This window comes from Amborella trichopoda, chromosome 1, assembly GCF_054954075.1.
Source record: "Amborella trichopoda isolate Santa Cruz 75 chromosome 1, AtrichopodaSantaCruz75HAP2 v2.0, whole genome shotgun sequence".
NCBI classification, from domain to species: Eukaryota; Viridiplantae; Streptophyta; class Magnoliopsida; order Amborellales; family Amborellaceae; genus Amborella; species Amborella trichopoda.
Genome location: NC_142336.1, coordinates 46,003,914 through 46,076,002, shown reverse-complemented (window position 1 = coordinate 46,076,002; position 72,089 = coordinate 46,003,914). Strand labels below are relative to the sequence as shown.

Genomic DNA, 72,089 nt, shown 5'->3' with positions numbered 1-72,089 from the left:
TGTGAGGAAAATATGGGTATGGGGATTAATTGCCGCGTTTGCTTATTTTGGCCAAAAGAGAGAGAAAAGTGGTGATGTCAAGACATGAGGGAATTTTTTAGGGTTGTGTTGGGTAAGAGAGAGAGAGAGGTTGAGCTTTATGTTGGAATAAAGCCAAGGGGGTATACGGGAGAGAGATGGGTATGGGTGGTGCTAGAGAGAGAAGAAAAGAGTGACAATTGGACCATTGTGTATGATGAATAAAGTAGGATTGAAGAGAGAGAGAGAGGGGTGTAGAGTTTTTGTTGGAAGAGAGGGGAAAGAGAGAGCAAGATTTTCTAACCATTCACATAAGGACCATAAAATTTTATGTAAAATGTGAAATATTTTATTTATATGAATAAATTACAGAAGAAGGTCGAGCAATTGATATTTTTTTATTTTTATCAAGATTGTTTCTAAGTTAATTTATATTTTGATTTTTTTTTATCAGTAGCGCAATGCTGTAAACTTTAAGGCACTACATTACTAACAAAAAAAATAAAATTCAGGTTTACCCAGAGGTAATTTTGAAAAAAATGATAATTCAATATGCGATGACTTTTGGGTTTCAATAGATGTGCTTGTATATGTGGGAGAGAAAGGAGAAGAGAGAGAAAGAAGGGGATGGTGTTGTATTGTAGGGTGGTGATTTGGCTTGGGGTTGGGTTGGTTGGTGCAGCAGGGTCAGTATGATCCTCAACTCCCCATGCGGGGAGAGTAAAGAGAGGGAGTAAATGAGGGGGAGTACGTGGTGTCGGTGCGATTCCGACATGCGATGCCTCAGCGCACCTCGTGCATGCGCTCCCCAATCAATGCCTCAATTATTCAAATCCGCTTTGTCTACCTCTGCCCCCACCCCCATTTCTCTCTCTCTCCGTTTCACCTAGCTACCCCAACTTTTACTGTAATTGTCTCCCACCCCCTTCTCTCTCCTACCATCATCTGCTCTTTCTCTCTCTAACCTCTCTATCTCTCCCTCCCTCCCTCCCCTTCTCTCTTCTCCATCGTCACTTTTTTCTTTCTCTAACTTTCTCTCTCTTACGCCTTTTCTACTTCATCACTTTTTTCTCTCTCTAGCTCTCTCTCCTACAATCATCACTTATTTCTCTCTCTAGCCCTCTCTCTCACCTACAATTATCACTTCTTTCTCTTTCTAGCCCACCCTTTGCTAGAATTCTCTCTCTCTTGCAAGAATTTGTCTCCCTCATCTCTTATAACCCATTGGACCAAATTTTTTGTTCATTGAGCATGGGGTGATAATGTGACTGTATAAGTACAGATCCATGCATCTTATTACGTGCATCATGCGGGAGGATGGTCACTCCTTTTCTTTCTTTGATTTGGTTATTGTGGGGTTTAAGTTCTAAAAAGAAGTCAAATTATAAAGTATTATGTCTTGAAAAAATATAAAATGAGATTATTTATCTTTTGTACAATATGGTTATAATTAATTTTAACTTTTGGATGTGAAGTTGGGTGGTTGCATTTATTCAATTGACGAAGTATAAAGTTCAAAATAAATTTTTTCTAACTTTATGATACACTCAAGTTATTAAATTTCATATTTGATGGTTACAAGCAATTGTGACCTCTTTATACAGGTAAATGGTCTCATTGTGTACAATCCTTTATGCCGTTAAGGGTCTTAAGACTTCTTACCTATAACCAAAATTTCACTACTAGAGCTTTACCTTGGCTAAAAGTTTGACCTGCAGTGCCCAAAATGCAAAAAATCTATAAATTGAGGCGAATGTGTTTGTCAAACAATAAGCAAAACAATGACACTTAACTATGACAACAACCAATGAGTCTTGGAAAAAGGGTTGGGGTTGTGGCTGTAGCACCCCCGTACACTAATCACCATATTGTGGTTTCTATTCTCACTGACAACATCTCACTTTCAAAAAATAAATTTCCCACTAAATTACCCAAAAAAACAACTAATGAGTTATCCGTTTAAAAGTTATCAATGTGAGTATAACATGCCTTAAATTCTAATGCATTTTGCACTGCCAAGCTTCAAGGGCACATTACTCATAGGTTGTGAAATAAAAGGATGCTCTTATAAACTCCCGGCGAGTTGAATTTAGTAACCATTATGAGAAATGATATTCTTAACCACAACAAGGGCAATAACTCTGTTTAGAAACCATGGTAAGAAATGATATTCTTAACCACAACAAGGGCAATAACTCTGTCTCTAAAGCAGGCAATGTGCCAGGTGGCCTAGGCCGGATCTAAAAACCTCGGCCTAGGCCACAAAGTTGGTTTAAGGATTGGACCTATGTCAGGGCCCATGATCCTACTTGGTCTAGCCTAGTACATTTTTAATAATTCTATATTTTTTGGTCAAATTATATGAGGTCAGGTTCAACAATTGGGATAGGGCTGTGGGGAAGTACCGCCTAGTCAAGGCTCCACGCCTCAACGAGGTCCCCTTCATCGTTGTTCAGTCAGGTATGGGCTAGGGCTGCGTCTCTAGTCACGGGAGTTGGGCCCAAGCCAGGGCTGGTTTGGCATGGCCCTCTAGTCACTAGGGCTGGGCCCATGCCACGGCTGGCTTGGCTTGGCTTGGCCCTCCCCATTGCCATCACATCCATGGCGGAGGAAATGGAAGCATAGTGATAAAATCAATAATGCAACTTCTACTCATATATGCACAAATCGATTGTAGCAACCATGGGAAGACTAAACTTAGCGTCACTGGGAATAAAACAGCAAACAATGGGGCCTTCAAACTCTTGACCTTCAAAAACAGTTTTGAATGTGTTTAGATTGAGGACCCAAAAGCACATGTTGCCCTCGCTATTTTCGATATATTACTTGTTTCGGACATAGTAACTCGGATACAGTTAATTTCCAGATAAGGATACAATCGAGCCAAGAACAACTTGTTAACGCCTTTTCGGTGTTTCTTTGAGAAGTTTCTAGAGAATGTTAGGAGTCAAACTGATTTGCCTTTTGCTTGATTTTGAGTTACGACTCCATTTTCAAATTCAGGGATGAAGGATTTTGTAAAAATCATTGAAATTATAGAGAAATCACTTACTTTCAATAATTGTGTGACGCAGTTAAAAATCAAGGAAAATATCTCTCTCTACATACTCAAAGTTTCAAAATATATCTTGCGGCATAGAGACCCGTGTATTATATTTTCTAATCCATTGAAGAACTTTATCTCATTTAACCACATTTTTTTAGCCCAAACAAAAATTTAAAAAACATTAGTTTTTCTATTCTTTTCTAACTCCATTCTCCCTCTTCGGTCCTATGTTTGTCTTCAAACCTCTTTCCTCTTTCCTCTTTTTTCAAAATTAAGAAACGATAATGTTTCAATAATTGTTTTTTTTAAAAAAAGAAAGAGGATTGAGAAGAAACTTAAGAAGAGATAAAGAAGCGGGGGTTTAGTAAGAAATAGAAAAAATGATGTTTTTGAAACTTTTATTTGAGCTAAAAAGATGGGTCAAATGCGTAAAGTTGGTCCACCGGATTAGATATAATACATACGATCTATATACTATGAGATATATTTTAAAACATTAGATCTGTTTAGAAATGAAACCTAAAAAAAGAGTGTACAAAAATATTTTTTTAAAAAATTAAGGCCATCAATATCTAGCGAATACAACTTCATTTTAAAGAGAAACAAAAAAGATATAAGAAATAAGTAAGCCCAAGCACGAGCGCGGGGAGTCTAGACCTCCTCATGCGTCATCAAAAGTAATAAGAGACGCGTCTCTTATTTCTCTCTCTACAAAATAACCCCTCTTTTTTTTCATTAAAATCAAAATCCATAAAAAAACATAGCCTCATTTAAAATTGACACATATCCTTTTATTACTCTCGCTCATCAGCTTGGCACGTCAACATTTTAGAAGATAAGCATATGCACCCTATCTATTAAAGCAAACTCTCTTCGTCCCTTAAAGATAGCCTTCCTTCATGTCAACATTATATTAAAATGCTTTTTATCTATGAGGAAACCTTCCCATAACCGAGGCTTAAAGAAACGGACCTAACCTTTCTGAAACGGAGTGTATTTTCAATATACTTATCTTTGCACCCAATTTAATTATCTTGCTAAACCTTATACAAGAAAACCCATACTTATCATATTTCTAAAATTAAACCCTAACAAAAAAATAACTATACACATCACTAAAAATAAAATTAAAGTTATGTAGCAATAAGAAAAATTATGTAGCAATCAGATCTTGATATGCATCATTCTCCCCTAGTTGGAGAAAACTTGTCCTCGAGTTTTGAAATGTGTTAAGAAAATTATTTCAATAGCCTCGCAACCTTCTTCAATTCAAAGGAGAAAACTTGTCCTGAAGGTTTGAAATGTGTTAAGATAATTATTTCGATAGCCCCGCAACTTCTTCAATTCGAAGGTTGTAAATACGACCATCAGATTTATGGGTAATTGCACTAATCATAACACAACGATCAAGCATAAAAAGTGACAAGCCCTCGAGGAAAGGGTCATTGTATATCGATAGAGTCTGTTCAGCCACATAAACTTGTGAAAATTGCCCAAACATAACCTTAGGGCACACCACACATGAAATTGCCTAAACTTAACCTTAGGGTACACTATGTATGCATCTTTGAGAATAACACTAGATTCAACAGTTGAACCAATTTAACTTCTTGAATCTCCTTTGAGAGATTCTTTCTTCTTCTTTTTTTTCCATCAAAAATTGGTTTAACTTCGTAATCTTGAGCATCGTCATAGATTGGATCTCCTACAAGATCTTGATCTACATCTAAGTACACATAAAAAATTGGTGGTAGATCACAATCTACAACCTATTGATTTTCGATACGATACAACGTCAAAATCAACCTTGTTTTCTTTCAAATCATGTAGATCAACTAAATTTCATGATTTATTTTCCCTAACATGGAGCTCCCAATGAGGAGTGTTCACATAGAACAAGACAACATCTAACTCACTACCGTCATCATAGTGTACCAAGTACTGGGTCAGCTCCTCAACTTGCCTTCTCAGATTTCCTATCTCAATATCTCGAAGGTCTTGCTCTTGCTGGATGGGTTTACTCTTGATACTTGTTTGCCGAGCATCTCCACGAGCCATGATGCCTTGTCGATGAGCACCGCGATCTACAAGAACTGACTGACGCACTGATACCACTTGACGCAGTTAAAGATTATTGGATATTAGCCGAGCACGTTCACCAGCCATGATGCCTTATCGATAAGCACCATGATCCATAAGAATTAACTGACGCACTGATACCACTTGACATAGTTGAAAATTATTAGCTACTAATATCCAGCAAATACAACCTTGTTTTAGAGAAATAAACAAAAAACTAAGAAAAAATCAACAAGAGGAAATATGAACCCTATCCAGACCTCCTCACGCACCACCAATAGTAAATGCTAGAGGCAACATTTCTTTCTCTCTTTACAAAATAAATTTTTTGTTTCATTCAACCAAAAAAACAACCTCCTTGACAATTGAAGTCACATCCTTTTATTACTCTCCCTCATCAGCTAGTCCCGTCAACCATTTACAAGATAAGCATATGCACCCTATCCAGTAAGGGAAAGGTTTCTATACTTCTCTTATGGAAGATCTATGTTTCCCCTACCATCTAGCCGTCTAATTTTGATCAAGTGAGCCACTCATTGTTTGATCTTAGATTCGATGCTTCAGAGTATTAATATGAAATTTGATATGTGCCATCTTCTCATTAGAGTGCACCTACAAAAATATTAAAAATAACTTTTAGATAAAATATTAAAATTATTGGGCCAAACACAATGTCATATCTCTACACTAATTTATTTTTAATGTTTTTTATAAATTATTTTGATACCAAATTTTGGGTGTCCAATCCTTTATTAAACTCACACTTGTAAAAAATATAAAAAAATATTCTCAATAAAATATAATGACTAAAATACCCCTTAAACCTTTCAGAGGTATTTTAGTTTTTTTTTTATTGAAAATATTTTTTACAAGTGAGTTTAATAGAGGATTGGACACCCAAAATTTGTTGTCAAAATAATTTATAAAAAAAATTACAAATAAAATAGTGTAGAGATATAATGTGCTTGGGCCAATCTTAGTTCTCCATTCAGAATGGATGATTGGATAAGCGGAAGTACATAAGTTTTATGTTATAAAGGAAGCGTAGAAAGCTTGCTCATCTATTAAAGCAAACTCTCTTCTCCCTTAAAGATAAACTTCCCTTTACGCCAAGCTTATAAGAAAACCCTTCCTGTAAACAAGGGTTAAAAAAACGGACCTATCCTTTCTAAAACGGAGTGTATACTTATCTTCATACTTAATTTAATCATCTTATTAAACCTTCCAAAAAATACGAATTTTAACTTTCTTAAAAAAAAACTTTATCTAAACAAAAAAAACCATACTTATCATATTTCTAAAATCAACTCTAGTAAATAAAAATAAAAAGTCTATCCACATCTCTAAAAATAAAATTAGAATTTTGTAGCAACCAAATCTTGATCTACATCAATGTGACATTTGTTAGACATTGTTTAGATGGTGTGATATTCGTTGGCATTGTTTAGATGGATTTTGTACTTTGGTATATTCTCATACTATTATTGGTTGCACTATGGTGGAGTTGAGCACGGTTCAGTGTGTCTTATAGTGTACTTGGATAGTGTGATCTAAGCTATTAGAATTCATAAATGAATTGAATTTAGAAGGAAGTCTTCATAATGACATATATGGTAATAGCCAATGTTTCAAAACCTAAATCGGTGGGGTGGATCGTCGACCTCAAAAATAACGTTGGGGATTGTTAATTTTGACCATTATTTTTATTTTCTGCACCTACATTGTTTACTTTAGTAAAATAAGATGCAAATTGCAATCTCATTAATATATAGCTTAAATTTAACTATATATGGCATATGAACTTGTCAAACCATTGGTATGCATTTGACTCTTAATCTGGAATCACATGTTTTTAATGTGAAATGATTTAGAATAACATACTGTTATTATGATAAGTTATTATTATTATTATTATTTTGTGTAATCATTGCAAGCATTTCTCTATATAATTTCTAGTTAGTTTGTATGGCTAACATTTAAAAACTAGAAGTTAAAAGATTAGTTTGTTTAGCGAAGAAATTTTGGTGATTGCATTGGATGAAAAAATATGTTCAGGTATTAAGAGGTGACTAAATATTATAATTTTCTATTTAATAATCTCATTAATTATGTTCAATGGACTATATAAAGCTCAAATTTTTTATGAAAAAAACCTTTGAGGCTCGTTAGTTCTATATAAAGCTCTCATTTATGAATAAAAATTTATATAAAGCTCTCATTTATGAATAAAAATTTATATAAAGCTCTCATTTATGAAGAAAAACTTTGGAGGCTCAATGGCTCCATGCTGAGTTAGTTGAATCATCAATGAACAAAATTACAGAGAAATGACCGGGACTACAAAAATAAAGAACCACGACTATAAAACTTAATAAAGATCTACGGGTTTCACCCTAGACCACAAAGTCCAGTTATTGAAGTACGATAGAGTTTAGGCAAAACAATGCAAAGAACTGAAGCGAATAAAATGACACTTGAAATAACTCAGTTACTAACTATCGTTAAGGACTACAAAAATAAAAATGTACAAATTAGGAATAAAGATGCATAAAACCAAAATATTGCGGAATAATGCAAAGAACCAAGATGTTTACATGGAAATCTTAAAACACATAACCACGAATATCCTAGTGTTAGATAATGCAAAGAACTACGACAAATAAAATGGTACGTTAAAAAACCTGGCCATGAATATCTTTTTGGCTTAAAAATTTAAAAAAGAATGCCAACTAAACAATAAAACTATAGATAATTTCAAATCAAAAAAGGAAAATCGATAAGAAAAATGACCAGTTAATGGGGATCTACAAATTTCACCCATGCTCCGAACTTCAACTCAATAAATTGAAACATAAGTGATTCTATACAAAACACATAACCATAAAAGATCAACGAATACCTTAAAAAACCACACTAATGAATATCTTCAGGCTTAAAAACTAAACAAAAACTATAAACTATAAAATAAAAATGTACCAATTAGGCCAGTAAAATTACGTATAGTTTCGAATCAAACTACTAAAAAAGGAAATAAAATGAAAAACTAAATGAGGATATACGAAATTCACCACTGACCTCAAAATCTATTTATTGAATTAAGACCTTGTTACAGTCGATAATACAAAGAATCAAAACATAAACAATGATATACAAAAAACCTAGTTATGCAAACTCTTAGGTTTAAAAATTACATAGGAACACCAATCCAATAAGTTGGCAAAATTATGATGAATTTAAAATGAAACAAATAAAGTTGGAAGGAAAATTGACGGATATTTGGGGATCGAAATATTTCACCCCTTGCCCCAAAGTCTAGTCATTGAGTTAAAACCGAAATATTTCCAAATAATGCAGAAATCCACGATGCATAAACGAAAATCCTAAAACACATAACCACGAATATCCTAGTGCCAGATAATGCAAAGAACTACGACAAATAATATGATATGTTAAAATATTCGGCCATGAATATCTTTTTGGTTTAAAAATTATAAAACGAATACCAACAAAAGTATTAATGGTGATCTACAGATTCCACCCCTGCCCTCAAATTCTAGTCAATAAATTAAAATATAAGTTATTCTAGATAACAAACGCAAACAATAAAGTTAAACGAATGCATTAAAAAACCACAGTAATGGATATCCTTAGGCAGAAAAACTAAATAATGAATATCAACTATAAAAATAAAAAAGTACCATTTAGGCCAATAACAATGTACCAATTTTTTAGGATCGTAAAAAAAAAAAAAAAGTACCAATTTGGGCAATAAAATTATGTATCGTTTCAAATCAAATAACCAAAAGATGAAATAAAATCAACTACTAAATTGGGATATACGGATTTCACCACTGACTCAAAAATATAGTAATTGAATTAAGACCTCGTTATAACATATAATACAAAGAATCAAGATGGAAACAATGATACATAATAAACTTAGTTATACAAACTCTTAAGTTAAAAGATTGAAAAGAAACACCAATCAATTAAATCAACAACATTATGAGGAAATTAAATTGAAACAAAGAAATCGGGAGGAAAATTGATAGATCTTTGAGGATCGACAGATTTCACCCCTTGCCCCAAAGTTTAGTCATTGAGTTAAAACCGAAATATTGCCAAAAAACGCAGAGAACCAAGATGCATAAACGGAAATTTTAAAATACATAACTACGAATATCCTAGTACCAGAACATACAAGGAACCACAGCAAATAAAATACTACGTTAAAAAAATTAGCCATGAATATCTTTTTGGCTTAAAAACTTAAAAATGGGTAACCAAATAAAGATTAAACTATGGATAATTTCAATTCAAAAAAAGAAAATCATTAGAAAAAATGATTGGCTAACGGGGATCTACAGATTTCTCCCCTGCCCCTAAATTCTAGTCAATAAATTAAACCATAAGTTATTTTAGACAAAACACGTAACCAAGAAAGATAAACAAATACCTTAAAGGACCACAATAATGAATGTCCTTTAGACGTAAACCTAAACAAAGAATTGGATTTTGAGACATTAATTGTCGCATAGGGAGAGACAACATTCCTTAAAGAACCACAGTAATGAATAACTTAAGCTTTAGTTTCAGGTGTCCTTTTATTCACCCATGTCACTTTCAATGTTGAGCATAAGAGATATCTCAACTTAATAATTGAGTTTTGGGATCAGAGGTGAAACTCGTAGATCCTTCATTAATTTGGCTTTTCTTACTAGTCTTTTTGTTGTTTGATTAGTAAAATTATCAATACTTTGTTGACATTACGAGTTATTGTTTCTTTTATTTTTGTAAATCAAAGGATTTTCATGGCTAAGTTTTTTAAGATATTATTTTATTTGCCTTGGTGCTTTACGTTAGTTCTTATTAATTATATTTCATTTTAATTACATTACTTCGTGGTCAGGGGTGAAACCCCTAGATCGTTATTTATTAGTCAATTTGCTTTTTGACATTTTTTTGTTTCAGTTGAAATTATTCATAATTTTGTCTAATATTTTTGTTGATATTCTTTGTTTAATTTTTAAGCCTTAGAATATTCATTACTGAGGTTTTTTAAGGAATCCTTTTCTCTTTCTTGGTTACATGCATTGTCTAGTATAATTTATTTTCAGTTCAATGACTAGCCTTTGGGGACATAGGTGAAATTTGTAGATCCTATTAACTGATCAATTTTTCTTACCGATTTTCTTTGTTTGATTTGAAATTACCCATTGTGTTTTTAGTCTTTTAGTTGGTATTCCTTTTTAATTGGTATTCATCTTTTAGTTGGTATTCCTCTTTTAGTTGAGAATAATACACATCTAAAATTTCAAGTGATTTAGATCTGTAGAAAAATAAATAAAATTCAAACACTATCGGACATTTGTGATCGTCAGATCGGCCCAGATTCATTCTAGGCCATTGGGCTCCTATGTTCATATGAGCAAGTGGGCTAATCCCATATTTTTCCTATATATATATATAGAGCAATAATATCATGCAACCGTTGTATAGTAATATAATGCAACAACGTTAAAAACCATCTTATGGCCATTTGTTTGATCCAAATTTTGAAATATACACTCTTTTCATTCTAATGAACAATCACAAAAAAAAAAAAAATTGAAAACACAACTTAGAAAGTATTTTTTTAGCCCAATTAACATAGGCCGTTCATTTTGGTGAGATGATTAGATCTAAGCCTTAGAAAGATTTTTTCATTTTCAATTTTTTTGGATGGCTTTATTATCTTTAGATGAACAATGTTAAAAAAGAAAACAATGATTTTGAGTTTATAAAGGCTAAGATCTTGAAATTTACAAAATGAATGGTCTAGATTCGTTTTTGGAGATGACTCATTTTGACCATATCTAGGGTTCAAATTGAAGTTTGTTTTTTTGGGGGATTGATTATTGATTGGTTTCTAGAAGTGTCGTCGCATTATACTATGATACAACCATTGCATTGGATCATTGCGCATATATATATATATATATATATATATATATAAAGTTACCTCAAGGATTTCACTTTGTGACTTTGCGTTGCATATTATGGCTCTGTTAAGCCCCATTCTCCCTCATATTCTGTTAATTCAACTAATAACAGTTATCTTGTGTTTTATTATTATGGGAAATTATACTATAATATGGTTCAAGTCCACTAAGGGCATCAACGTCCAATCAAATGACGGAAAGTGGTGGAAGGTGCGGGGCCCACCATTAAGGTCATGTTTTGTTTTGAGAGGCCCCACTCTCTCTCCATAATCATCCATAATTTTATTGGTGACAATCCCAGTTATTTTTCATTATTCAAGTTGATTCGAGTATACTTAAATATTATATTAGAGTTTGTATTGGTACTAAGTTTCCACTATTGACTTTTCAGGTTCTTACGAAGGAGGAATAAGATGCTCTTGCAGCAACTCCTGCTTATCTCGTTGGCTTGTATGGTGAGTCAATCGATCAATGAACATCTTCCCAACATGTAGTAGAGTTTTATTGCTTCTTCCTCTGTCACTGAATTGTTACCTGATAGGGAGATGGGATTTGGACTGAAAATTTACTGAAGAGAACTATCAAACTTTAAAATTTTACGTTGGACGCTTTAGTACCATATTTGACTTTGAGCTAATATTGTTTGGAAAATGATGACACTTTACCCTCATCTCTACTTAAATGTTAAACAAAGAGTTTTTTTCCTCTGTTGTGGTATTTTGCCAATAGTTTCTGATTTCCTCACCTGAATTAATCTTGATATCAGCTTTGTATGCCAGTTTTCTAGCGCGCAATTTGGTGGAACAGATATGGAACTTTGCTTGGCCCTCTATTGTTGCACTCTTACATCCAAGCCTTTAGCTTGTGGCGGTTGTAAGTTTCTTCACAAAGGTACGTAACAAGTCTATTGTCTTTATATTGGTCTTTATGAGACGAGTTTGAATCCTTGTATTTTGAAAGGCTCATTCCTGGGGCTTTTCTGGCTTTCTGGTAAAAACCTTGTATATGTCTTGGTGAATGGCCAAAAGTCTAAGTTTCCATCAAATTTATTCCAATATTTGGATTCAATATTGGATGTACTTTACCAATTCTGGTGACATATAGGAAACTAATTCCAGTTTTCAGATGTTTTTGGCTCTATCTTTTAGACCATAGTCCTGGGACGAAAACCCAATTAAATTAAGTGAAATTTAGTCTTTGAATCATTAGATTAGCTTGTATCGTGGCATCTTGAGGGGAGTTTATTTGTTTAATATATTGTATATGTCATAGGTTGAATGAATGGAAATAACTGATAGAAAAAAAATGAAATGCAGCTTGCAATATTTGTTGGAGGCCCCTTGTTTGGCAATTTCATGCATTCCTTTCCTAGATTACTTGTATTCAATTATTTGAGTTTATTGCAGGTAAGGCTCACAACCTTACGGTATTTCAAACAAGCTGTTTTTCCATGCCCTTTCATTTGGCACACAACCCGTTTATTAAGGTGTCTAGAGAAAGAAGGATAAACTAGTTGAAATGGTTTTATCCAATGGTTTAAAAAACGGATCGGTGACCCGGATCGGGCTTCCAAAAAACCGATCCAGATCGGCGAATCGGCGATCCGGATCGAGAATCGGGTGAATCGGTCAGAATAAAGTTTAAAAAAAATTCGAAAAAATTATTAAAATTCATTATAAATATTGTTTTTTAGGAATTCAATAAAAAATGAGGGTACTCCATTAAGAATTTTCATGTTTTTGAATGAATATGTGAATATTGATATGTTCTTTCCCTGCATGAACTGCCATTCAGCATTTAATTTACAGTATTTCGTGCTCATCCCTACACTGTTGCTGTTGGGACTCGATATGTGAATAATATGGCTGGGATAGGGTGGCCTCAGAATCATCATCTCTCTCATTTTCTCTTTGAATAATATGGATTAAAAAAAAAAAATAACAAATTTTCAAAAAAATCGATCATGGATTAAAAAAAAAATCACAAATTTTCAAAAAATTCTATCATGGATTACAAAAAAAAATTCGATCATGGATTAAAAAAAAAAAATCACAAATTTTCAAAAAATTCAATCATGGATTACATAAAATTCGATCATGGATTACATAAAATTCGATCATGGATTACAAAAAAAAACAAACAAAAAAAAACAAAAAATTCAATCGTGGATTACAAAAAAAGAAAAAAACAGTTTGATCATGGATTACAAAAAATTCAATCATGGATTATAAAAAACTCTATCATGGGTTACAAAAAAAGCAAAAAACAAAAAATTCAATCATGGATTACAAAAAAAAAAACAAACATTTCGATCATGGATTACAAAAAAAAAACAAACATTTCGATCATGTATTACAAAACATTCGATCATGGATTACAAAAAATTCTATCATGGGTTACAAAAAAAAAAAAAAAACAAAAAAGCGATCATGGATTACAAGAAAAGAAAACAAACATTTCGATCATGGATTACAAAAAATTCTATTATGGGTTACAAAAAACCAAAAAATTCGATCATAGATTACAAAAAAACAAAAACAATTCGATCATGGATTACAAAAAAATCGATCAAGCATTACAAAAAAATCTATCATGGATTACATAAAAATAAATAAAAAATAAATAAATAAATAAATAAAAAAAAAATCCGTACGACTCGCCGATTCACTGTTCGGACTCGCCGATTCCGTACAGTGAATCGGCGAGTCACTGTGCGGAATCGTCCGGTTCTCTCTAGAACCGGACGATTTCCGATTTTTCAACCGATCCGGTCCCTTTTCGCGAATTCCGAGTCGAACCGGGCGAGTCCGGTTCGACTCGGCGTTTTTTAAAACGCTGGTTTTATCAAATTTCTAGCTGGGTAATTTTTGACATACGTATGGTGGGGAGCTTTTCGATGCCTATGTTGCTGTCAGACAGCTGCTCAATTGTTATCAGCAGCCATGATCATTTATGCCCTCAATACTGCCATGCCTGTACCCTCTGCTACACCTTTACTTTTGCAACCTTTGGTTCATTGTACTGGTATTAGCAGGCACTATCAAGAGGCTTACTGGTCTGGCAACTGGGATAGCCTTTGAACGAGATTGGGTGGTACTGGTAATTGAAGTTTTCCCTGTTAATGTTTGTTTTCTAAGGGAATTAATTTTCTTCTCTGTTCTAAATTTTGTTATGTGTATTATATTGCATTTGGCGGGAACAAATAGGCCAATTGCTTTGGCCCAAGCAAACACAATGCTCAGTCAAATTGATCTTCTTTGCGAGGTGAAGGTCTATTGCACCATGGACTCTATACATATGTGTTTTTATTTATTTATTTGGAATTTGCACATTACATGCCATGATCAGTGATATTTATAGTTATTAAATTTTGTTGTATAGCTTTTCTTCACCGCATAGTTAAACAAGGGAGAATATGCTATGGTGCAGTAGACTATGAAACAAATGGTCTTAGTGGGATTTGTGTTCCTAATTGTCCAGTGAAATGATGGAAGGTGCTGGAGAGAGGGGACCCACAGCTGGGATCATGTCTTATTCTTGTAGATCACTTCCATCACTCCCCTCAGTTTATCAAATGGTTATGATCCCAAAGGGCCATGGTTTTCTATAGTTGTTGGACTACAGGATACTTTCCTGTTAAACAAAAGCAGAATAATTTGTCCCTTATTTTCTTTGATTAGTTAGGGTAATGGATGATTATTTTTCTTGTGTAGTTGCTTCTTGTCTGCGTAACTAACAGACTCTCGAGGGGAGTACTCAATCGCCAAGTTCGCTTGTACCTGTGGCAAATTGTGCAGACCAAGGGAATTTCTTGCTGCTGGAAATCTAGGAGAAACTGCTGTTCTACCTGTTATATTATTCTCCTTAGGTATGTATTTTCTGTTGTTAATTTCATTGGGTATGTCAGAGGAGTTTTATGCTGTCTTTTCTGAATTGCATCGTGGAAAGGGACAAAGGGTTATGGATTCCATCAAGCATGGATGGTTTGAATATAGGCAGCAGCCTGTTCTCCCTGCAAACCTTGCATATGTGTTACTTTACTTCAATGTTGTCGGGAGGCCTGATGACCTTGTTCTTAACACAGCAGGTTGAGTTTAGTTCTCTGCTACCCGATACAAATTTTCCATTATAGTGCTGTTGGTATGTAAACTGTTAGATCTCTAATGTTGTATTTATCTGGAGCATATAAACAGCTAGCCTTATTTGAATGATCCTTGGACCTGAACTTTTGGAATTAAAATGTATCCTTGTCTTTCTGAGATTGATTAATAATTCCCTGGTCTTTTAGAATTGTTTAACATTAAAAAAATTGCTTGTTCTTTTAGAATTTTTTAACATTAAAAAGTTTATTTCTGATTGGTAAACCATTAAAAAATAAACTTTTTAAAAAATCAGTGCATATTTTCTTTATCCTCTAGTGGTTTACATACTTGAGTTGAAGTAACTCGGTCCGGTGACGGAGCTCATTTTGCAATTTGTCAAATTGGCAACTATGTTCAATATTACAGGTATTTCTTAATGGGTGCACACCCTAATGTGGGGCATACAGCCACTTAAAATGGAAATTCTGGTTACTTTCATATCTTATCATAGTGTTCTGGGAATTCAATTCTGATGGGCAACAGATCTGATGGGCATACAGTGGGTCAAAAAAGAAACCCTTGCTTTTCTTTTTGTGTTTAATAGTTAGCAAACCCCTCACTTACTCAATGGTTCATGGTTCATTTCGGTGTAAAACCCTTGCTGTTCTTTTTGTGTTTAATAGTTAGCAAACCCCTCTCTTACTCAATGGTTCATGGTTCATTTCAGTGTAAAACCCTTGCTTTTCCTTTTTTCTATGCTAATTTTTGCATGTAATGGCTCTTTTCTAAAAATATTTGCCTCTTCTATGTGTGCCTTTGTTACAGGAGAATCACTACATTAAATTTTTTGTGATACTAGATTGATTGAATTTTGGGGAACATTTGGTTAGTGTGAAAATATTACTCTTTGCCTTAACAATGTTTGGTAGGGAAAGAAAGCATATGAAAATAAAATCAATGATAAAACATTTATCATCAAATGATCGAGTTTGCTTGTAAACAAAACCATGCCTCTAACTCATGGAGAAGCATTTCTCGGGTTTTATTTTCACATGCAGACTCGCTATTTATAATTCATTATTCATTATTTACAATATAATATATATGATATAATATTTTATTTATATATTGAATAGTATATTTAATATAATTTAATATATAAATAATATATTTGTTTATATTATACTATATTATATAATGTCATATAATATATAATAGTATAATATATATGTAGGGAAAGTAATATGGTGTTGTAGGCATCCACCGTCGAAATGGTTTCCCTAACAGTCCCGCAACACATGAGGGGCTTGGGTTGTCCATTGAGCTGGATTCAAAATTATGCTTGAGATTCCCAATCAGAGAGGCTTGCGCCATGAGACAATGGTTAGACTTTGGGGCAAGGGATGAAATCTTTTGATCTCCAAAGATCTGGCAATTTTTCCATAAATTTTTTTTGTTTCATTTTAAATTTCTCATAATTTTGATGACTTAGTGGATGGGTGTTTCTTTAAGACTTTTAAGCCTATAAATTTGCATAACTAGGCTTTTTATGTATTATTGTTTCCGTCTTGATTCATATTATTAGTTATAAAGAGGTCTTAATTCAATGACTAGATTTTGGGGTTAGGGGTGATATCCTTTTTTATTAGCTGATATTTTTTCTTCTTTTGGTTGTTTAATTCAAAATAATACATAATTATATTGGCCTAATAGGTACATTTTTATTTTTATAGTCGTAAAATATTAGTACATTTTTATATTTATAGTTGATATTTTTTTGTTTAGTTTTTAAGCCAAAGGATGTTCATTACTGTGGTTTTTTAAGGTATTTGTTTATCTTTTTTGGTTACTTGTTTTGTTTCGAACTGTTAATGTTTTAATTTATCGACTAGAATTTATTGTTTCTATCTTGTTTCTTCATATTATTAGTTATAAATAGGTCTTAATTCAATGACTAGATTTTGGGGTCAGGGGTGATATCTTTTTTTATTAGTTGATATTTTTTCTTCTTTTGGTTGTTTAATTTGAAATAATACATAATTATATTGGCTTAATTGGTACTTTTTTATTTTTATAGTCGTAAAATATTAGTACATTTTTATTTTTATAGTTGATATTTCTTTGTTTAGTTTTTAAGCCAAAGGATATTCATTACTATAGTTTTTTAAGGTATTTGTTTATCTTTTTTGGTTACTTGTTTTGTTTCGAACTGTTAATGTTTTAATTTACTGACTAGAATTTGGGGGCAGGGGTGAAATCTGTAGATCCTTATTAACTGGTTATTTTTCCTATTGATTCTTTTTTTTTTTTAGAAAATTTTCATTGTTTATTTAACATGCTATTTTATTTGTTGTGGTTTTTTGTATTATTTGGCACTAGAATATTCGTGGTTATGTATTTTAATTTTTTTTATGCATATTGCTTCTCTGCATTATTTGTGGTTGTGTTTTAAGATTTTCGTTAAGACGTTTTCATTCTCTGTATTATTTGGCAATATTTCGATTTTAACTCTTTGACTTGATTTGGGGTAAGGGGTGAAATCTGTCGATCCCTAATAATCTGCCGATTTTTCAGACTTTCTTTGTTTCATTTTAAATTCCTTATAATTTTGCTAACTTAATGGATTTGTGTTTTTTTTCAATTTTTAAGCCTAAGAGTTTGCATAACTAGGTTTTTTAGGCATCATTTTGTTCGTCTCGATTCATTTTAACATATGTTATAATGATGTCTTAATTCAATGACTAGATTTTAGGGTCGGATGAAATCCGTATATCTCCATTTAAAGCTTAATTCATTACTCTGGTTTTTTAAGGTATTCATTTATTATTCTTGATTACGTGTTTTGTCTACAATGACTTATATTTTTATTGGTTGATTAGTATTTGTGGGCAGAGGTGAAATCTATAGATTTCCATTAACTAGTCATTTTTACTACAAATTGTTTTTATAATAAATTATCTGTAGTTTGTTTATGCTTTTAGTTGGTTTTTTTTTAAAAAAATTTAATCCAAAAAGATTTTCGTGCTCAAGTTTTTTAACGTACTTATTTTATTTGTCGTGGTTCTTTGCATTATCTGGCATTAGGATATTCGTAGTTATGCGTTTTAAAATTTCCGTTTATGCATATTTGTTCTCTGCAATATTTGGCATAATTTCGATTTTAACTCGATGACAAGACTTTGGGACAAAAGGTGAAATCTGTTGATCCCCAAATATCTGTGAGGAATGAGATCCGTATAACCTCATTTAGTAGTTGATTTTATTTTCTCTTTTGGTTGTTTGATTCTAAACGATAAATAATTTTATTAGCCTAAATTGTACTGTTTTATTTTCAATCTTTTAAAAAAATGGTACACTTCTGTTGGCCTAATTGGTATATTTTTATTTTATTTTTGATATTTCTTGTTTAATTTTTAAGCCTATGAATATTCATTACTGTGTTTTTTATGGTATTCATTTGTCTTTCTTGGTTACAGTTTTAATTTATTGATTAGAATTTTGAGGCAGGGGTGAAACATGTAGATCCCATTAACTGGTCATTTTTCCTATCGATTTTCATATTTTTATTTGAAATTTGTCCATAGTTTGTTAAAACTTCTAGTTCGTAATCCTTTTACAATTTTGAAGCCAAGTAAATATTCACGACCAAGTTTTTTAACATACCATTTTATTTGTTGTGGCGCTTTGTATTTTCTAGCACTACGATATTCGTAGTTATGTGTTTTAAATTTTCCGTTTATGCTTCTTGGTTCTCTGCATTATTTGGCAATATTTCGATTTTAATTTAATGATTAGACTTTAGGACAAGGGGTGAAATCTGTTGATCGCCAAAGATCTGTTAAATTTTCTACAGACTTTTTTTATTTCATTGTAAATTTCTCATAATTTTTGTTGACTTAATGGATTGGTGTTTTTTTAAGACTTTTAAGCCTATGAATTTACATAAGTAGATTTTTTATGCATTAACATTTCCACCTTGATTCTTCGTATTATTAGTTAGAACGAGATCTTAATTCAGTGACTAAATTTTTGGTCAGGGATGAAATCCATAGATCCCTATTTAATAGTTGATATTATTTCCTCTTTTGGTTGATTAATTCGAAGCAATACATAATTATATTGGCCTAATTGATATGTTTTTATTTTTATAGTAGTAAAAAATTAGTACATTTTTATTTTTCTAGTTGATATTTTTATTTTTTAGTTTTTAAGCCAAAGGATATTCATTACTGTTTTTTTTTACGGTATTTGTTTACTTTTCTATTACTTGTTTTGTCTAGAGCTATTAATGTTTTAATATATTGACTATAATTTGGGGGCAAGGGTGAAATCTGTAGATCCTATTGAACGGGTTATTTTTCTTACCCAATTTTTTTTTTTATTTGAAATTTTCCATTGCTTTTTTAATATCATTTTATTTGTCTTGGTTCTTTACATTATTTAGCACTAGATTATTCATGGATATGTTTTAATTTTTTTTGTTTATGCATCTTGCTTCGCTGCATTATTTGACAATATTTCAGTTTTAATTAAATGACTAGGCTTTGAGGCCAAGGGTGAAATCTGTCGATCCTCAAAGTTCTGTCAATTTTCTTGTAGACTTTCTTTATTTCATTTGGAATTCCTTATAATTTTGTTGACTTAATGGATTGATGTTTCTTTAAGATTTTTAAGTCTAAAATTTGCATAACTAGGTTTTTTATGTTTCATTGTTTTTGTCGTTGATTCTTCATATTATCTGTTATAACGAGGTCTTTGTTCAATGACTAGATTTTGGGGTCAGGGGTGAAATCCGTATATCCCCATTTAGTAGTTGTTTTTATTTTTAATTTTGGTTTGATTTGAAACATTGCATAATATTACTAGCCTAATTTGTTTATTTTTTTTAATATATTTTGCGTTTAGTTTTAAGCCAAAGGATATTCATTATTGTGGTGTTTTAAAGTATTTGTTTATCTTTTTTGGTTACGTGTTATTTCTAAAACTGCTAATGTTTTCATTTATTGACTAGAATGTGGGGGCAGGGGTGAAATCTATAGATCTCTATTAATTGGTTATTTTTAACACTGGTTTTTTTTTTTTTTGAAAATTCTCACTGTTTGTTTAATCTTTTAGCCAGTAATCTTTTTTAAATTTTTAAGCAAAAAAGATATTCATGGTCGAGTTTTCAACGTATCATTTTATTTGTCGTGGCTCTTTGTATTATCTGATGTTAGGATATTCTTGGTTATGTATTTAAAAATTTCTGTTTTTGTGTCTTAGTTCTCGACATTATTTGACAATATTTCGATTTTAACTCAATTACTAGAGTTTTGGGTAAACGGTGAAATCTTTCCTCATACTTTTATGTATTTATTAGATTGATGTTTCAATTTTAAGCCAAGGAGCTTGCATATCTAAGTTTTTTTCTGTATCGTTGTTTCTGTTTTGGTTCTTTGTATTATTTGTTATAACAATGTCTTAATTCATTGAGTAGATTTTAGGGTCGGGTGAAATATATACATCCTCACTTAGTGGGTGATTTTCTTTCTTCTTTTGGTTTGATACGAAACGGTACATAATTTTATTGGCCAAATTGGTACATTTTTATTTTTATATTCCTAAAAGCTTAGTTCATTTTTGTTGGCTTAATTGGTACATTTTAATTTTAATGTTGATATTTTTTGTTTAGTTTTTTAAGGTTAAGGATATTTATTGTTGTGGGTTTTTAAGGTATTTGTTTATCTTTTTTAGTTACATGTTTTGTCTAGAATAATTTATGTTTTAATTTATTGACTAGAATTTGAGGGTAGGGGTGAAATATGTAGATCCCCATTAACTGGTCATTTTTCATACCGATTTTCTTTTTTTGATTTAAATCTATCTAAAGTTTGTTGAAACCTTTAGTTCGTAATTTTTTAAAAAAATATTATGCCAAATTGATATTCACGCACGTGTTTTTTAACATACCATTTTATATTGTCGTGATTCTTAGTATTATTTGGCATTAGGATATTTGTGGTTGTGTTTAAAATTTTTTGTTCATGCATCTTGGTTCTCTGCATGATTTAGGAATATTTTGATTTTAACTCAATGATTAGACTTTGGGGCAAGGGGTGAAATTTGTCGTTCCCTAATGATTTGTAAATTTTCCTTCATACTGTTTTTGTTTCATTTTAACTTCCTCATAATTGGTGTTTCTTTAAGAATTTTAAAGCCTAAGAGTTTGCTTTACTATGTTTTTTTTTTGTATTGTTTGTATTATATGTTATAACGAGGTCTTAATTCAATGACTAGATTTTGGGCCTCATTTTGTAGTTTACATTACTTTCTCTGTCAGTTGTTTGATTCAAAACGATACATAATTATATTGGCCTAAATGTATATTTATATATTTATAGTCATAAAAAATTGGAACATTTTTGTTGGTCTAATTGATACTTTTTTATTTCTATAGTTGATACTCTTTGTTTATTTTTAATCCTAAGGAGATTCATTACTATGTTTTCTAAAGTATTCATTTATCTTTCTTGGTTACGTGTATTGTCTTGAACAACTTGTGTTTAAATTTATTTATTAGAATTTGGGGGCAAGGGTGAAATCTATAGATCCCTTTTAACTTGTCATTTTTCCTATCAATTTATTTATTTTTAATTGAAATTATCCATAGTTTGTATTACTTCTTAGTTCTCATTTTTTAAATTGTAAGCTAAAAAGATATTCATGGCCGAGTTTTTTAACATTCCATTTTATTTGTCGTGGTACTTTCCATTATTTGGCACTAGCATATTTATGGTGGTATTTTAAGATTTTCGTCTATACGTTTGGTTCTATGCATTATTTGGCAATATTTTGGTTTTAACTCTATGTCTAGATTTGAGGTAAGGGGTGAAATCTGTCGATCCCTATTGATTTGTTAATTTTATTTTTCAGATTTTCTTCATTTCATTTTAAATTCTTCATAAGTTTGCTAACTTAATAGATTTTTGTTTATTTTCAATTTTTAGGCCTAAAATTTATATAACTAGGTTTTTTATGTATTATTTATTTGGTCTTGATTCATTGTAACATATGTTATAATGAGGTCTTAATTCAATGATTAGATTTAGGGGTCGGGTGAAATCTGTATATCTCTATTTAGTTGTGTATTGTATTTCCTTTTTTGGTTGTTTGATTTGAAAGGATACACAATTTTATTGACCTAATTGGTATATTTTTATTTTTATAAAACTAAAAACTTCGTACATTTTTGTTGGTCTAATTGGTATAATTTTATTTCTATAGTTGATAGTCTTTGTTTAGTTTTAAAGGTTAAAGATATTTATTACTCTGGATTTTTAAGGTATTCATTTATCATTCTTGGTTACGTGTTTTGTCTACAATATCCTATATTTTTATTTATTGACTAGTATTTGAGGGTAGGGTTGAAATCTGTAGATCACTATTAATTTGTCATTTTTACTACCATTTTTTTTTTTAATTAAAAATTATTTGCAGTTTGTTTAATCTTTTAGGTGGTAATTCTTTATAATTTTTAATCCAAAAAGATCATTATGGCCAAGTTTTGCAACGTATTATTTTATTTGTCGTGATTCTTTGCATTATCTAGCACTAGGATATTTGTGGTTGTGTTTAAAAATTTCCATTTATGCATATTGGGTTCTCTGCAATATTTAACAATATTTCGATTTTCACTTGATGACAAGACTTTGGGGTAAGGTGTGAAATCTGCTGATCCCTAGAGATCTATCAATTTTTTTTAAGACTTTCTTTGTTTCATTTTAAAATTCTTCAAAATTCTAATGACTTAATGAAATGGTTTTTCTTTTCAATTTTTAAGTGGTATGTGTTTGTATAACAAGGTTTTTCATGTATCTTTTTTTCGATCTTGATTCTTTGTATTTTATATTATAACGAGGTCCAAATTCAATGATTAGATTTTGGGGTCAGAGATGAGATCTGTATATCCTCATTTAGTAGTTAATTTTTCCTCTTTTAGTTGGTTGTTTTGAAACGATAAATAATTTTATTGGCCTAATTGGTACATTTTTATTTTAAATTTTCTAAAAAATTGGTACATTTAAGTTGGTCTAATGGGTGTATTTTTTTTTTTTTTTTAATATTTTTTTGCTTAGTTTTTATGCGTATGAATACTTATTACTGTGTTTTTTATGGTTTTCGTTTATCTTTCTTGGTTACATGTTTTGTCTAGAATAATTTATGTTTTAATTTATTAACTAGAATTTGGTGGCAGGGGTGAAATCTGTAGATCCCATTAACTGGTCATTTTTCCTATCGATTTTCGTTTTTTGATTTGAAATATATCCATAGTTTGTTAAACTTTTAGTTCGTAATCATTTTAAATTTTTTAAGCCAAGTAAATATTCACGACCAAGTTTTGTAGCATACCATTTTATTTGTCACGGTTTTTTGTATTTTCTAGCATTAGGATGTTCGTAGTTAAGTGTTTTAAATTTTCCATTTATACATCTTGGTTCTCTACATTATTTGGCAATATTTCGATTTTAACTCAATGTTTAGACTTTAGGGCAATGGGTGAAATCTGTTGATCCCTAAAGATCTGTCACTTTTTCTACAGACCTTTATTTCATTTTAAATTTCTCATAATTTTTGTTGGCTTAATGGATTGGTGTGTCTTTAAGACTTTTAAGCCTATGAGTTTGCATAACTAGATTTTTTATGAATTAAAGTTTCCGTCATGATTCTTCGTATTTTAGTTATAAGGAGATCTTAATTCAATGATTAAATTTTGGAGTCAGTGGTGAAATCCGTGTATCTCTTTTTAGTAGTTTATGTGTTTTCCTCTTTTGGTTGATTAATTCGAAGAAATGCATAATTGTATTGGCCTAATTGGTACATTTTTAATTTTAAAGTCGTAAAATATTTGTATATTTGTATATTTATGGTTGATATTTCTTTGTTACAAAATATTGAGGTCACGTGCGCATAAAATTTATCGCGCCTAAAATTCATGATAATAAGCAGAAATAATTATTTCATTTTATTTTTAAAAAGAATGGATTATTTTTCGAGACAATGAGGTCACTTACACACAAAACTGATAAAATAAAGATCCTAGACGGAAATATTACTATTTATTAAAAATAGACTATTTTTCAGAAAGACGATGTCACTTACCCACAATTATTTGAGAGGGAGCTTCCGATAAAAAATTTCGGTTCGAGAGAGAAGTTCACTGTGTTTCGACCAGAGAGAGATCTCAAAATTTTGTTTTAGGGTGGGAGTGCTCACATCCCCTATTTAAATTCTTATAACGTATTATTATATTATTTTCTTACGCTCTACCTCATACCTGAGGTGTCGCGTTAAAAGCAGACTTTTATCGTACGAAAATCACGTCCGCTAAAGGACGCTGCCAGCTGCAAGCAGCAGGAGGCAAAAGCGGGCAAAGGAAAAAAGTAAAGGCAAAGCAAAAGTTAATCCAAAGCAAAAGTTTTTGAAAACAGTCATGGTCCCCAAGGACCATCATACTCAAACAGAACATCACCTATTTATAAGCATATTTTCTCTTTTTTTTTTTGTTGAAATTTTAGGATTGTTATATTCTTCCCTCCTTAAAGAAATTTAGTCCTCTAATTTGTGTACCTGATTACTGAAAAAGATAGGGGTATTTTGCTCTGATACCATAATTCTCTCACCCCAAGAATTTACAATACTATTATTCCTGAGATGTGACGGACAAAACATATATACATCTATTGATAGGACAAATTTACACTGACGAATTCTTACAAAGTAACAAAAAAAAAGCTTAGACACAACTACAATATCTTCCAAAGTTGCCTTTGACTAGTACTCAAAATGAATCCGTAGTTATCCTGAAAAAAATGTTTACCATAGTTTGATGAGTTTGGCTACTCAGTAAGTGATCATCATAATCCTAAAAATAATCATGATTGAAAGATATCAATATTTTCCGAAATGAGATCTATTAACAGAAATGCATCAACAGTTTCACTTTCAATAAATGCATAATTAAGTATAATCCGAGTAATTGAAATGCTTATAACACTTTTAACGGCAGTACATAATTCAAAGGATTTCACAAAATACCCTACTGGCGTCCCAAGTAGGTCACCTATATACCCCATCAGCGTCCTGATGGGTCCACTTAATCCCTATCGGCGTCCCAGATAGGTCCACTTAATCCCTGCAGGTCTACTTATACCTCACCGGCGTACCGGATGAGTCCACTTAATCCCTACCGGCGTCCCAGATAGGTCCACTTATACCTCACCGGCGAACCGGATGAGTCCACTTGCATACTTAAATTATTTCTAAATCTCTTTAAACATTCGAAAGCAGCAATATCATGTACTCAACATATCACTAAAATCATTAATATGAATTTCACTTAAACCATTAATAACAATCACTATATATAACATTTCAAAAATAACCAATCAAATATCTTGGGCTCAAATTTAGAAAGGTAACAGTTTGTAAAGGCATTCTAGCATAATTGCCAATTTAATATGTAATAAAAAAAAACTCTTATAAAAATTCAAGAATACGGAATTATCACAATTTATGGAATATCAATTCACCAATAAACATTTCACAACAATACTATAATCAATTGCAAAAATGTCAATTTTTAAATAATAAGGCAGTCATTTGCACATGAATTTTACAATGTCTAAATATTCAAAACAGTAGAAAGAAATATCACAATTTTACTAAAAGCAGAAATATCACATTTATTTCTAACAATAGACAAGAAAAATAAATAAATTTATTTTTCTAATTTACAGCATTCAAAATTTCTAACATAGATAAAATATCACAATTTTTATTAAAAAGATTATTTTTCAAGATAATGAGGTCACGTGCGCATAAAGTTTATCGCTCCTAAAATTCATGATAATAAGCAGAAATAATTATTTCATTTTATTTTTAAAAAGAATGGATTATTTTTCGAGACAATGAGGTCACTTACACACAAAACTGATAAAATAAAGATCCTAGACGGAAATATTACTATTTATTAAAAATAGACTATTTTTCAGAAAGACGATGTCACTTACCCACAATTATTTGAGAGGGAGCTTCCGATAAAAAATTTCGGTTCGAGAGAGAAGTTCACTGTGTTTCGACCAGAGAGAGATCTCAAAATTTTGTTTTAGGGTGGGAGTGCTCACATCCCCTATTTAAATTCTTATAACGTATTATTATATTATTTTCTTACGCTCTACCTCATACCTGAGGTGTCGCGTTAAAAGCAGACTTTTATCGTACGAAAATCACGTCCGCTAAAAGACGCTGCCAGCTGCAAGCAGCAGGAGGCAAAAGCGGGCAAAGGAAAAAAGTAAAGGCAAAGCAAAAGTTAATCCAAAGCAAAAGTTTTTGAAAACAGTCATGGTCCCCAAGGACCATCATACTCAAACAGAACATCACCTATTTATAAGCATATTTTCTCTTCTTTTTTTTTTTGAAATTTTAGGATTGTTACATTCTTTCCTCCTTAAAGAAATTTAGTCCTCTAATTTGTGTACCTGATTACTGAAAAAGATAGGGGTATTTTGCTCTGATACCATAATTCTCACACCCCAAGAATTTACAATACTATTATTCCTGAGATGTGACGGACAAAACATATATACATCTATTGATAGGACAAATTTACACTGACGAATTCTTACAAAGTAACAAAAAAAAAGCTTAGACACAACTACAATATCTTCCAAAGTTGCCCTTGACTAGTACTCAAAATGAATCCATAGTTATCCTGAAAAAAATGTTTACCATAGTTTGATGAGTTTGGCTACTCAATAAGTGATCATCATAATCCTAAAAATAATCATGATTGAAAGATATCAATATTTTCCAAAATGAGATCTATTAACAGAAATGCATCAACAGTTTCACTTTCAATAAATGCATAATTAAGCATAATCCGAGTAATTGAAATGCTTATAACACTTTTAACGGCAGTACATAATTCAAAGGATTTCACAAAATACCCTACTGGCGTCCCAAGTAGGTCACCTATATACCCCATCAGCGTCATGATGGGTCCACTTAATCCCTATCGGCGTCCCAGATAGGTCCACTTAATCCCTGCAGGTCCACTTATACCTCACCGGCGTACCGGATGAGTCCACTTAATCCCTACCGGCGTCCCAGATAGGTCCACTTATACCTCACCGGCGAACCGGATGAGTCCACTTGCATACTTAAATTATTTCTAAATCTCTTTAAACATTCGAAAGCAGCAATATCATGTACTCAACATATCACTAAAATCATTAATATGAATTTCACTTAAACCATTAATAACAATCACTATATATAACATTTCAAAAATAACCAATCAAATATCTTGGGCTCAAATTTAGAAAGGTAACAGTTTGTAAAGGCATTCTAGCATAATTGCCAATTTAATATGTAATAAAAAAAACTCTTATAAAAATTCAAGAATACGGAATTATCACAATTTATGGAATATCAATTCACCAATAAACATTTCACAACAATACTATAATCAATTGCAAAAATGTCAATTTTTAAATAATAAGGCAGTCATTTGTGAATTTTACAATGTCTAAATATTCAAAACAGTAGAAAGAAATATCACAATTTTACTAAAAGCAGAAATATCACATTTATTTCTAACAATAGACAAGAAAAATAAATAAATTTATTTTTCTAATTTACAGCATTCAAAATTTCTAACATAGATAAAATATCACAATTTTTACTAAAAAGATTATTTTTCAAGATAATGAGGTCACGTACGCATAAAATTTATCGCGCCTAAAATTCATGATACTAAGCAGAAATAATTATTTCATTTTATGTTTAAAAAGAATGGATTATTTTTCGAGACAATGAGGTCACTTACACACAAAACTGATAAAATAAAGATCTTAGACGGAAATATTACTATTTATTAAAAATAGACTATTTTTCAGAAAGACGATGTCACTTACCCACAATTATTTGAGAGGGAGCTTCCGATAAAAAATTTCGGTTCGAGAGAGAAGTTCACTGTGTTTCGACCAGAGAGAGAGATCTCAAAATTTTGTTTTAGGGTGGGAGTGCTCACATCCCCTATTTAAATTCTTATAACGTATTATTATATTATTTTCTTACGCTCTACCATATACCTGAGGTGTCGCGTTAAAAGCAGACTTTTATCGTACGAAAATCACGTCCGCTAAAGGACGCTGCCAGCTGCAAGCAGCAGGAGGCAAAAGCGGGCAAAGGAAAAAAGTAAAGGCAAAGCAAAAGTTAATCCAAAGCAAAAGTTTTTGAAAACAGTGATGGTCCCCAAGGACCATCATACTCAAACAGAACATCACCTATTTATAAGCATATTTTCTCTTTTTTTTTTTTTTTTTTTTTTTGAAATTTTAGGATTGTTACATTCTTTCCTCCTTAAAGAAATTTAGTCCTCTAATTTGTGTACCTGATTACTGAAAAAGATAGGGGTATTTTGCTCTGATACCATAATTCTCACACCCCAAGAATTTACAATACTATTATTCCTGAGATGTGACGGACAAAACATATATACATCTATTGATAGGACAAATTTACACTGACGAATTCTTACAAAGTAACAAAAAAAAAGCTTAGACACAACTACAATATCTTCCAAAGTTGCCTTTGACTAGTACTCAAAATGAATCCGTAGTTATCCTGAAAAAAATGTTTACCATAGTTTGATGAGTTTGGCTACTCAGTAAGTGATCATCATAATCCTAAAAATAATCATGATTGAAAGATATCAATATTTTCCAAAATGAGATCTATTAACAGAAATGCATCAACAGTTTCACTTTCAATAAATGCATAATTAAGTATAATCCGTGTAATTGAAATGCTTATAACACTTTTAACGGCAGTACATAATTCAAAGGATTTCACAAAATACCCTACTGGCGTCCCAAGTAGGTCACCTATATACCCCATCAGCGTCCTGATGGGTCCACTTAATCCCTATCGGCGTCCCAGATAGGTCCACTTAATCCCTGCAGGTCCACTTATACCTCACCGGCGTACCGGATGAGTCCACTTAATCCCTACCGGCGTCCCAGATAGGTCCACTTATACCTCACCGGCGAACCGGATGAGTCCACTTGCATACTTAAATTATTTCTAAATCTCTTTAAACATTCGAAAGCAGCAATATCATGTACTCAACATATCACTAAAATCATTAATATGAATTTCACTTAAACCATTAATAACAATCACTATATATAACATTTCAAAAATAACCAATCAAATATCTTGGGCTCAAATTTAGAAAGGTAACAGTTTGTAAAGGCATTCTAGCATAATTGCCAATTTAATATGTAATAAAAAAAAACTCTTATAAAATATCAAGAATACGGAATTATCACAATTTATGGAATATCAATTCACCAATAAACATTTCACAACAATACTATAATCAATTGCAAAAATGTCAATTTTTAAATAATAAGGCAGTCATTTGCACATGAATTTTACAATGTCTAAATATTCAAAACAGTAGAAAGAAATATCACAATTTTACTAAAAGCAGAAATATCACATTTATTTCTAACAATAGACAAAAAAAATAAATAAATTTATTTTTCTAATTTACAGCATTCAAAATTTCTAACATAGATAAAATATCACAATTTTTATTAAAAAGATTATTTTTCAAGATAATGAGGTCACGTGCGCATAAAATTTATCGTGCCTAAAATTCATGATAATAAGTAGAAATAATTATTTCATTTTATTTTTAAAAAGAATAGATTATTTTTCGAGACAATGAGGTCACTTACACACACAACTGATAAAATAAAGATCCTAGACGGAAATATTACTATTTATTAAAAATAGACTATTTTTCAGAAAGACGATGTCACTTACCCACAATTATTTGAGAGGGAGCTTCCGATAAAAAATTTCGGTTCGAGAGAGAAGTTCACTGTGTTTCGACTAGAGAGAGAGATCTCAAAATTTTGTTTTAGGGTGAGAGTGCTCACATCCCCTATTTAAATTCTTATAACGTATTATTATATTATTTTCTTACGCTCTACCTCATACCTGAGGTGTCGCGTTAAAAGCAGACTTTTATCGTACGAAAATCACGTCCGCTAAAGGACGCTGCCAGCTGCAAGCAGCAAGAGGCAAAAGCGGGCAAAGGAAAAAAGTAAAGGCAAAGCAAAAGTTAATCCAAAGCAAAAGTTTTTGAAAACAGTGATGGTCCCCAAGGACCATCATACTCAAATAGAACATCACCTATTTATAAGCATATTTTCTCTTCTTTTTTTTTTTTTTTTTTTTGAAATTTTAGGATTGTTACATTCTTTCCTCCTTAAAGAAATTTAGTCCTCTAAATTTGTATACCTGATTACTGAAAAAGATAGGGGTATTTTGCTCTGATACCATAATTGTCACACCCCAAGAATTTACAATACTATTATTCCTGAGATGTGACGGACAAAACATATATACATCTATTGATAGGACAAATTTACACTGACGAATTCTTACAAAGTAACAAAAAAAAAACTTAGACACAACTACAATATCTTCCAAAAGTTCCCTTGACTAGTACTCAAAATGAATCCGTAGTTATCCTGAAAAAAATGTTTACCATAGTTTGATGAGTTTGGCTACTCAGTAAGTGATCATCATAATCCTAAAAATAATCATGATTGTTACAGATACTCATTAATGTGGTTTTTTAAGGTATTTATTTATTTTTTTGTTACGTGTTTTGTCTTGAACTGTTAATGTTTTAATATATTGACTAGAATTTGGGGCATTTTTTATTTTTATTTTTAATTTTCCACTGTTTTTTTAACATACTATTTTATTTGTTGTGGTTCTTTATATTATTTAAAACTAGAATATTCATGGTTATGTGTTTTAATTTTTCCGTTTAAGTATATTGCTTCTCGACATTATTTGACAATATTTCAATTTTAACTACATGACTAAGCTTTGGGGCCAGGGGTGAAATCTGTAGATCTACAAAGATCTGCCAATGTTTTTTTAAACTTTCTTTGTTTAATTTGGAAATCATCATATTTTTGTTGACTTAATGGATTGATGTTTCTTTAAGATTTTTAAGTCTGAAAATTTGCATAACTAGTTTCTTATGTCTCATTGTTTTCGTCTTGATTTTTTATATTATCTGTTACAACGAGGTCGGGTGAAATCCATATATCCCCCTTTTGTAGTTATTTTTATTTTTTCTTATGGTTGTTTGATTTGAAATGATACATAATATTGTTGGTATAATTTGTTTATTTTTATTTTTATAGTCCTAAAAAATTGGTACATTTTTTCTTTATAGTTGACATTCTTTGTATAGTTTTTATGTCAAGCAATATTCATTACTATTGTTTTTTAATGTATTTGTTTATCTTTCTTGGTTATGTGATTTTTTAAAACTGCTAATGTTGTAATTTATTGACTAGAATTTGGAGGCAAGGTTGAAATATGTAGATCATTAACAAGTTATTTTTTCCTACTTATTTTCTTTTTTTGATTTGAAACTCTCCATTGTTTGTTTAATCTTTTATCGGGTAATCCTTTTTAAAATTTTAAGCCAAAAAGATATTCATGGTCGAGTTTTTAATGTGTCATTTTGTTTGTCGTGGCATTTGTTATTATCTGGCACTAGGATATTTGTATTTATGTATTTTAAAATTTATGTTTATGCGTAGTGGTTCTCGGTATTATTTGACAATATTTGGTTTTAACTCAATTACTAGACTTTGGGGAAAGGGGTGAAATCTTTCCTCATACTTTTGCATACTAATTGGATTGGTGTTTCTTTTCAATTTTTAAGCCAAAGAATTGCATACTTAAGTTTTTTCTGTATTGTTGTTTATGTCTTGGTTCTTCGTATTATCTGTTATAACAAGGTCTTAATTCATTGACTAGATTTTGAGGTCAGGGGTGAAATCCATACATCCTCATTTAGTAGTTGATTGTCTTTCCTCTTTTGGTTTGATTCGAAACGGTATATAATTTTATTGGCCTAATTGGTACATTTTTATTTTTATAGTTCTAAAAAATTGGTACATTTCTGTTGGCTTAATTGGTATATTTTAAATTTATTATTGATATTTTTGGTTTAATATTTTAGGCTAAGGATATTTATTACTGTGGGTTTTTAAGGTATTTGTATTCCTTTTTAAAAAATTTCGCCAAATTTTTTAGCATACTATTGTATTTGTTGTGATTCTTTGCATTATTTGGCATTAAGATATTTGTGGTTTTGTTTTAAATTTTGTATTTATGCATCTTGGTTCTCTACATTATTTAGCAATATTTTGATTTTAACTCAATGATTAGACTTTGGAGCAAGGGGTGAAATCTGTCGATCCCCAACGATCTGTCAATTTTCCTTTAGACTTTTTTTTGTTTCGTTTTAAATTCCTCATAACTTTGTTGACTTAATAGATTGGTGTTTCTTTATGAATTTTAAGCCTGAGAGTTTGCTTAACTAAGTTTTTTTATATATCATTGTTTCCATCTTGATTGTTTGTACTATCTTTTATAACGAGGGCTTAATTCAATAACTAGATTTTGGGGTCAGGGGTGAAATTCGTATATCCTCATTTAGCAGTTGATATTATTTCTTGTCAGTTGTTTGATTCATAACGATACATAATTTTATTGGCTTAATTGTATTTTATATTTTTATAGTCTTAAAATTTTGGAACATTTTTGTTGGTCTAATTGGTACTTTTTTATTTCTATAGTTGATATTCTTTGTGTTGTTTTTAATCTTAATGAGATTCATTACTATGTTTTTTAAGCTATTCGTTTATCTTTATTGGTTAAGTGTATTGTCTTGAACAACTTGTGTTTAAATTTATTGATTAGAATTTAGGGGCAATGGTGAAATCTATAGGTCTCATTTAACTAGCCATTTTTCTACCAATTTACTTTTTTTGAATTGATATTATCTATAGTTTGTTTATTTCTGAGTTAGTTTCCATTTTTAAAATTTTAAGTTAAAAAGATATTCATGGCTGAGTTTTTTAACATTCAATTTTATTTGTCGTGGTACTTTCCATTATCTAGTACTAATATATTCATGGTCATTTTTTCCGTCTTGATTCATTGTAACATATGCTATAATGAGGTCTTAATTCAATGGCAAGATTTTGGGGTAGGGTGATATCTGTATATCTCCATTTAGTATTGTATTGTATTTTCTCTTTTGGTTGTTTGATTCGAAATAATACACAATTTTATTGATCTAATTTGTATATTTTATTTTTACAGACCTAAAAATTTGGTACATTTTTGTTGGCCTAATTAGCATAATTTTATTTCTATAGTTGATATTATTTGTTTCGTTTTAAAGCCTAAAGATATTCTTTACTCCGGTTTTCTAAGGTATTCATTAATCATTCTTGATTACGTATTTTGTCTACAATGATCTATATTTTTATTTATTGACTAGTACTTGGGGGCATGGGTGAATATGTAGATCCCCATTAACTGGTTATTTTTACTGCCAGTCTTTTAGATGATAATTTTTTTAAAATTTTTTATCCCAAAAGATTTTCATGGCCGTGTTTTTTAACGTACTATTTTATTTATCGTGGTTCTTTGAATTATTTGGCACAAGGATATTTGTGGTTATGTGTTTTAAAATTTCTGTTTTTGCAACTTTGTTTTCTGCAATATTTGGCAATATTTCAATTTTAACTCGATGACAAGACTTTGGGCCAAGGGGTGAAATCTGTTGGTCCTCAGAGATTTGTCAATTTTCTTTTAAGACTTTCTATGTTTCATTTTAAAATTCCTCACAATTTTGATGACTTAATGGAATGGTCTTTTCTTTTCAATTTTTAAGTGCTTCGCATAACAAGGTTTTTTATGTTGATTCTTTGTATTTTATGTTATAATGAGCTCCTAATTCAATGATTAGATTTTGGAGTCAGTGGTGAGATCCGTATATCCTCATTTAGTAGTTGATTTTTCCTCTTTTGGTTGTTCGTTTCGAAGCGATAAATAATTTTATTAGCTTTATTGGTACATTTTATTTTCAATCTTCGAAAAAATTGGTACATTTTTGTTTTATTTTTTATATTTTTTGTTTAGTTTTTTAGCCTAAGAATATTCATTATTGTAGTTTTTTATGGTATTCGTTTATCTTTCTTGGTTACATGTTTTGTCTAGATTAGCTTATATTTTAATTTATTGAGTAGAATTTGGAGGTAGGGGTGAAATCTGTAGATCCCATTAACTGGTAATTTTTCCTATGATTTTCTTTTTTTGATTTGAATCTGTCCATCGTTTGTTAAAACTTTTAGTTCGCAGTCCTTTTTAAATTCTTAAGCCAAATAAATATTCATGGTCGATTTTTTAGTATACCATTTTATTTGTCGTGGTTCTTTATATTTTCTGACACTAGGATATTCGTGGTTATTTGTTTTATATTTTCCGTTTATGCATCTTGATTCTCTGCTCTATTTGGCAATATTTTGATTTTAACTCAATTACTAAACTTTAGAGAAAGGGTGAAATTTGTTGATCACCAAAGATCTGTCAATTTTTCTATAGGTGTTTTTTGTTTCATTTTAAATTTCTCATAATTTTGTTGACTTAATGAATTGGTTTTAAGATATCTATGAAATGGTTTTTAAAAGGCTGTGAATGAAAGCAGCCATGAAATTTTTGGAAAGAAAAGAGTGCCACGAATAATGAAACGGGAAAGTTTTTTATGTTCCCCTACATCAAAGTTCTATGTTCCCCCTATCCAACCGTCCATTTTTTAATGGAGGGTTAAGATTGTCCTCTATATATAAAGGCACATATTTGTGTAATTTTTATCCAAAATAGTGAAGATGTAAATCTTGTGTTATCTCACTTTTGCTCTCTCCAGTTACCATTCTCGACTCTTAACTAATAATGAGCAACTTAACTAATAATGAGCAAGACAATCATGTACGTATGAATCAAATTTAAAAATAAAAATTTCGAACTCCATGACACATTTCAAATCATGCATTTTGACATCTAATAGCTCTTTCTTGTAACAAAGATAAATGGTCTCATAATATATAATATCATCTTTTGTGAGAGAGCATAATACATAACAGTGGGGAAGAGAGAGAGCATAATACACAACAGTGGGGGTACACGCATGTATCTCACACATGGACAGTGTATCTTTGTCTTTTTTTAATTTTCTTAGTGGTGAAAAATTTATGGCATCTATACTATGCCCTCTTGGGAATATAGTTTACTTTTATTCCCTCAGTTAGAAGATTTACTTGGGTGGGGGTTTTTTAATATAAAATCTTGAGAACCACTTACAAAGTACTAGATGATTATTATTAAAAAAAAAAATGAAATGCAAGTTTGCTAACACTTAGATCTAGCCATCTAAAAATTGGATGGTCTCTTTTCAATCTCGAGATGCTATTTTTTTTAGTGAATAGAGAATACAATTAGGATTTTTTTTATTGAGTTTAATCTATGGGTTGAAAAGGTCAGATCTCCAAAAATTTAATCTATGAGTTGAAAAGGTTATATCTCCAAAAAAATTGGTCCTAAAATTGATTAAATGGGATTTTAATCGAGGGAGTCAATGTACATTTTGTTCCCATGGGAGTAGAATATCTTTTGACTTTATTAAATGAATTCGGCAGCAATAAGAGTATTTCCGAACTTTAATTCAATGCCCCAGGTTAGTTTGGAGATCGAATATTACATTTCTGTGCTTGTTACTTTGTATAAGCTTTTGATTCAAATCTTCCGCTAGTTTGGCCCTCTTCTACAGGTTATAGTCTACGATAACCGGTTCGACTTTGATCACGTCAACAGAAAAACAAAGTTGGAGTTACTCTTTCTTAGGAAGTGAAATGTTATCTTTTAACCTTATGAAAATCTTAAAGAAATTTTGGGTATGGCAAATATATATTAACAATATATATATATATATATGGAAAAGATTTATATAGATGTGAGGCTTTAAACAATCAAATTAAAGTGCATCTCAAAACTTTCATTAGAAGAGATTATTTTGATGCTTAAAAATCCACAAATTGATCATCTCGACCTCAAGATGCATGTACGTGAGAAAAAAAAAAATTGGATTTGTTTTTGGAAATAGTGTCTCTTGTAATACTTTTTTGGAGCATCAATTTTCAAGATTTTAAAGTTTTTATAGATTTACTCAATCTGCACGATTTTTTAAGCTTTGAATTTTATAATTAGAGATGAAAATTTTTTTAAGGCAGTTATAAAGATTTTCAGTATTGAAACCATATTTCGCAATACTATTTGAAGACGTGTTGTACTTTGATTGTTTAGGCCCTATACAAACCAAATGTTTGTTAATAATATAAATATAAATACATAATATAATATATGATATTTATATATTATATATAATATATGTTATTAATATATATTTGTATTATATTAGACATATATTATCTAATGGTATATAATATAGTATAATGTAGGGAAATTATCGAGAAACAAGAGATAAATATTAAAAAGAATTAGAGAGAAAAAGAATAGATAAACATAAAAAGAATTAGAGATGAAAGATATAAACATAATGAGAAAAGAGTTGACGGTATTTTAAGTGTTGTATAACATGGGTTAGTGTTTAGTGTATTTAAAATGTCGTATAAGGGTTAGTGTAAGTTTACGGTACTTAAAGTGCTGTATAAAATGCCCTCATTATTACGGCACTAAAAGTACCGGATAAAATTCTTAAGTATTACGGTACTTAAAGTACCGTATAACATGCACTAACTATTACGGTAATACGCCTATCGTGAAGGTCATTTTGGTAAAAAAAAAAAAAACTAAAAATGAGAAAAAATGGTGCAGATGAGATAAACAAAAGTTTGAGTTTTTTTTTTCAATTAAGCTTAAATTAAGGTATATTTGCAATAATTTCCTTATGAAATAAAATAATGTAGGATATTATTTATATATTAAATATATTACTTAATATATAAATAATTTATTATATAATATATATTACTTTGTAAATAGTTAATAGTGAATAACAATCACAACAAGTAGTGATCAACAAAAACATTTGGACAGTTTGGGTTCCTAACCTACCAAGAAGTTAAACTTTGTCATTTTAAAAGGAAAAATAAAAGTTTGGGGAAAGTTTGGGATCCTATTACTATCGCAGTTCACGTGCAACCAAACCTTGAACAGCTATAAAAGGTTATATTTTTGAAAGTTTTCTTTCTTGCAGGCAAACATGCCTTAAAGGATGAGGTTTCTATAAGGCCTAGGCTTTATAAAAACAAAATAAAACCTCACTTCAAATACTCGTTCGCAAAGTACTTTTCGAGACAAAAATCTTTATGATGGGTCTAATATTAATTTTCAACACTGACAATAAAATTTGAAACTCTAAAAAATGATATAGATGTTGGAGATTTTGTGAACACTTATTTTTAAAGTAGAATAGACGGTTAAGATAATTTATAATATACATTATTTTCAGAGTTTAAAATCCTAATTTTTATTCACAACATAATGTTCAGTCGAGATGATCGATATAACGGTTTCTAATACTTGACTTGCAATTTTTGATGAGTTATGAAGTGAGGATTTACTTATTTCGATAGGGTTGCAGCCGTATCAAACCATTTTCGTTATATAAAATATAATATAATGAATATATAAACAAATATCATTATCATCATCATAGCCTTTTCCCAATTAATTGGGATAGACAACACAAATCATGGTCTGTTATTCTGCACTATTAAGGGTTATACCGTCAATGAGGTCATAGGTCCTCATATCTTTTCGGACTACTTCCAACCAGGCTTATCCGCCCTTTTCAAGCTTTCTACTTGACATGAATATTGTACTGTATAAATTAATATATAGTATAATATTATATTATAATAATATTATATATTATATTCTACTAATATATCTAAGGGTGGATTTGCAACCTTAAACAATCCAATTAAGGCACACCTCTAAATTTAATCATAAATGTAATTCTGAAGTAAAAAATCATTAGGATAGATTAAGAATCTATTTTCATCACTAATTATAAAAATTTAAACTCTAAAAATTGTTCAAATCAAGTATATCTATAAACATATGAAAATCTTGAAATTGTACAGCCTAGATAATGTGTTGCAAGATACATTATTTTGCAAACTGAAAATCTTTTTCCTTTTCATAGTCCCATATCTCGATATGGAGATGATCAATTAGCGGGTTTTCCAACATCCAAACAACTTTTTATGATGGATTATTAAGGTGGATATTTAATTTTACATTTTAAGGTTGCAACCTTATATAAACTTTTTCCTTTATCTAGTATTATATAATATAATATAATAATATATTTGTCTTATATAAAACATTATTTATATATTACTTATTAAACAATATTAAAATAAAATTTATTGTTAAATATATTACTTATTATATAAGTATATTATTATAAAATATATATTGTATTGTAAATAATTAATAGTGAATATCAAATAGTGGTCCGCATGTGAAAATAGAAGCACGGATAATGTTTCCCCACCTCAAGGTGTGTGGGGTTTTGTTTTTTCATGAATTAAACGATTTCATAGTAAATAATTTTACCATGGGATTTATTTTTATATGCATGACTTATCAAAAACCGTATGAAACACAATTTGAAAATATTTTCAGAAAAATATTTATGCTCAAACGAACGCTTCGAATGTTGCTGACTCATCCCATGACATTTTACCCTTTCAAGGCTAGTAACCTTTGTGAAAGTGAGTCACTGAAAGTCGTTCTTTTTTTTTATCTTTTTATTATTATTATTTTACTCATAACAAGTTATCCAAAACAAGGAAAGATTCTAGTAAAAATGCAACCTTTCACACCCTGCTTTTTATCATGATCATTATCATGCAAGCTTGATTTCAACTGTTTAGAATCAACTCTATGAATATTGTCCTGCCATTCGTTTTATGTCAAGATTTAATAAAGTTTTATGCAGATTGCCTATCAAATACATCCTGTTTCTTTATTCATGCTTGAAACTGACATGACTGCTTTAGAGCCGGTGAAGGCAGATTAACTGAGATCCATAAATCAACGTTATTCTAATTGAAAACTTGATTGGAGGGTGATGAGGCATAAGACCATCATTATGATTTTGTGGACTATAGACGTTGCCTTTTATTCACACGCTAGACCAAGTTTCTATAAGTGTTCATTATTTTCTATTTTGGATTTAAAATTTCAAACCATAAAAGTTGCCTTGATGTTTAGCCTAGGCTAGTTTTTTATAACCATTTTCTATTTTTCTGATTTAAATTCAAAATTCTCCATCAAATCATGTGTTGAATAGTGGGAAATGGATTAAATATAAAATAGTTCGCATATAAGATGTATATTGAAAAAGAGTAATATTATTACGAGATCATCCCACACCCATGTGATACTAAATAGTATTTTTTATACTAATATATTAAATGGTTCGCATATAAGATGTATATTAAAAAGAGTAATGATATTATGAGACCCTCCCACACCCATGTGAGTAGGACTCTAAAGGATAATCATTAAATTTTGACACAGGTATCTAAAAAAGTTATCAATAAACCCATTCACCCAAATCTCATTCCTATGTAATCACGTTTCTAGAGATCTGTCAAAATTTAATGGTGATCCTTTGGAGTCCTACTCATATGAGTGTGGGAGGGTCTGACAGTGTGAAATATATTTTATTGATTTGTGAAATCCACAACTTCTTCCCCAGTTTCTAGTTACTCGCACAAAATGGCTAATTTCGTTTTCTGCTTAATCTTCTTGTTATTATAATTGCAAAGTTTGACCTCAGTAATAATAGTACCGGTTTCAAAGTGGCATTGGAGCATTATAATATCAACTAAATACTAATATAAATACAAGAAAGAGAAGAAAAACACTCTTGGTAAGGGTCTCACTAATCAATAAAAAGAAATATATTTTATTGATTTGTGAAATGCACAACTTCTTACCCAGTTTCTAGTTACTCAATCAAAATGGCTAATTTCGTTTTCTACTTAATCTTCTTGTTATTATAATTCCAAAGTTTGACCTCGGTAACAATAGTACCAGTTTCAAAGTGGCATTGGAGCATTATAATATCAACTAAACACTAATATAAATACAAGAAAGAGGAGAAAAGCACTCTTGGTTTGTGACATTCTCGAAGAAACGCCAAGAACTCCAACTTAAGATTCATATAAAACCAAGACAAAAAAAAAGGCTCTTAGCTTGTAAAAATTAATAACAAATATTAAAACTTCCAAAGCTTCAAATAATCTGACATGAAATCGGTCTTGGGTCAGGACGGTAGAGGCTTGGTTTTCATTGCCTAACGTCTCAAGTTCTATTTGTATGTAACCTTGTCAAAAAGAAAACGAGAGTCCCAACTATGAGAAATCGAACATTCCAAAGAATGGTGTCTCAAATCAAACAAGAAACCCTATTCTTTTGCTTTGATGATCAAAGACTGATAATTGAAGCTTCTTAGCCACCAAACCAGAATCGAGGGAACTTGGAAGTCCCCCCTTCCGACATCCCATCACTCACCACCTTTGTGTGCAGCCGAGCCAACTGATCTATAATCATAAATCTCATTTTACATCCAAACACAATCATAGACACATCTCTCTCTCTCTCTCTCTCTCTCTAAGAAGATAAGATAGAAAGTAATTAGAATGTGCTTACCATAGTAACTCACCTTGGAAGTAATAGTGTTGATTAAGGCTCGGTGGTGCTGGCGGGCAAGGAGTCACATGATCCCCACCCTCGGAGCCACCTTCCAATCCAATGAGACCGTAGGTGCCGGCACCCCCGATGGTGGGACCCATGCATGATTCACAACTATGGCCATTACCGCTATTGTTGTGATTATTATTGTTATTGTTATTATTGCAAGATCCATGTGGTAGGGCATTTTTAGCACAATAAACCTTGGCACACATGTGAATCTCAGCCAATTCACGTCGAAGACGATGCAATTCTTCATTTAGACGCTTAAATTCAGCCCAGCATCCCTCGACAGGCTCAAGCTGACGCCACTCTGCCTCCCAACATATGGACTCAATGGCTCGAGTTTGCTTCTCTTCATTGTCTAGGGATTTTATGAGCTTGACAACATTGCTCACACCAAACACTTTGTGCACTGCCTTGAACTTGTCCCCGTGCTCCGCGGGGAAGAACGGAGCTAAAAGGCACTCTGGCGTGCACTTGCGTCTCTGGTGCTTGCACGCGGCGCACGCCTGGTGCCCTGAACTCCCCTTCAACATCTCTCTCTCCTGCTAAGGTTGTCTGCAATTCTTTTACCATAAAACACTATAATAGACTGTATCTATATATATAAATATCTACGGAGAAGTTTGAACAAAGAGAAACCAATCTTTGTGTATGAGGGAGAAGATGCATTAATAAAGGGTTTCATAGATGCAATGCTAAGGCCATGAAAAGAAGGTTAGGGATAAAGAAATGGAGGTTGATGTGGATACAGGTAGTTCATGAAGAAGAAGAAAGGAAGCAATAGAATAATAAAAGAAAAGGGACAGGGCTTTAGATTTTCATGGCCTTTAATGTGTTAGGTTGTCCAGCCGTAATAGGAAAATAGGCAACATTTGTTTGGTAAATAGAAAAAGACCCGGTTTCTATGCGGCCAAGCCCGCATATGTAGAAATGCGGGCCTATTAATACATTTATTTTTGAGATGGATTTTTGACTTAATTTTTAAGGACTTGTAATTGCTAAGATGGAGATCCTGAATATGAACACATTTGTAAATTTTAAAAACTAGAAATAATACTTCTAGTAAAAAAACATTTGGATCATTAGTTTCCATTGTTTTTAGATGGAACACCTACTTGCATCCATCTTTAAGATTGATGCTTCACACTTTTTGGACCGCATATGTAGTCATGCGGTCGAGCCCGCATGAAACAATTTTCCAATAGAAAATGGGTAAATTGCTATCCTTGTACTATATTTCTCTTATTATTCTTTTTAAGGGTGTGGTTTGCATAAGGTTTGCAACTTTAAACAATCCAATTAAGGCACACCTCTAAATTTTATCATATATGTAATTTTGATATAAAAAATTCTTAGGATGGCTTGAGAATCTATTTTTATTTCTAATTATAAAATTTTAAACTCTAAAAATGGTTCAAATCAAGTAGATCTATAAACACATGAAATCTTGAAAATAGATGGTCCAGGTAATGTATTGTAAGATACATTTGCGGACTCGAAATCTTTTTCTCTTTTTATATTCATACATTCCGATGTAAAGATGATTAATTAGAGGGTTTTCCAACATCCAAACAACCTTTTATGATCGATTTTTGAGATGCATCTTTAATTCTACATTTTAAGGTTGCAACCTTATATAAATTTTTTCCTCTTTTAAAGAGAGAATGTGGTTGTTTAGAATTTTATTTATCCCTTTTTTCTCTCAATTTCTTTGCCGGAAAGTAACGTATATCGCTAATTATTGACCCCGTGCAGGTATATTATATCTAATTTTTGCAATCTTTAGGCTCTTTAGTTAAGAATTGTCTAGATGGGTTCTTATGCAAGGGGTTTCAAAGTTGTTGGTACGTGTGAGTGGCCATGGGGCCACACATGTACCAAGTATTTTTTTTAATTTAATTAATATTTCTTAAAAGATACTATGTTTTAATTAGTGTTTATATTTAAAAAGTTTCTAGGAAAGAGAAATAATTTTTTCAATAGGTACTGAATAATTCCCCATCTTTCATGTATTAAGAGCTACTTCTCAAATATTCCAGAAAGGAAAGCGGAACATTAGAGAACGGCTTCCTTCTATCCCTCTATAAGTTAGAGTTTTCATAGTCACATAGAAAAACATATATTCTTAATTGTTTTGGAAAAGCTCAATCTCTCCAATGACACTCCCTTTCAATACCTAAGATTATTGGCGAGTTAAACTACTATCCCTAAAAAGTTCAACGAAAGTGTGCTCCCTTAGGGCACGTTTGTTTTTCTGAAAGGTATATTCTGCAAAGTTGAACGTTTTGTTCTGGAAGGTTTAAATAAGTTATGGGTATTGTGTTTGATAACCTGCTGGAATGTTAAGAAAGTTCTGGGTAATGTGTTTGATAACTTATAAATATTAACCATATAAATATGGGTACGGTTTGTATAGAGCTGAGCTCTAAACAATCAAATTAGAGCCCACCTTCAAATAGTTTCGAGAAATGTAGTTTCAATACTGAAAGTCTTTGACTAACCTTATAATATACTTTCATATTTTAATTATAAAATTTAAAGCTTAAAAAATAGTGTAGATCGAGCAGTGAATAAGTTAAAAATTAACAGTCCAAAAATGCGTTACAAGATGACTATTTCTAAACCTTGAAATTCATTTTTTTTCAAGTCCATGCATCTTGATGTTGAGATGATCAATTTCAAGATATTTGGGTATCAAAACAACCTCTTCTAGTAAAATTTTGGAGGTAGGCTCTAATTTGATTGTTTAGGGCCTAGGCTCTATATAAACATTTCCCTATAATATATAGTATAATATAATAGGCAAAAATAGACAGTGATCTCGCCTACCTCCATCACCGTCCAAAGTTCTTCGTACGGTCACAATTGTCCAGTAGTGTTTTATTTTTCATTTTGTTTTACAAATCGAAATGACCTGAAATTTGGAAAGTGTATTCATCAAAAATAAGGGAATCTTTGAAAATTATAAAAAAAATATTTTACATGAAAAATATTGACCAAAATACCTCCGAAATGTTTCAGGGTATTTTGGTCAATTTATTTTTAGCGGATAATTTTTCTTATATATTTTTATTAGATGCGCCTCAGTAATATGAACATGCTTTCCAAATTTCACGTTAATCCGATTTGTAAAAAGAAATAAAAAATAAAAAACTATCGAAAAATTGTGACCGCGCGATGAAATTTAGACGGTGATGAGAGTAAGCAAAATCACTATTCATTTTTTCCTATAAGCGTTGGAAAGACTTTTCCTTATTTATTATATGATATTATATATATAATATAATATTTATTTAATATAATAAATATATATATAATATAATATTTATTTAATATAATAAATATATTATTTACAATATAATAATATATATTATTATATTATATGTAATATAATATATTATTTATTATATATAATATATTTATTATATTATATAATTGTTGGTGGTATAAGACCACGTGGTTAGGTACACAACTTTTAAAATTTTTCCATTGTATTAAAACTCAAGGGTTTAAATACATGAATATCTCAATACAAAACCATAACATATAAAATCCAGCCAACAAGCTTGGTTTATAAACATTTGAATAATAAAAATTCAACCCTAATAGGTCCCTTACAAATCCCTTACTCGAAAATATAATTAAACTCAATACCAAATACTCACAATATACATCTAGACGACATATTACATTATTTGCACTTAAAATTCCTCAGATTCCTCATTATATCAAAATTACATGATAACTACATCTTCATTCTTCACCTTCATCATATATCACAATGTTTCATACATATCATATACTTGATTGTAATAATCTAATGAGATTTCAATTCACATAAACAATAAAGCATAGCATTAAAGCTCCTACCACAAGATTAAAAGCACAATTCTATTTTTCACTTAACAAAATTTTTTCAACCATGAATTATTTAATAATTATAAATACAATAAAAAAACATGCATACAAATATATGGGAAGCCAAGTTCGAACCCGTTGTGTCCAAGCCACAAATTTGAGCCTTTTAGGGACTTAATTTTGTCCCAATAAATAGTGCAATAGTGGTTTATAATTGCAAGGTTTTTTAATCCAATTAGGAAGGTCTTACAATTTTAAACCACTTTTTAAAGTCCACAAAATTGATTTAAAACAGTTTGCAAGAAGAATAGAGAAAATCAGATCAACAGTTTGCATGAAGATAGAGTAAAACTACTTGTGGTGGTCCACAGTCCACCACAACAATTTTCATTGCAAAAGTTTTAAATACACTTCTAAGATGATCTAAATATCTCTGGAATTTGAATAACACGACTTAGAAATGCTCAAGAGAATTCGTACAAGGTAGATAAAAGGAAACTATGCATAATCAAAGGTTTATTAATGCATAAAATGCATTAGCAAGTGAGGGATTACACTATGTAAGAATGACATGAAGATAATATCAAAATGGATGTTTAAGAAAGTTAAAATATGACTATAAATAAAATTTCTAGGAACCTTTGATCAAGGATAAATAATGTTTGATATAAGACAACTTAGAGAGATAAAATCTTGATCATGGTATGAGATAAGCTTGATCTTATGGAATGAATGACCACCATCAAGCTTCAAAGATCATCAATGGAGGATGAGAACACTCAAAGGGCAATGGGTGCTACATGGATGTCTGAAGGTTTTCTCTCTTTCTTTTTCTCCATTCAACCAAGATCCATTTTTCTAAGTGGGTAGGGTTGAGACTTAAAGAAGTATATATACATACTGTAAGATTGGATATCATCTACAACCTTAATGCACATATCCAAACGCACATGAGAGGCCAATATGCCCTAGCCACCATCCCATCCAACCATTAGAATGAAGGGATGAGATTTAGCACCCTTCTCCCCAACATTAAACCTTAAGTTTACCCTTTTTCCTTAGGTCCATATTTTTATTCCAAGTGAATCCAAATTTGCGTTACACAAAAGCCCTTAGTTTTAGATAATCAAATAGTGTAGAGATCTATCAAGGGCAATGAACAATAAAGTAAATGGTAAAACTCACACATATGAAAAAGTGCATCTTTATGAAAGTCAATCACTTTATAGATCTAATATTTCAAACTAACTACAATGAGCTTAATGTCCCATTTGTGAAGATATTTTTGAAATTCAAATTTAAAATTCAATTTTACTTTGTATTCAATATTAAATTAAATTAAAATGGATATCACACATGCCAACAAAGACACTTATGTGAATCAAACAAACATGTGACAAAAATATATATTAAGTTATCACATAATATAACAAGTCAAATAACAATATATAACAACATAACAAAATAATATATGCCATCCACACCCCTCACCTTGGGATTAGCACCCAACTGGGCATTAATCTCATGGTGGGAGCAGGGGTGCCACGTGGCCATCCCATCCAACCAACCACTAGGATGAAGTGATGGGATTTAGCACCCTTCTCACCCATATTAAACCCTAAGTAAGGCCACTTTACCCTTTTTCTTTAGGTCCATATTTTCATTCCAAGTGAATCCAAATGTGCATTACACAAAAGCCCTTAGTTTTAGATAATCAAATAGTGTAGAAATCTATTAAGGGCAATGGGCAATGGGAAATAAAGTAAATGGTAAACCTCACACATGAAAAAGTACATCTTTATGAAAGCCAATCTAATATTTCAAACTAACTACAATAAGCTTAATGTCCCATTTGGGAAGATATTTTTTAAATTTAAATTTAAAATTCAATTTTACTTTGTATTCAATATTTAAATTAAATTAAATTGAACATCACACATGCCAACAAAGATACTTGTGTGAATCAAACAAACATGTGACAAAAATATACTTTAAGTTATGACATAATATAACAAGTCAAATAACAATATATAACAACATAACAAAATAATATATGTCATCCACACCCCCCACCTTGGGATTAGCACCCAGTTGAGCATTGACCTTATGGTAGGGGCAGGGGTGCCATGTGGCCACTCATGTGTGCCACGTGGCAGTCTTCAAATGGAATTAGATCTAAACAAATATTAAAAGTACATTTTAGTCAATAAAAAAATTCTCTAAAATTCACAAAAAATATTTAAATTATTTATGAACATTTATTCATCATTTCTTATCATAATTAATTGGACAAAGGGTAAGTGAGATATCATGGCCTCGACTCTAGGTATCGGAGTACTCTATTGGGCTAGTCCCGAATGATGTTTCGTCGGTGTCTTAAGCTGACCCGATAGACCTATGTTCTACAGTCTATGGCACTGACATATAATTGGTTACATCAAAGTTACTGAGTCAGAGCTTCCCATCACCCGGCTCTCAATGGATTACAGGTGCACCCATATGGGACATATTCCAATACAAGAATAGGGCTCAGCTTAAAGCACATGACTCTTCCAAACTCGGATAATGGAATTGGAAGAGTGGCTTCTCATGCGAACGTTAGTGCACATGCCCTGGAATCGTTTCGTGTCAGAATACGAACTTACGTCCCATAAGTCATGATCATCCCATACAAGGTCATTGCTCATAAAAATATTTGAGTTCTATTGTACTCAATTGGATACTCCAAGCCCTAGTTAATCACAACAATCATGAGGCTAATATAAACAAGATCCTGACGAGGAGGTGACACTTATACCTCATTCAGAATTTGTTTTCTTGAACATAAAACCCCCATAGCCTCAAGTACTCGGGTATAAGAATTTGGGTCCCATTTCGCAAAGCACACTGATTCTATCTGTCGATCACTCCCACTGAATGAGAGAGTATGGGTATTCAGGCTTTGAAAGGCCATATACCCAATGATAATATCATAAATATATATTATATACTATATAATATTATATAAAATATCTATTTAATATTAATTATTACATGAAATATTATATTAAATATTAATATATATTTAATATAATAAATATTTATATATTATATATAATATAATAAATATATATTATAAATAGTATATAATATAATATAAATATATAGTATATAGTCAATATATACTACATAATATAAATTATATTAATAAAATAAACATAAATATGTAATATAATATTATAAATTATAATATTATATTATATAATATTATATTATAGTAATAATATATTATATTATATCATATTAATAATACTAATATTATGTATTTATGTTATGCATAGTGAGTAGAGATCAATAAAAAAGTTATGAAAGATTAAGTTTCTACTCCCCTCGAAACTCAATCTTTTACTTTTTAACAAAAGAATGAGAACTCTGATTGAGAGATTAGTTTCTGAATTTTTCATGAAAAGTGTGAAACAAACACCAAACTTTTTCAAAATCCGAAAAAATACTTTATGAAATAATACTTTCAGAAAAACAAACAACCCCTTAAATTTCAACAAAAGTGTGTAGAGAGATAGAGGAATGATGTTTTTGGCATACAATACCTGTAATCTTGGTACTTCAACCATTGGACTGAGGAAATATTTTTATAAGTTAATGAAAATAAGGCAGATACGCATGCAACATTTTTTAAGCAAAATAAAGCACGATGAGAGAGAGAGAACGGACCGTAGTGTGACTGGTCAGTTTCTATTCAAAACCTCCATAGCACTTAATATGAGAAAAATTTGCATTAGTTTAATAAAAGAAAGCGTAAGAAATGGAATTTGCGAAATAATGAAAAATGGAAAATCGTGGAGAATTTTTTTAAATATCTGTTATTTCATTCTTTATTTTCCTTCAAATTAAAGGACTAAAAAAGATTATGGCTTGCCAAATTTCAAATCAAATGACTAAAAATGATTATGGCTTCGTTATATGAGAATAAGTGGTGTTATTGTATACTTCTTTATTTTAAAAAAAGAAAATTACTAAAACCGCCGATGCCTCATCCCCCCACCCAAAAGAACTTTTAAAAACACTTAAAACCAGGACTGATTTCTTTTGCAGCTACCCCAAATTCAAAACGTTACAGTTTTTGGACTAAAATACCTCGATTTGACCCATGTTTATACCACGTTTTGTTGTTCTTTTTTTTTTGTGCCAAACCGAAAGATGAATATGTGTTGATCTGGAAAAATAAAATGTGTCGGCCTGGCACAAAAAAAAGCGTTAGACCAGTCCAGTAGATTGATTTCATAGTGTCGATCTGGTAACTAGACCAAAAAATGAGTCTAGTCTGACACAAAAAAATGTGTCGAACTAAAACAAAAACTATGTCAAACCAGTCCGACACATCGATTTCATAGTGCCGGTCCGGTATTGTTTTGCAGCACTGTAAAAACATAGGTATAAGGAAGAGAGGGGTATTCATGTCATAAATTTTTTAACCTTTTGCCTAGGGGAAAAGTGCAAAAGAAGCAAAACATGGGGTTTTTTACGTATTCTAAGAAGTTGTTGGGGGGAAGATGTTAAAAAGTTTACAAAACGAGGGTTTCAGTAATTTTCTCTAAAAATAAAAATTATTATTTACGTTTCTAAAAATTGCAACTTGATGGGACAATCCCTAAGCCATCAGCTGTTGTGATAAATATAAAGCAAACATTTCACTCTCGCACCATGGTACCTTTATATATTATGATGGGAGGGATTAACTGCACAATTGCATTTATTTCCAATAATAGCATTTTTCGAGCTTGCAAATTATGATGTTTTCCTTGCTCACACAGTTTGACCCCTCCGGCAAATATGCAGATGTACACAGTGGAATCCTTACAAGATAAACACCAAACTCTTTGTGTGTATATAGGAGTGGGAAAAACCAAGTAGTAAGCAACAAACAAATAAAAGTACCAAACACGTCTATGTAGATGACCTTTTTCATACAACCACCAGAGAGGCAGGCAATCCACTACAGATAAAAGGATTACAAGTATTTGGTAGAAGAAACTACCTTCGTCCAGGAGCCAAATCTCTCTATTTGGGTACAAATATCTTTCTTTCTAGAGGCTTCTTCTCTATAGAGGTTCTCTCTATTTAATATACTTCTATTCCTTTCTCTCTTAGGTTTAAGAGGTTTCATCCAAAGAACTAACAATTTCTTTCTCTAAGAGGATATCTTCTCTCTTAAGTTTTTCTTTCTCTTAGGATGTGTTTGATTTTCGAAAAGTATTTTTTCAGATTTTGAAAAGGTTTCGCATTTGTTTCACATTTTTCATGAAAAGTTCATAAACTATTCTTTCAACCGGTGTTTCAAACTCGGCGAGTCGAATCGGACTCACCCGGTTCGACTCAGGAACTGGCAAGGGCGTGCCGGTTCTAGTAATACATGGGGAATTGCCCGTGTCTAGAGAGAACCGAGCGATTCGCAATAGTAAATCGCCGATTCACAACAGTGAAACACTGGTGAACAGTATTCATCACAGGAATCATCGATTTTTGTCATTTTTTGATAATTTTTTTGCTTTTTCAGCTTTATAATCGAATCTTTCAGCTTTTTCTTTAAGATTTTCAGCCTTTTCAATCGATAAATTATAGTTTAAATCAACAATTTTGATCACAAATCGGCGGATCTGTGAAGAACAAGGCGTCAGTGTTAGGGTTCCATCATTTCTCTGATTTCTCACAAAATTGGGCTACATTTTTTGTAAAATCTGAGGGTTATTGATCTTAAAAGTGTTATTTAGAAGTTCTTATTCATAATTTACGAATATTTTAGTCCATTACATCTCAGATTTGGATTTAAAGCCACAGGTGTAGAAAAACAGGCAAGAACTATTTTTTTTTTCTTTTCGACCATTCAATCCAGTTTAGTCAATTGTTAGCAAATAATGTATTAATATTATTGGGTGTTGATTCCTTATAGTGTTTTTTATCATAACATATATTCAATTCGATGAAATTTATTCGATTTGAGGTGTTTTTTTCGAGTTGGAATGACTAATGTTAGGTGGGTCTGTGAAGAATTGCGTTTTTTTTTTTTTCCAGCATTCAATCAATTTTAGTCAATTTTTTGCAAATACTGTGTTAATATTATAGGGTTTTGATTCCTTATAGTTGTGTTTATTAAAAACTATATTCAATTTGATGTAATGTATTCTATTTAAAGCAGATTTTTGAGTTGGAATGACTGATGTCAAGTGGGTCTTTGAAGAACTGCGTTTTTTTTTTTGCCATTCAATCAATTTTATTCAATTTTTTGCAAATAATATATTAATATTATAGGGCTTTGATTCCTCATAGTGTTGTTTATAATAACATATATTCAATTTGATGTAATTTATTCGATTTGAGGCGGATTTTTGAGATGGAATGACTAATGCTAGGTGGGTCTGTGAAGAACTACGTTTTTTTATTTTTATCTGCCATTCAATCGATTTTATTCAATTTTTTGATAATAATGTATTAATATTATAGGGCTCTGATTCTTTATAGTGTTGTTTATCATAACATGTATTCAATTTGATGTAATTTATTCGACTTGAGGCGGATTTTCGAGTTAGAATGACTGTTGTCAGGTGGGTCTGTGAAGAACTACGATTGATTATCATGATGAATTAAACTGTATTTTTAATTTCTATTGTTAAATTTTTAATGCAAAAAATTGCATGTTGATAAATTATCGATGCAAAAAAATACACGTTGAATTTTTAATGCAAAATTGTATTTTTTAATTTTAATGCATAAAATGTATGTATATGATTGATAAAGATTTTCGATTTTGAGTCATGGTTTTGTGTAGAACAGTTAGGGTTTTTTTTTTTTCCACCAAACTACAAATATGAGACGAATGAAAGTACTATTCTAAATTATTTTAGAGGGTTTTTTAAGGTAATATTATAATTCAATTAATTTTGGGTGTAATTTATCGGATTAAGCAATTTTTATTGCTCGATTTCAGATGAAGAGGTGTTGTGGCTGCGTTTTTTGAAGTTTTTTTTGGTCGATTTTTTTGAAAAATCGTGATTTTCTAAAAAATTGTGACTATATTATTGTAATGGCTAAGTCATTGTAAATATTTTTGTGCCAAATGTACATGTAGTGGCATTATGGATGACTATATTATTGTAATGGTTGATATAGACTATTTTTATATATAATGTTGCATAAATAAATTATTTTTGCCAGTAAGAACTAAAATATTTTTTCCAGTAAAAGTATTTTGCATTAACAACAAAGATAACTTCATGAACTACCCCTACAGACTATCACTACACGTGATGATTATTTTTCATGTTGAATTGTCAGGTTAATTTTTAACCATTAACATATTAAAACAATTGAACCATGGCAAGATCTAGGGAAGACTTTTCATGGCAATATGGGGTCAGACTTGATCCAAAAAAAAAAGACAAAATTATTTGTAATTACTTCCCAAAAGTGATAAATAGTGGGGTACATAGGTTCAAGCAACACTTAGCAGCGGTGAAGGGAGATGTTTCTGCATGCAATAATGTCCCTAGTAATGTAAGAAAGCAGATGGCGGCATTTCTCAAGGCTACTAAAGGTAAAAAAATTGCAAAGCAGATGATGGATGGGAGATAGCTGGAATGATATAGAAGATCAATATAATAATGACTTGGAGAAGGCCACAAGAATGAATTTACAGAAACATACCAGAAGGAAAGCAGGTTTAGAATGCCTGATGGTTAAGATATGGGCATTCATGGTGGGCCTAGCTCAGACATGCATGATAGGGTCAGCTCCAGCATGCATGGCAGGCCCAGCTCGAGCATGTATGGCAGACCCAACTCGAATATGTATGGAGGGGTTGTTGGTAATATGTATCAAGAGGAACCGGATGTTGAAGAAATTGTTCCTGACTTATCTAGAAGTATCAGTATTGCAGGTCATGGTCGTATAGACTCATTCCTCTCAAAGCCTAAGTCACAACAGATGACCCTCAAATGTATGGTGAAAGGTACGATGAACATGTTGGGCAGATATATTGGTAAATGGTTCTACTATAAAGGGATCCCCTTTGATGCAATCAATAGCCTATATTTCCCACCTATGGTCAATGCAATCCAGAAGGCAGAGCCCAGAGTAAAGCCCCCGACTGCATATGAGCTCAGTGGGTCAATATTAGATGAAGAGGTAGAGCAAGTTAGAAAGTGGATTGAAGAATATAAACAGAGTTGGTCAATAACATGCAGTACTCTCATGAGTGATGGTTGTTGAATAAAATTAGCAAAAATGAGTTTTTTTAACTTTTTGGCCTATTCTCCAAAAGGTACGGCCTTTTTGTTTAGCAAAGACGTATTAGGGATAAATAAAGATGTAAACTTCTTGATACGACTATATGATCAGATAATGGAGGAAGTAGGAGATAAGCATGTAGTCCAGTTTATTACGGACAATGTACGTGTATGTGTTTCTGCGGGCAGCAAGTAGAGGGATAAGAGGAAGCATCTAGTATAGGCCCCATGTGCTGCACACAACATCGATCTTCACAGGAGATAGGGGAGATCAAAATTGTGAAGGAGATACTACAGGAAGCGAGATTGGTGTCAAGATTTATATATAACCACTCTAAAATCTTATTTTTGTTCAGAGACCAGTCTAAAAAAAAAGAGATAATCAGGCCTGCCATAACTCGCTTTGCGATATATTACTTAGCTGTGGACTCCATTCAAGAATCTGTAAGTGCATTAACGAGATTGTTTGCTAGTGAAGAGTAGTTAAATACTGCCTCTCAAAGTCCAGTACCGGGCTAAAAGGGGACGACATAGTCTCAAATAAGAGGTTATGGTTTCGATGTTCCAGTGTCGTAGAAACCACTGCCCCCTTTGGTCACGATGTTAAGAATGGTGGATGCTGACAAGAAAGCTACCATGGGCATCCTTTACGAAGGTATCGAGATGGCCAAATCAGCTATTGGGGAGAAGTGTAGTTTTGCTAGTAAAGTGATCGAGATTATAGAAAGAATGTGTAACACCAAATTTGGCTGTTCACTTCATTATGCAGGTACATATATATTTATATCATTAGAATGTTTAATTCTAAATTATTATTTTTTGAAATTTTAAATGACCTTTCTCTATTTATGTATTTTCTAAGTTACTACTTCAACCCAATATTTTTCTATTTGACACCTGAACATCCCCACAAGATTATGGAAGGTGTCAGATACATTATTGTCAGGCTGGATAGAAGTCATCGAAACGAAATAGCAGCAATACAAGATGTAATATTTAATATTTGGGTAAGAACTTCATTGAGTTGTTATATTTGTGAGGAATAATGTACTAAAACGAAATATTTTGTTTTAGCTTGCTATGTATAGGGATACTATAGGATCCTTTGGAACTAGACTTGTCGGGAATTCTCGGACTAAGATAGATCTAGGTTAACCCTTAATTAATATTTTGTTCATTTATATATTTAATCTTATGAATTGCTCTTGCCCTTACAATGTTTTTTACATTTTAATCCAGCTGAATGGTGGGAGATATATAGTAGTGATGCACCACACCTAAAAAGGATAGCAATCAAGGTGATCTCTTAAATATGTTCTGCTATTGGGTGTAAGCAAAACTGAAGTACGTTTCAATGGTTGTACACTACTAGGAGGAATCAACTTACAACGGAGAGGCTTCATAAACTAGTCTACGTTCATTACAACTTAAACCTCTGAGAGCGACAAATAAGAAGTAAGCTTGAAGACTACGAGTCGATAGACTTAGACACAATATTTGTCACAGACACAACAGAACAATGGATGGTAGAGGAAGATGAGTTAGTGTTGCACAAGAGAGCGTTCCTTGAGGCTATCGGTGAGCAAGATCTTGAAGAAGGTAATGAGCAGTATGAAAGAAGAAGCGGCCTGCAAACATATCCACAATTCGTCGGAGATATCGGTGATATTGCACCTAATGAGGGAGAGTGAGAACGGGGTCTAAGAGAAAATGAGAAAGATGATGATTTTGAGATCACCCAATCCCGGCCAAATTATTCACATATCGAGTCCCAACAGCAAGAGGGTAGGGACGAGCACTACAGTGTAGGTGAGCATGAAGGATGGATAAGCTTTGGGGATTTTGGATTAGGACCACAACATAACACTAACACTCAGGGATTTGGGTATAGTCAGGTACCCATTAATTTGGATGATTCGTTTTTAGAATGAGTCAATGAATTGTCACGTGAATTCAATCAATGGCACCAGCGTGACCAAGATGAAGAACAACGTCGTCTGTCATTTTATTTTTAGGTCATATGTTATGAATTGTATGCTTTATTGTAGTCCATGTATGATGATATACTTAATCCATGATAATTCTATGCTTATCCTTTTGTGTGATATAAATTAAATGGTAAACAGTAGTTCATGTAGGGAAATAACATATCAATATTCGCATATTGTACAGAAATGAAAATTATTAATGGAGTACACTCATTTCTTATTGGATTCCTAAAAAACAATATTTATAATGAATTTTAATAATTTCTTTGGATTTTTTAAGGCTTAATTCGACCTATTCGGCCGATTCTCGATCCAGATCGCCGATTCACCGATCCAGATGGGTTTTTTAGGTGCCCGATCCGGGTCATCGATTCTTTGTTTAAAACACTGCTTTCAATAAAAGTTCCCATTTCTTTGTTAAAAAGTGAAAGATTAAGTTCCTAAGAAGGGGATAGGAACTTAATCTTCAATAACCTTTTTGTCGATCACTATCTACTATGCATAATATAAATACATAATATTAGTATTATTATATATGATAATATTATATTACAATTTATAATAATATTAGTATTATTAAAATGATATAATATGATATTACTATAACATAATATTATATTATTATATAATATAATATTATATTATATATTTATATTTATTTTATTAATATAATTTATATTATATAGTATATATTATATATTATATATTATATATTATATATTATATAGTATATATTATATATTATATATTATATATTATATATTATATATTATATATTATATATTATATATTATATATTATATATTATATATTATATATTATATATTATATATTATATATTATATATTATATATTATATATTATATATTATATATTATATATTATATATTATATATTATATATTATATATTATATATTATATATTATATATTATATATTATATATTATATATTATATATTATATATTATATATTATATATTATATATTATATATTATATATTATATATTATAAATATACATTAATAAAATATATTATATTATGTTATATATGTTATATTTTTATATTTTTATATTTTTATTGTTAATATGTATATGTTATCAAGCATTGTACTCAGAACTTGCGTAATATTCCAGTAGATTATCAAACACAATACCCTGAACTTATTTAAAAATTTTCTAGAACAAAACATTCAACTTTCCATAAGATTTAAAAACATTCAACTTTCCAAAAGATATATTTTAGAAAAACAAATGCACCCTTAGGGATTTCTCTCTAACAAACGTCTCTTTTTTATTCTCTCTCTCTTGAAAAGAATAAGGGATAGAGCACTAACCCTTCACATTGGGCTTAAATAGTGCTTCAATGACTTGTTTAGTAAGACAATAAACATTATTCCAAAAAATCCCATTTTAATAGGGCTTAAACCAATAGAGTCCCTTCCACATGCAACGGGATTCCCCGACAATCACCCTCTTCGAACCTATGAGGGACATTCTCATTTGTAGGTCAACCTGATACTCAGATGCTTCTGTATAGCTCCTGCTTGTGTCTGGGCAAGGTTTTAGTCATCATAGCTGACATATTCTTATCGATATAGATCTTTTCTAGATGTAATAGCTTCTTCTCTTGGACATCCCAAATCTAATGATAACGTACATTAATGTGTCTCAAACTTGAATAGAAGCTAGCATTTTTGCTCAAGTTGATAGTGCTTTGACCATAATAGTGGATGATATATATGTCTTATTTCAAGCCCAACTCATAGAAGAATCTCTTTACCCACAGTATCTCCTTGCAGGCTTTTATGAATGCGTTATATCTCCACCTGTTTAGTCACTGGGCTACGCACTTCAACAGCTTAGACTACCATGATACCACTCCCCCAACAAAAGTGAATAGGTTTTCTAATGTTGACTTACTGGAGTCTATATCTCTAGAAATGTCGGCATCTATGTGACTTTATACCACAAGTTTACCTCCCCTAAAGCAAAAACACACTTTAGATGGTCCCCTGTGATATCTAAAAATCCGCTTGCCTATTGCCCAATGTTCCTTGCTAGGACTTGTGGTGAATCTATGACAATTACATTTGTGATATCTCGCATCATGCGTATTATGGCATACATAAAACTTTCTATGGCTAACGTATAGGGCACTTTCTGCATTTATTCCTTATCTTTTTCGTTTGTAAGGCTTTGCTTAACAAGCAACTTAAAGTCATGACCAATTAAGGAACCGATAAGTTTCACCTTGTTTCCGTATTGAACCTTTTGAGAACTTTTTTAATGTATCCTTCGAGTGACAACCATAGTTTCCTAGCCTTCTTGTCACAAGAAATTTTTGTGCTCAAGATTTGTTGAGATGGACCTAAGTCCTTCATGGCAAAAACCTAGTTCAACACTTGCTTCAACATGTCAATCTTGTTGATATCCTAACTGACATTTAGTTCAATGGTTTGAGCGGTTCCCTCATATCTACAATTCCACTTGAAATAATCAAACTTCTTGTACCACTACCTTGGGGCTTGTTTCACTTGTATAGACTCTTCCTTAACTTGCAAATTATGTGCTATTTCCTTTTTACTTCGAACCATTAGCTATTCCATATAGATCTTTTCTTCCAAATCACCATAGAGAAACGCAGTCTTGACATCTAGTTTCTCAACTTCTAGATTCAAGCTTACAGGCAGGCCTAAAACCATACGAATTGATAATATTTTCACTATGGGGAAAAGATTTAATCAAAGTCAATGCCCTTCTAATGCTCAAAACCTTTCATAACCATCCTTGCCTTATAACTTGCTTACGAGCTCTTTTTTTAGTCTTTAGCCTGAATACTCAATTGTTCTTTTGTGCATTTTTGCCTTTTGGCAACTTTACTATGTCACAATTGTAGTTCTTATGCAAGGAATCCATCTCCTCTTCCATAACTTTATCTCACTCCTCTTTATATTCATCAATGAGCCTCGTAGTAGTTGAGCCCTTGCAATATTTAAGACATACCTCAGTTCTATTGTAGGTAGGGGTGGAAATGGGTCGAGTTCGAGAACCCAAACTCAAATAGTATTCGGCCAGGTTTTGGATCCGGACATAACCCGTCTAGTCCTAAAATTGGATTCATACCCTTACCTGTTAGGTTATGAGTCCACCCCGTCGGGTCCCAGGTCCGGTCGTGTCCATTGCCACCCTCACTATGAGCTTTTTTCTTCTTCTTTTTTTTGCCTTTTTTTTTACCATCATATACCCATATTATTAGTGATAAGGTCACAATCATCCACCAATAGATTTCAAGTCATTTGATTTGTCATTTAATAGCTAAAGATCACTACAAGTTCTTATTCTATACAATCTTTAATACACCCAAATGAATAGCGCTTGAAGTAAAGTATTTTACCTCCAACGTTTTATGCGTACAGGATGGGTACGACATAGGTCATGTTGGACCCGGACCCGAACCCATACCCGAATAGTGTTTGGGTCAAAGTTTTGAACCTGGAACCGATCAGTCAAGTCCAAATGCTGAACCTATACCCGGACCTGTGTTGGGTATACCTGACGGGTCTCAGGTCCTGGTCGGGTCTATTGCCACCCCTAATTGTAAGTGACACTTCTTGAATAGATTGTTCCTTGTGCTCCACATCACCCGGAACTTATCACTCTTGTGGAACCCATCCTATTCTTGGACTTCTCCCCCATTTTTATCATGCATCATAGTGGCATGGACTATGATTGGTCCTTATGAATCATTGAAAATATGTGGCTTTTATGACTTACTCATGTATTCAATGATTAGGTATTCTTGAAAGACCACATCTCTACTCCTGACCACCTTCTAGTTCTCAGGTCTATAGGCAAATTCTTTATTTAAGTACCCTAAGAAGATGCATGATATCTAGCTTAGATCTTTGTTCCTTCACCACATGCACAAATACCTTATACCCAAATTCCCTCAAGTGTGAATAAGAGATGTCATTTTGGTCAAACTCTTTATGTGATGCACTATCCATAGGAAATGATGAGGATCTGTTTATTAGGTAGCATGTCGTGAGGACTGATTTACCTTTATATGGCTTTGGTAACTTGACAGTCACTAAAATGTTCCTAAGTCTCTCCATAACAATGTGATTCATTATTTTTACTACACCATTACGGTGGGGGTATATGGCACTATCTTCTCGTGCCTTATGTCATACTTGATACAACAACTTTGTAATGTATTTGAGGTGTACTCTTACCCATTGTTTGATCACATACACTTCAACAGCTTGTATGTCTCTTTTTCCATGGAAGTTCTAAAAGATCCCCAACACTTTATTTGTCACTTTTATTAAATATACACACCTTTCTTGAAGCATCATCAATAAAGGTGAGGAAGCATAAAGCACCACCAAGAGATTGTGCATCTATGGGGCTACATATATCTGAATACATCAGAACTAAGATTTTATTAGTAAATGAGACTTTATATTGTTTGCCTATCAAACAATGATTACATAGGAATGGAGATGTGTCCCTAACACAAGAAGTTGCTTCTTTGTTGCATTTCTTTTTCACTCGTGTACCTAAGTTGTCTAAGCCATGGGTCCAATGAGAGCTTCTTCCATGGAAAAATTAACTTCACTATTGGAGACTTGCAACTTGTATTATATAGAATGAATAACAATTCTTGCCTTTGCCACAACGAGATATCCCCTCATTAGCTTCTAGTTGTTTACACGCAAATCTGAGGTGGAAATTGACATCTCCCTAAGTTATCTAAAACATCGGTAAAGAGTGAGTTATGTCGAACTACAATTTTTAAGAAATTAGCCTTGGGATACCTCTTTAGCAAATACCTCGACCAGGGCCATCTTAGATCTGTGTAAATTCGAAAGAAAAACTTTAAAAATCATAGAGAAAATAGGAATAAAAGAAAAGAGAGGAGGTGATAGCATTAAAAACCCATGAAGCCGGGCATTTAGGCCCGACATCGAGAGTTGGGGCTGAATAAAAAAAGAAGTTGATGAGTCCTTCCTCTTTCCACCTTAGAGATTTGTTGAATCGAAGTATATCAAACTCCAAGGAAAAGTGTGTCAAGGACTTTGCATCTACAACTTTGATTTGACTAAAAAAAGCTTTTTGTTGCTTTAGGGTTTGTTATATTTTTAGAGATTGTCACGTAGGTCTTACTACGGTTTGGAGGTTGCAAGATTGAGACGTAGGGTTAGGTTTGCATTCTCAAAGAGGTCCAGAAATTACCAAAAATAACCTATTTATAAGCCAAAATATTCGAAAATAGGAAGCCGACGGTATGGATTACTGAACTGTCGGACTTTAGGCATTGCTACCACTTTTATTCCAAGACAACGGGATTTCCTTTAAGGGTTTCATGTTTGGTAGTTTTGATTTTAGATATGGCTTGTAAGTATTTTAGTCTTGTGATTTAAAATACTTTCTCTTTTCACACACAGAACCTGTTTATTTTTTGTGATATTCTTCTAAATGGGATATTTGAGAATACATTAGTATTTTTTTTTGACAAATATTACTATTTTTTATTCAAACTACAGGAAAGAGATTACATCATTAGCAACAACAAGATCATATAAAAAAACACCACCCTTGGCCAGTTCGTCCGCCACAGTATTAGCATCTTGGTACACATGAGAAAAGGTAATTAGCAGAGAGGAAGATATATCCATAATCCGCAACTGTAAAGACCAAAGCTCCCAAGGAATGCGTAGTTCCTTCTTGCACCATTTAATCACATTCAACGAATCACCCTCTATCACATAATTGCTGCCACAATTTTTATCAATAAGGATCTTTAAGCCATAGAACAACGCACTAAGCTCAGCAAAATTTGCAGTTCCACAACCTAAAGGATCTGCATAAGAAAGAAAGATGCTACCAGAGCTGTCTCGCATGACCCACAATAACCATCTAACCCAAGATTGCCCAAAGAAGTGCCATCAAAATTAAGTTTTAGAATACCAGCAAGGGGCGCTGACCAACAGCATTTCGGTCTATTACTAACAATACGACTAAAAAAAGGTTATGTAAATTTGCCATCACATCAACCTTCGAAATACCCCAACCCGCCTTATTCATAGATAGCTAATACTAAATTGTGACTTTAATAGAGTGAATCAATATGTTCATGGGAAGTGAAACCCCTTCAAATGTCTTTCTATTTCTCTCTTTTCAGACTTCCCACAAAATGGCTCCTTTCGCTATCTTTCAAATGACATTACCAACCTTTGGCAAGTGAGGTAAAGACAATTGAGTAACAATCCCCTCCACATATTGAAGAAGAACCAAATTTATATTAAGCACACCAATCAACCAATACCAAATACGTACCGTGAAAGGACACTGAATAAGAAGGTGTGCAACCGACTCACCATCAGCTTTACAGAATAAGCACACATTGGGTAGAATCTTGCCCTTTTTGATTAAATTGTCAGTTGTCAAAATCTTGTTCAATGTAACCAACCAAATAAATACCTGAACCTCGTGAGGTACCGCCCATTTCCAAATCTGAGCAATCTGGGTGCAAGACCACTGCCACCTATCATAAAATAGGAGATTGTAGCAAGACTTGATGGAGAAAACACCAGCACATTCGATCTCCCATACCATTTCATCCTCTGCATTCGGTGAAATATAAACCTTATCCAAAAGTTACATCAGAGTACACCACTGGGAGAGTAACTCATTATTCAATCGATTATAACCTAGAAAAATATCCCAAGACATATTAACACCCCTCGGCTCAACTACCTCGCTAACTTTCATATTTGGTCTCCAAACTATCCCAAAAGGCTCAAGAAATAATGACTTAAGATTAAACTCGTCCACCCACTTATGATGCCAAAAAAAGACTCTATCTCCACAGCCTACATTCCATCTAAAGTAACCTAAAATCATAAACCTACAATTAGCAATAGACCTCCACATCTTAGAGGTATTTCTACCTCTACCTCCACCTAGCCAAAGCTCAGATCTATCCAAACCATACTTAGAGAGAAGGACTTGATACCATAGATGATCATTAAAATGAATACTCCGCCACCACCACTTGCATAATAGAGCTTGATTGACAAATCTAACATGTCTAATCCACAAGCCACCCTCTTTCTTTGGGGTACAAACTCTCTCCCATCTAAGGAGATGAAATTTTCTCGAGTCCCCATACGAGCCCCAAAGAAAATCCCTCATCATTTTTTCTATTTTTCTTACAACCGATGCCGGCATGTTAATCAGAGACATTTGATAAATCGGAAGATTGGACAAACATGACCTAAGCAAAGTCACCCTCCCCCCCCCCCAACGACAGATGCTTATTCTTCCACAAGTCCAATTTGAATTGGATTCTCTCTAATACCTTGTCGCAAACAGCAATGGTCAGCCTTGAATCAGAAATAAGTAACCCCAAATAAGTGAGAGGAAAAGACCCCACTTTACATTCCATAACACTAGCCAAGGAAGCAGTCAGTGCCTCAAAACAGTTAATACTAACCATGGAAGATTTGTTAAAATTCACTTTAAACCCAATAATAACCTCACAAACCTCTAGGAACCTGACAATATTTCTCACATGAAGAGGATTAGCATCACAAAAAATCAGGGTGTTATCAACATATTGTAGGTGGGAGACTATAATACCAGAGTTAGCAATGTTAAACCCTGAAAAATGGTCCGACCTTTTCATTCTGCTCAACATTGAGCTAAAACACTCAACATAAATAGTAAATAGAAAGGGAGAGAGAGGGCCCCATTGATGAAGACCTCTAGAGGCTTTGAAGAAACGAACATGGCTGCCTTTAAAAATTACCGAAAAGTGAGCAGAGGATAAACAACCAAAAATCTAGCTTCTCCATCAATCACCAAAACCCATGGCCTTCATGTTTTCCAACAAAATACGATCATAAGCTTTTTCCATGTCTAATTTGATAACAACACTTGGAATATTACTCAAAACCCTAGAATGAATACATTCTTGAGCTAAAAGAACACTGTCAGTAATATGGAGATCCTTGACAAATGCTGACTGAGTACTAGAGATAAGAAATGGCAAAATAGTTTTCAACCTCTCAGCCAAGACCTTCACAACAATTTTATAGAGGCTAGTAAGTAGATTGATTAATCTTATATCAGACAAATCCGATATCAAAGATCTCTTGGGGATAAGGGCCAGAAAAGTAGAGTTCACCCCTTTGAACATATCTCCTCTAATCATGAAGCTTCAAACAAATCCAACAATTCACCTTTCACCAAATCCCAAAATCTATGAAAAAAAACTAATGGGAAACCGTCAGGACCTATTGCTTTATCTCCAGGCAAAGTGAATACTGCCTGACGCAATTCCTCCATAGAAACCTCCCTCTCCAATACACTTTTCATCTCAGCAGACAACACTTTAAAGAAAACTCTACTAAAAGAAGACAAGAGTTTCACTTCAGAAGTGAAAGCCCTTTTAAAATGATTAATGATTGCCTCTTCAATCGCATTCTCATCTTCAGAGTCAACTCCAAAAATTGACAGACCAGAAAGATCATTTTACCTTCTTCTTGCACTGGAAATAACATGAAAGTATTTTGTATTAAGGTCATATTCCTTTAACCATTTAGTTCTAGATCGATGTCTCCAATAAACTTCCTCCAATCTGCGAAATTCCTCAAGGTCCTTAATTTTCAAACAACGTTCCAACACATCTTGCTCCGAGAGCACACCATTCGATTGGATCTTTAAATCTAACATTTCTATATCAGCAAGGGCGCCATCAATTTTAGCTTTGATATCAAAATTATTCTTTTTCTTCCAAGCAATCAACTTATGTTTGACACTCAAAAGCTTTCTGTGTAATTGAAAGTCCAATGTGCCCTCCACAATAGTGTTAACCCAAGTACCTTTTATCAACTCAATCACATACAGCTACCCAACATCTAGACGAAAAGGTCTTGGGCCTCCCTTTAACAATCTCGTATTGAGCATGATGGGACAGTGATCCGAAGAAGTTCTGGGTAAAGTTTTCACAAATGCAAGAGGGAACTCCTCCATCCAATCTGTCGATGTCAAAAATCTGTCAAGTTTTGACATAGCTAAATTCAAAATACTATTATTGGACCAGGTGAATTTCGATCCAATAATAGGGAGGTCCAGCAAAGAATTGATCTCAATAAAACGATTAAACATATGTGTAGAAGTATTAATAGGAGTACATGCCAAACACTCATCTAGCCACCGAATAAAGTTAAAGTCCCCCCCCCATCAACCATGGGAAAAAAAAAAGATTAAAGAACAGTAGAGAGCTCACTAAGAAAAACTTCTTCAAGAGCAGGCACAGAGGGCCCATACGCATTCAACAAACCCCAAGAAAAACGAACTTTAGGTCCATGAAAGCCCACTAATAAGAAGAAATCCTTGATAACAACATCACCAAAACCAAAGGATCCCAGAGAACCCATAAGCCACCCGATGTACCACAAGCATCTACCCCACAAAAAGCAACATCCCCCGGTACCCCAAACCTCTCGGGCCCCAGAAATATTAGGACTCGAGAGCTTCGTTTCTTGTAGAAGCAAAACAGCAGATCTAATTTTAGTAACAAGTATTCGTACATCCCTCTTTCTACTAGGATGGTCAAGACCCCTAATATTCCATGATAAGATATTCATTAAAAACCATAAAGAGAGTTAGAGGAAGAACCTGGTCCTGTGGGACCACGGCCCAAATATGCCTCCTCAAGAGCCATCGCCTCCTTGAGATCAACATCTTCATCCGAGGAAGATATATGCCTCAAGCGACGCAGCAAATACAACAGCATCAGATGCATCACCTCTAGAATTTGCACGGGTAGAAAGTCTTGCAGAAGACCGAACTCCTCTCACATCACCCTTCTTCCTTTTATCAACAACAGAACCTTTAGTCGGGGTCTTGGCAGCAACATCAGCATTAACGTCTAGGTCCCAAAAATTCTTGGGAAGCTTCCCACTTAGCATATCCCTCTGTACTACTAAACGAATCTTACGTCGCTCTTTGATCTCCTCCAAAATCAAACGCAGAGGTATATTATCCATACCCATATCTTTCACTAACTGAGCAAAATCATAAGCATCCTCCAATACAGACCCATCCTCCCCCACCTACCCCCCACTGCCCGTGTGGTCCTATCCACCTTTGATTTTTCAAAAAGCTCATAGTGATAACCAGCCTGCACAGGACTACCATTATCATAACCCCTACTATCATCTACCACAGGAGCAATTGTCTCACTAGGAGTCACAACCGGACTGGAGAAAGCCACCAAGTCCAGTGACGGAGCCTCCATAACTGAATCAGAGGTATCAATAGCAAGGGGTATAGGTTCGAAGGCACCTTCATAGTCATCAATGGTTACCACAGCACTGGGATCAATCAAGCAAGGGTTGAAGCCCTGCCTAGGGTAAATCCGAGAATCATTCGATGCCACTTGACATGGTGGAAGTGGATATATACTTACCCTCTAGAGAATGGCCAACAAAATGCACAAGAAGCATCGAGAGAAACACTGAAAAGAGAGAAACTTTTGGGCTCTAAGCCGCAGCATAAGGAATAAAATCAACACAGTGGAAAGAACCTCCCCTTTGAATTTGGGGTCCTTCCAAAAGGAAGAAGAAGAGTTCAGACATTCAGAAAGCAATTTTCCAAATGGAGCCTCTACCACGGCGAATGTTTTACTTGGATGTCAGTAGCTGGCAATTCTATATTGGAACTCAAACCCGTCGCCCCGCCAACTTATCTCACTTTTGAAGGTTACCAGCTGAGGGAGTACCTACCAAAGTACACAAAGGCGTGTGGACTTGTAGATACCGGTCTTGCTGAGGACTGGCGGGCACACCCAAAGAAACCAACGGCACACTTGGCGCAACCAACTTCAACCCATCAGCAAAACCTCCCGAAGAATTCGGGAATATGTCGATAGCAATCCACCGTTTAATAATCTTAGGTGTTTCTAGTTTTTTGAATTTCGAATTCCTAAAATTGCACCTCTCTTCCCCATATCCATCCGAAAATTCGAGCCTTGCAAAACTGCATCATTCGTCAACTCCTTCACAAAGAGATGTAAGGGCCTGCAGCCAAAATCACCCGTAATAGAGATTTCAAAGAAGCTCTCACTTAAGCAAAAGAGAACGGTACTTGGGAGAAAGAAACTAGAGCACCTACCAACCTTAACTCTCGCAGAATTGCATATCGAACTTAAAAAAGAGACCCAATCTAAATCCAAATAAACTCCAACCTGACCAACCACTTTTTTAATAATGGCCAAGTTCCAACTAGAAAGCGGGAGGCCCCACAACCTCAACCAGATCGAATATACAGGAATAAAAGAAGAATAATCATAAAGCTTCCACATGTCTAATGAGAGAGGACTATCACGAACACAACAAAATCTGTTGGACAAAGGTCTCCTCACCTCCTCCTTGGATTGAAGCTTAAAAACTATTTTGTTTGTGCCAATCGTTTCAACATCAGGGCTGTAAGATAAACTCGACCCTCTTTGGGCCTAGTCAGAAAGCCCGAAATGATCAGAAATGGGGGGGGAAAAAGAACCACACACAAAAAACTCTGAATTAATTTCTAATTGGTTCCAACTATCCCGATAGACAACCACCATAGGCGAGGAAAAACCATTGGACCGACATACACCTTGAGAAAAGCCGGAATCCTTCTCTACCAACGTTCTGCTCCAATCCATTGCGCTAGCCTCTCTCAACTCTCCTCCATCTCTCCTCACTAATCCCTAAAAAACCCGTTGATCATCTCTCAACTCAATAAAACCAGCCAGCTCAATTCCCTATCTAAATACAGGGCTTCCACTCTTACTACCACAACCTTGGTAAACGATAAACTAACTCGTATGTTGTATATGGGCCCTACCAATTAATACATTAGGAATATTCTAAGGCTTATGGTCTGAATGTGCACAATCGTTCAATGTGTCATATGGGTGACTAGGTGAGTTTGCCTTATGTGACCCCAACAATATATAAGTTATATGTGACCCCACTTCTACCTGTTCAATCTGAATCATTGGTTACGATTGTTCATACCACAATGTCATGCCAAACACTATTTTATTTTTCATTTTTTCCTACAAAATATGTTTGGATGAAATTTTGGACATCGCATCATAAATATGGGAGAACTTGGGAAAAAAATATTTTATGTAAAACTAAATGATAAAAATGCCCCTACAATTTTCAGTGGTATTTTAATAATTTTTCATCACCGAAAGTATTTTTTATTATTTTTATCATGTGCGCCCCTGTCAGATCTATGCATGCTCCAAATTTTGTTCCAAAATTTTTTTTATAACAAAAAATAAAAGATAAAAAACTATGGCCAATCTAATCAAGATCTGATGGTCAAGAGCTAGCTTGTGACATTTTGACTCAAGCCATGTCAACCACCCACTCAGATCTGACGGCTGAGACCATGAGTCACATATACTATGTATGTGGGTGGGGTCACATGGAAAGCCTTCACCAAATGACCCCAACATGTTCTTAAAATAAAGTATCATCCTAATATTTGTGTTTTGGGAAATTCCAAAATTTATAGTTTCTTTTTAAAAAAAAAAATATTTCTCTAGTCCTTATAAGGTCAATCCTAAAATTTTAAATCCCAGAATCTAGATAAGTCTTTTAGCTGAAGGAGCAAGTGTAGGGTGTGGTCCCGCACCAAACAACCTATGGACCCTCACGCCAAGGATGTGTATCTCACACAAACAGTGGGAGGAAATAGCATCATAGCATGCAACGATGAGCACTTATTGGGGCGATGATTTAAACAAGTTTGTCACCAATACACTTATCGAATTTATCGAATTAAGCAACTTGTACAATGATAAAACTTAACCCACAAGCACAACCTCACCAAACCAACCCCTAAGGATCATGTTTCTAGAGAGAAAAAGAACCAAACCAACCCCTAAGGATCATATTTCTAGAGAGAGAAAGAGAGGGACCAATGGTTCTAGAGAGAAAAAGAAAGGGCCTTGGCCGTGCACTCAAAGAAAACCCCCACTTTACCTTTAGCCATCATTGCCCGAGGGAACACCAAGTGTTGATATGTGAGGGTCGGTGAGCACATTAATAAAACCCGCCCAAATCTTTTCAAATTTCAAACCCCTCCTTCCTTTACTATACACTTTTAAAACACCCACCATATATACTTAGCTTTCAGTGGAGAAGTGGAGCACCAAATCCCAAAGTTTATTAAAGAGAGAAAGTTGAGGGAGGGAGAGAGAGAATGATGAGCACTGCTAGGTTCATCAAATGTGTCACAGTGGGTGATGGTGCAGTGGGCAAGACATGTATGCTCATATCCTACACAAGCAACACTTTCCCAACTGTAAGATACCTTCTCTCCCTTTTTCTCATTTTTTGGCATTATTTTTCTTTGGAACTTATGATCTTATGATTTGTTGAATTTTTTTTTCTTAATTCTTAGTTTATTTTTCTGGATGTAAAATGTTTTCGGGCAAACATGGGTGTCTGAGCATCTTGCAGTGCCCTTTTTGTCGAAGGGCATGCAACCGCGGCAGCCCCAAGACTAAGTCCTTTACTCATTTCAATTTTTTGTTTTTATCATTAAACTGCATAGGACTATGTTCCGACGGTGTTCGACAACTTTAGCGCCAATGTGGTTGTGGATGGGAGCACTGTGAATCTAGGCTTATGGGACACTGCAGGTAATATACCCCTTCTTTTTCATTTTTTTCGGCTTTGTAGAAACAAATTATAAGGGCTAAAGACCTCTTTGTATTAAAAATAAATGGAAGTGCTATTTTAGTCTCCCGAACAAGACTTTTGGAATTCATGAATTGCTTAAAGCAAAGTAAGTAGATTTCGAGACTTTTCCTTGGCTTTTCTCTCTCTTGTTTCCCTTTTGGGGTGGCGGGAATCGAAATATTATTACCGATTTTGGGTCATTTTCAGGGCAAGAAGATTACAATAGGTTAAGGCCCCTAAGCTATAGAGGAGCTGATGTTTTTCTGCTGGCTTTCTCTCTCATAAGCAAGCCTAGCTATGAGAACATCTCTAAGAAGGTGAGGTGATCTCTTGCTATTTATCATCTATGAAATTCGTAAATTTTTGTGGCAAATTATGGATTTACGTTTGGAAGTGAGAGGACTTATTTAACATTTGGCCCCTTAAAATGGATTTGATTTCGGATAAGTTTTGAAAAATATTTGACTTTGATTCTCAACATGAAATAAAACACAAATTGGGCAAAGTTTCACCTGAGATCTCCACTTCAGTTTCATCTATCTGACAGCCTCCTTTCGAATTTTGGGATGATTCGCCTTTTTTTCACAGTTTGGTCGCGTCCGAACAAGGGTGCTAATTTCTTTGGCCCATTATGTAAATTTCCCAAACTTTTAAAAATGGTTTGAAGGCAACAGTGGGGTTTTAGGAAACCCAACGAAATTTCGGCTGAAATTTAGTGAAATTCTAACATGAATTTGGCTGTTACATTCACAGTGGATCCCGGAGTTGAGACATTATGCTCCCACTGTTCCTATAGTGCTTGTGGGAACCAAGCTTGGTAAGTTGGATGACAACCAATACTAGTCTTTCTTTATATCCTAGAAAAGAATAGACTGTTGAGAAGAATAGACTGTCACTGAATTTTCAATATGGGAATTCAATAAAATAAGTTTTTGAAATGTTTGCTTATCTAAAGATTAAAGTGGATCTGACAAAGAAAGTTTCTCTTTCTTTCTTGGTTTTGGTTCTCTTTGAGACATTTTTTATTGGATTTGATGTATTAAGTGAATTTCACCAAATCTCAAATCAGCTTCTAAACAGATTTCAAAAATAATTCCCCAACTTCAAAGGAATGAGGTGGTGGGAGGGATGTAACTGGTCACCATTTTGCCGTATTGGACCAATTTATATGTAGATAAGAAAATAAGCCCCAATTTCCAAAATAAAGAACCAAAAAATTCATTTTTCCCATTTTGAAATGTACATTTTCGGTGACGCCTTCCACACTGATCTGCCAAAAAAAAAAATCACTGCTATGTACTCTTTCTTTTGTAATTTATTTTGTCATAATGTGGACACAATATCAATTAGTCCCTTTATTTGCGAAAGTATGCGATGAATCTGCATCCATAACTGCATGTGACCATCCAACAATGGATGGATGGTGATTTGCAGAATGCACACGTACCAATTGGGAGATGCCACGTTGTTATGGGCACAACTCTGCCCCCATCACCTTCCACCCATTGATTGGGCCGTGATGAATGATGACCATGGGTTTTGTCATGAGGATCATAATGCACCTTCACTTTCACTTTTGGAAAAATCTATGTGCAGTTCCACCTCTTCCATGTAGCCTCAGGGTATTTTCCTTGGTGTTTTTTCTTCTTATTTTTTTCTTTTTCTTATGTTTTAGATTTACGCGAAGATAAGCAATTCTTCATTGACCATCCCGGAGCCACTCCCATAACAACAGCTCAGGCATCTCCTCTATTCACTTAAGTTCTTTGTTTCCTCTTTTCTCTTTGTTTCCTTTTATTGTGTCTTAGTTCTAAGGGTGAATTTTCTGTATGTGGTAGCAGGGAGAGGAATTGAAGAAACAAATAGGTGCAGCAATGTATATCGAGTGCAGTTCTAAAACACAACAGGTGCATCCATAGACTCAATGTGATTGACATTTGCTTAAAAAGAAACACCTTTTTCAATGGCATTTTCACTTTTATTCTAAGATGGAGAGGATGTTGTGTCTATGCTGATGATCTATTCTGAATAACAATTTATCTATGCAGAATGTAAAAGCGGTTTTTGATGCAGCCATTAAAGTGGTAATGAGACCCCCCAAGCAAAAGAAAAAGCGACGAAAGCAGAGGCCTTGTGTGGTTCTTTGAGTGGTTTCAGCATGTTTCCTCTCATTAGTCAATTCGACCTTCTTGTTTAATTCTCTTCTTTCTTCTCTCTTTTTCTTTTTCTTTTTCTTTTTTGAATCTCTTTTCTCTGTTTTATATGCCTTTTCTTGTTGTTATCACAACTTTATTATCAAAATGAATACAAGTTTGCAATGTCAGATTAGGATCATGTAATTTCCCATTGAAATGAGATTTCCGATACTTCAAAAAGAAGATTTTGATGATTATTTGTAACATTTCATAATAGCCATGGTTGATTTGGGGGACAAGTTGATGATGAGTGGAGATATGGTTATTGTAAGATTGATTTATGGGTGTCGTTTGTATAAAGTGTCAATTTATACTGTAGAAGTTAGGTACACCTTAAAAATCTATCTTAAAAGGCTGGTTCCAGTGTCGGAAACCTTTATGGCACAAAAAAAATTTATTTTCAACTTAACTATGCAATTTAAAATTCCAAAAATGGTGTAGATCAAACAAATCTATAAGTGATTAAAATTTTTGAAATTAGATGGTTTATATAATGTGCTACTAATTTTAGGATTTGAAATGTATTTTACCTTCCATATCCATACAACTCGAAGTTACGATGATATGGTTTTTCAACAATAGAACAACCTTTTCAAGTGGATTTTTGAGTCACACATTCCTTCTCCAATAGAAGGTTGACACCTTATATATTCTTCCTTGATTTCTTGATATGCTTTTTATAAGAATAAAGGAGTTGAAATGAAATAGATGCAAATATTCATAGGAAATGTATACAAAAAGATTGTTTATCTTTTGTATAAGGAGGTCACAATCATTTTTGTCTCTTAGATTTGAAATCAGAAATGAGTAAGCGATAAGATGAGAGAAAGTAGGCTTAGATGGGATGATCATATATAGCATAAATCCAACACAACACTTATTAGGAGGTGCGGGTTAGTTCAAGTGGAAGGCAAAAAAAGGGTGAGGGGTATGCTCAAAAGGATATGGCTGAAATTAGTGAGAAAATACATGGGGATATGGGAACCTATGACCTCACTATGGATATGGCCCTTGGTAGAGCATAACGGCGAGCCAAGATTCGTGTAGTGGATCCCAAATAGTTGGGAAAAA

At 32.6% G+C, this 72,089-nt stretch overlaps 3 protein-coding genes and 1 long non-coding RNA gene across 8 annotated transcripts; 2 read left to right on the top strand and 2 right to left on the bottom strand.

Annotated features, from left to right (window-relative positions):
* Positions 1-14,078: 14,078 nt before the first annotated feature.
* LOC110007935 (uncharacterized) lies at positions 14,079-15,380 on the top strand. 3 transcript variants are annotated; one of them, XR_002282285.2, is made up of 4 exons: positions 14,079-14,223; positions 14,331-14,388; positions 14,605-14,663; positions 14,838-15,380. It is a non-coding gene; the product is annotated as an uncharacterized LOC110007935 (long non-coding RNA). The 3 variants fall into 3 exon arrangements; XR_016044594.1 differs by lacking the exon at positions 14,605-14,663 and having other exon boundaries at positions 14,331-14,394; XR_002282284.2 differs by lacking the exon at positions 14,605-14,663 and having other exon boundaries at positions 14,097-14,223.
* A 24,834-nt stretch (positions 15,381-40,214) lies between these two features.
* On the bottom strand, positions 40,215-41,852 carry LOC18442257 (protein ASYMMETRIC LEAVES 2). The gene is made up of 2 exons (XM_006852480.3): positions 40,906-41,852; positions 40,215-40,783 (listed from the first exon to the last, which is right to left on the bottom strand). The coding sequence occupies exons 1-2, from the start codon at positions 41,471-41,473 to the stop codon at positions 40,692-40,694; spliced, it is 660 nt and encodes a 219-aa protein (XP_006852542.2). The 5' UTR covers positions 41,474-41,852; the 3' UTR covers positions 40,215-40,691.
* A 21,075-nt stretch (positions 41,853-62,927) lies between these two features.
* On the bottom strand, positions 62,928-64,147 carry LOC110007932 (uncharacterized). The gene is made up of 4 exons (XM_020672314.1): positions 63,987-64,147; positions 63,612-63,905; positions 63,361-63,479; positions 62,928-63,274 (listed from the first exon to the last, which is right to left on the bottom strand). The coding sequence occupies exons 1-4, from the start codon at positions 64,145-64,147 to the stop codon at positions 62,928-62,930; spliced, it is 921 nt and encodes a 306-aa protein (XP_020527973.1).
* A 4,087-nt stretch (positions 64,148-68,234) lies between these two features.
* LOC18442255 (rac-like GTP-binding protein RAC2) lies at positions 68,235-71,198 on the top strand. Of its 3 annotated transcripts, XM_006852478.4 has the most exons (7): positions 68,239-68,443; positions 68,696-68,783; positions 69,031-69,140; positions 69,577-69,640; positions 70,499-70,563; positions 70,665-70,730; positions 70,872-71,198. In XM_006852478.4, the coding sequence occupies exons 1-7, from the start codon at positions 68,342-68,344 to the stop codon at positions 70,968-70,970; spliced, it is 594 nt and encodes a 197-aa protein (XP_006852540.1). In that variant the 5' UTR covers positions 68,239-68,341; the 3' UTR covers positions 70,971-71,198. The 3 variants fall into 3 exon arrangements, 2 of the variants coding, with proteins under 2 accessions (XP_088724246.1, XP_006852540.1); XR_016056393.1 differs by lacking the exon at positions 69,577-69,640 and having other exon boundaries at positions 68,235-68,443; XM_088868120.1 differs by lacking the exon at positions 70,499-70,563 and having other exon boundaries at positions 68,236-68,443.
* The last annotated feature ends 891 nt before the right edge of the window (positions 71,199-72,089 follow it).

What these genes read in the sequence shown, in the direction of transcription:
- LOC18442257 (XM_006852480.3), bottom strand. Translation starts at nt 41,473, where the DNA reads ATGTTGAAGGGGAGTTCAGGGCACCAGGCGTGCGCCGCGTGCAAGCAC. An exon ending in TCAACACTATTACTTCCAAG is followed by an intron (nt 40,784 to 40,905) that starts GTGAGTTACTAT and finishes TTATGATTATAG; the next exon opens with ATCAGTTGGCTCGGCTGCAC.
- LOC110007932 (XM_020672314.1), bottom strand. Translation starts at nt 64,147, where the DNA reads ATGTCAAAACTTGACAGATTTTTGACATCGACAGATTGGATGGAGGAG. An exon ending in CCTTTTCGTCTAGATGTTGG is followed by an intron (nt 63,906 to 63,986) that starts GTAGCTGTATGT and finishes TCAATTACACAG; the next exon opens with AAAGCTTTTGAGTGTCAAAC. An exon ending in TAAAGCAATAGGTCCTGACG is followed by an intron (nt 63,275 to 63,360) that starts GTTTCCCATTAG and finishes TGATTAGAGGAG; the next exon opens with ATATGTTCAAAGGGGTGAAC.
- LOC18442255 (XM_006852478.4), top strand. Translation starts at nt 68,342, where the DNA reads ATGATGAGCACTGCTAGGTTCATCAAATGTGTCACAGTGGGTGATGGT. An exon ending in CTCCCATAACAACAGCTCAG is followed by an intron (nt 70,564 to 70,664) that starts GCATCTCCTCTA and finishes ATGTGGTAGCAG; the next exon opens with GGAGAGGAATTGAAGAAACA. An exon ending in GCAGTTCTAAAACACAACAG is followed by an intron (nt 70,731 to 70,871) that starts GTGCATCCATAG and finishes TTATCTATGCAG; the next exon opens with AATGTAAAAGCGGTTTTTGA.